Raw genomic sequence first — 72,089 nt, 5'->3', positions numbered from 1 at the left:
TAAGTTTGGACGATGGGGGTGTTTTGGACAAGAGGTGGTGTGTTATAATTGGTGTTTATAGGTGGTTGATTTGGTGGGTTTAGAGGAGTGGTCGTGGGTAGTGGATTAGTGTTGGCGGGTAAAGGAATGTAAGGAGTATGACCTAGTGATTGATTTGGTGGGTTGATAGGTGGTGGATTAGGAGTAGCATAAGTAGTGTAGGTGGGTGGTTGATTTTGTGGAGGAGTATAGTTAGTGTAGGTGGGTGGTTGACTTTGTGGAGGAGTATAGTTAGTGTAAGTGGTTGGTTGACTTTGTGGGGGAGTATAGACGGATGTTGGATTTGGTGGATTTGCGGGGGTGTATAGGCGGATGATGGATTTGGTGGATTTGCGGGTGTGATCGGAGGTAAGTTGATGTTGGTAGGTGCATTGTTTTGAGGAGGAAAATGCTCAGGAACTGGGGATTCGAGTGATGGGAAACGAGGTGGGTCTGGTGCAGTATTTCTAGGTTCAGGAGGTGAATTTTGGAGTGTGATGGATAAATTGGTCAAGTCCCTAACCCGATTTAGTTCTCCACGTAGATTCTCAATTTCTTGAGTCAGGCGGGCGATATGTTCATCCCGTTGAATAGCAGTTCCGTGTTCGGAGGTCTCGGGCGGATCGCTAGAGATCACGATGTTTTCCACACCAGTTGAAATAGATGCGGCCGGATCAGACATGGTAATTTCATTTCCTTGAACAACCCAACTACGTTCAGGTAACGATGACGTCTTTGACCTCGTGACGTAAGGATGGTCGGCCATCGAGTGTCAACACGAATCAACTCTCTGTTTGGGAATAAGATAAAATAAACATACAGTATAAACGATGTTAATTTCATGAACATATCTAGGTAAAGTCATGGTCACGTAAAGTCGAGTAAGGCAGGTGGCAAATAATTCATCAAATAGAGTCAAACAAATTGTCAAACAGATGTAAACGATTATAAATAATAACGCGTCCTAATATGCATTTGACCTCTTTGTGCCAGAGGTGGGCCTAACGTTGTTTGAAGGGTAAAGTGTGCCATAATATGTCATCCCGTTGCTTTGATTAATTTAAACAGATTCTATTTCTCAAAAAATAAAGTACAAAATAATGTAATATTTATTACACGTCAAATGAATACAACATAAAGTGTTTCCTAATCTAAATAAAGTAAATAAAATTTTTATGCCTAACTTCCAGCTCCATTTGTGGTGCCCTTGATCTTCGTCATTTATTGTACTCCGATGCAAATGCATACCTGTCATAGAAACGTTAGTCATTCCCTCCTTCCTAAAGTTTAATTAATTAGAGCAAATAGTCAATATTTAGGCACAGTTATCCTTCAAACATGCATATAAAGTATGATTATTGTCACTTGGGGTTGTGAACCCGCTTGGACGCTTGGGTAAAGTCGTCTAATGGGTTTAATACACCAAGGGTATTAAACCTCTTAGGTTATGAGATGGATGCTCTTAATAAAGGGTGTTGGTTTAGCTCTATTCTAGGTTGACTAAGAGTGGGTTTACTAGACACAAGGTTTCCGAGCGGACTACTCGAGTGAGAAGGCTACGCGGTCCCCGTTACTCGGGCACCCCGCGCATACGCCAACTCTCCTAAAATTTGGATTCTACGAAAGAAATTTGCGGGTGCGCAAAACACACCTCGCGTGTACGTGTGATAGTGTGAGTTTTCCAGAAGTGAAAGAAATATGAACGGAATGACAATTTATCAAAGCAGTAACACTTAGACAGTTTATATCAAACAACAATTAATAACGCACACAATTTGTAGCATGTAAAACAGTTTAGGCAAATAAAGTAACTAAGTTAGCACACAAAGCCTAATTAAATCTAAGTCCATTATGGATAGAACCTAGGTTTAGTTCCCCAGTGGAGTCGCCAAGCTGTCATACCCCCTTTTAACCGGGTTAAACTAGAAGTACGACATATTGGAGATTCCTGTTTTTGTTTGTTTTAAGGAGTCGCCACCTAATTATTTACTGTGAATTAGGACACCTAAATTTATTAAAGTTATGTTTAAAGTTAACTCTGTATAAGGTCTGCGAAACTTAAGATTCTAGGTAAGGGTTCAATTAGTCTAAAGGGAAGGTATTAGGCATCCTTTAAGACCCATTTACAATGGTTGACCGACCGGACTTATGTTATTTAATTAAGGCTAGAAATATAGATCTTGCGAAAACGTCCAACTAATTTAGAGTAGTGATTTAGAATAACATAAATTTAGTCATTGAAAAATAGCAGTAGTAGACTGTGATTAGATAGTGAACTAAAGGATATCAAATTTTGCATGGTCAGCCCAGAAAGTCATTTATAAAGTTCATATTCCAAGATGGATTAAAGACGTCTAATGAGGACTCACGTTTTGAAAGCTCATTTTTTTTTTTTTTGAAAATGTTGCTGACGCCATTTTATTTTTATGAAAAATATAGAGTTTTGACATGGAAAAGGTTGAGACGTGCCAAAAAGGATCCAAATGACTTCACCTAATATACCTGACATAACCTCCTCCAAATTAAAATCTTTGTCTAATTGCCCCTTTCTATATGATAACAGGTACTCTTCACTACTGCCTAAAGAAAACCTATAGAATATTCCAACTAGTATCTCACGCTAATTCCGAGTTTTAAGAAGCAGTAAATATATAATAAAAAATAAATATTAGCCACACCAACAGATAATCAAAAATGGTATCGTAGAATAATGAAAGCCATTTTCGACTTCCACGTGCGGTATGAATGCTCTGCAAGATGCCGCTTAGGCCATGTAAGAGAGAGTTGATGGTAGATATCGTACTGACTCTGTGTGATAGCGGCATCTTCGAGTCTCAAAGTGAGACTCTTCGGCTCCGGTGTTCATGCAAACAAAGAAAAGAAAATGTAAAGGATTACAAAGAAAACCTGATTAAAACAAATATCAAATAAAGGAGAAAATTAAAGAACTTATGCTAACCAATTACTAGCTGAAAGATTTTTCTTTTAGCAGGACTACCTGATTGCATTAGACAAATAACCACAATAATGTTTTCATCAGACAAGGGAAGTTTTCACCTCAAGAGACAAATTTCATATGTAATCGGATAAAACAAAGGGAACTTAAACTATTGTTGCTTAATAACAGTAGCAAAAGATATAAAAAATAAAGTACTGTCAAAAAAGGGTGAGGAAAGAAAATGAAGAAATAACAAATATTCAATGAGTCTCAGAAACACGCCCTTGTATCAGCACCAGTGGAGCCTTGAAAACAAATATCGATATCAAATGTATGATAAGATGAAGCTGTTTTATTGGTCTGCAACAAGGATAATGGCCAAAAGCAATTCGACTGGCCAAAAAATTGTAATGCGAAGACCTCAATTTTTTTTTTTAACGATTCCTGGTGTAAATGATAGAGATTTACAGGCATGAACACAGTGGCATTCAAATGTATGGCCTGAAGAAACGCTTATAGGATCGGCCAAGGGAACCATAACAATCTACGAGATATGTTAACACTTAGTCACAACCAACAGTTCAGCAGCATGGTTTATACACCATCATCATATACTTTGTTTTTCAAATAATCTCGACTCTCGTTTACATTTAAACATGTTCGGAAATTAAGTTTTAACAAACTATGAGACCTAAAAGGTACTTTTTTTAAAGTGGCTGTAAATACAGCAGTTCATGACCATAAATAAAGCAGAAAGAAATGGCTAAAATGCAACACTTCATGGACCAACATAGAGCAGCTGTCACGACCCAGCTAGGGGCCGTGATGGGTACCCGGGGCTAGCCACCGAGCACCACTCGTTCTAATACTCATCTTACTCATTTAATGCCCTTTTACCAATTTTACACACGAATTGTAGGAAAATCATATTTTATATAGAAACATAAATACTTATATACATTTTCCTCTCGGCCATCAAAATAATATATACATAATAATAACATCTTGTGAGACCATCTGACCCACACTGCGTATCTACGAGCCTCTACTGACATACTAAACATATAGACGGAACAAGACTCCGTCGTGCCCAAAATATGCATATATACCAAAAGAAGAATCATAAGCACCTCCGGACAATGGAGTGCTCTCAATCAGCTGACAGCTACTAAGGGTCTGGACCAAGCTCACCTCCCTGTCTACCTGTGGGCATGAACACAGCGTCGAAAGAAAACGGACATCAGTACGAACATTGTACTGAGTATGAGAGGCATAAATAATAAAGAAAGACAATGTTAATATAATGTGAACATCAATGTGAAACATCTGAATCTGAATGACAATCATAAAAGAAGTAATGCATGTTGTCTTACTCATACTCATCATAATTTCATATATGCATAATATGTAAGCTGCCCGTCCATATCGGAACAGTGTAATAATCAATAACATTAGCCCGCGTCCAGGCCTCCCGCGTCCGGGGTACCATCTCATGCCGCCCACTAGTGGTGTCTGCCCATGCCAAAAGGTCATGGTGTATCCGTATAGCTGCCCGTCTTGGCGGTGACTGTCCGGCCAACTAGGCGCGGTGTAATATGATCATGACATGCTCATAAAAAATACTTGTAATAATATGCTTATCATAATATGCTTATCATAGTACATGCATAAGACTCAAGATTAACTATACTCTGTCGGGGTGGCGTAAGGTCGTGATCCCCCGATTTCATTATGGAGCAATTATTGACATTCTGCCTCACCTTGAAGGAATTAGTACATAAGGTGGGTGTAAGAAATAAATAGCATCATTATCAATATGGCATCATCATATCATATCTCTTATCTCTTATCTTATATAGACATTTATGGACTTAGGCTTCTAGCTTTCCGGAAAATAGGAACTCATGAAGAGGAAAAGAACTTGTGCTATAGGATTCATGCCATTCGAAAGAAAGGACTAGCCTCACATACCTTTGTCGTTTAGCTATGTTATCGTTCACTTGCTCTCCCCAATGTCACGTTGTTACCTTCACGGGAGAATTCATATTAACATTAGTTAATAGATTATAAGAACGCGTCGTAAATTCTAGAGAAAATTGGGCAGCATTTCCCCTGTAAACTTAACAATCCCCCGATATTCCAGCCCATAAAACAGTCCATAACGACCATAAAACAGTCCCCAAAATATCATCGCAAAACAGCCACAAATGTTATACCAAACAGCTCCAAAATATAGTCACAAAATAACCACGAAAAATACATGAAGCAGCTCCAAAATTCTGTCATAAAACAGCCACGAAAATTACATAAAACAGCCCCAAAATATTGTCAATAAACAACCACGAAAATTACATAAAACAGCCCCAAATATCGGCACAAAACAGCCCGCTATACGCTTTGTATACAATATCTTTATACACTTTATTCTCCCAAATTCAAGAACAACAACTTATCAACAACTTCAACAACAATGTCAACAATTATTATACATCATAACTCAGCTAATTCCATCCATTTAATCCACCTAAAACAGCCCCTTAATTCATAAATCCCAACAAAACAACAAACGAGTTTATAATGCTATTTTCTCCGTTCTAATCCGTTAAAACTCTAAATAAACTTGTTAACAATGAAAAATGGACCTTAATCTTACCTTAATTTTGCAGCAACCACTTCCACCCTCTCTTTCTTGGATGATTTTTAGCTCAAATTGAAGGCAACGCGACGTACAACACTTTTCTCTTCAGGAGCTTCGCGATTCGGGGCTTAGATTGTGGTCAAAACTTGGTTTCTTTCTCTATCTCTCCTCTCTCTCTCTACCTCTGAAATTTCTGGGTTTGTTGAGGTCTGAAAATGAAAGAGAAGGCCGAATTTTTTCATTAAATGGCAAAGAAAATGGGCTGACCCGACTTGGAATCGGGTTGGGCCGAATTCATTGCCCAGCTTGACCTTTCTGCCTTAAAATGGACATATCTCCTTATCCCGATGTCACATGAAGACCCACTACCTATGGTTGGAAAGATATTTCAATTATCTACAACTTTCATTCTGGGAGTTTTCCCAAATTCCCAAAGGACGATAGGGTTATGACCTCCCGAAATCAAATCACCCGAAAACGTATCTTAAAAATATTATTTTGGAGGGCTTTCACTTTGATTTGGCTCAAGGATCCTTCTTGGGTTGTGTTTAACTTCTCATATATTATTCATATAACTTGTCACATGTTCTAAAAAAAAATCTCGACATGTGGACCTGTCACGACCCGAAACCCACCCTGGACGTGACCGGCATCCGACGTCACGAACAACATCGGAAGAACCTAAACAACACAATAATGGTACTTGAACCCGCCAGGTTCAACATTCGCCTCCAACAATTTATAAATTAAATGCAACACATCATTAGTTAAATCAGCGGAAGTCTTTATAAGTACTAGCCATCAACGTGGCAAACACCCATTAAGTCGTACGAGACTTTTGACAATCTACCCACAATTCTAACAACTATCTATGGAGCTTCTAAGAGACATAACAATCCTCAAACTTCGGGACGCAGCCCGGAAATCTAAAATAATAAATGAAACAGGAAGTGTCCCATGAACAATGATGTGGGCTCACCAAATCAGCAGCAACAGCGAGTCCTTTCTAAGCGCCTGAAGTGTCAAGAACCTGCTCTTCTCCGTTACCTAACATACCATCCAAAAACAACAATGGTATGCCTGAGTACTTCGTACTCAGTGAGTGCCTCGGGGACAATAAGTAATATAGACATAAATATAATAATACATAAAGAAATCAGTTCCGAAAAAGATAGTATACAAACTGTTATTCCACTTTATGAGTCTTAATATCACTTATTGCACAGTTTAATAAGCCATTTCAAAATACCAGTTTCAATTAAGCTTTAAATCAATCTGGCATAAATACCAATTTCATAATAAAGATGGATATCACAATCGCCTATATGAGCCCAACTCAATATCATCAACATTTCGTAATACACCGGAACATGACTTCACGGTGGCTACTCTTCCTCCCGAATAGCAAGGCAATTAATGCACCCCCAGGTAGCGAACCCGGAAGTGGCCACTCTTCCTCCCGAATGGCAAGGCAATTAATGCACTAGGATCCATAGTGGCTACTCTTCCTCCCGAATAGCAAGGCAAATACAACAACAAGATTCATGGCATAGAAGCCGATTTACAATTTATCTCAAAGTAGTCACACCATTAATAACATTAAAATTCATTAAGCCATATCGAAGGAATAAGTCATTCCAATCAACGGTTTGAAAACATATAACTTCTTTACAAAAGATTTCCATGTCCCAAATTCATCAATGAATATGTCATTACCAACCCTTAACCATCATCATTACGCATCTCTCATAGAAGAAAAACATTCACAATATCTCATACCTCTATAGGGTTTGTTACAATCTAGGTTTAAATGTGGGTTTGTCCCCTCACACACATTAACCACCATTTAGACATGAATTAGAGTTCAAGAAACATGAAAAGGTTAGTTTTCCTTTAATTCCTAAAAAAAAATCTTGAAAAAAAAATTCATACTTCTACCCATAGATTCAAAAGTGATTTTCATTCAAAATAAGTTCTTAAAAGAGAGACATACCTTACTTTGTTAAACAAGGTTTAACAATTCACTTTCTAATGAAGAACACCCAAACCCTAGCTTGAATCCCTTTGGAAAGAATTATGTTGCAACCCTAGGTTTTTGTCACAAGAATCATGTTAAGAATCATGGGTTTATTGTTAGGATTGATAATCAATGATTAAGATGTTCTTACCTTAGTGTTGGAGGCTTGGGGAATGATTTTCGTCCTTAGGGTTTTGAGAGTGAAAAGAATGGAAGAAAAACTAAAATTTGGCAACTTATAAATTTTCAGCCCGTCAGGCACAATCGACGGTTCAAACGACGAACCGTCGATCAGATCGACGAAGCGTCGATCTGTTCCGTCGAATTCGTCAATTTTCCAGTGAGTCAGGCACAATCGACGGTTCATTCGACGAACCGTCGATCAGATCGACGAAGCGTCGATCTACTCCGTCGAATTCGTCAAATTTCCAGTGAGTCAGGCACAATCGACGGTTCATTCGACGAACCGTCGATCAGATCGACGAAGCGTCGATCTACTCCGTCGAATTCGTCAAATTTCCAGTGAGTCAGGCACAATCGACGGTTCATTCGACGAATCGTCGATCATATCGACGAAGCGTCGATTAGATCGACGGTTCGTCGAAGCCACCAAACTTCCAGCGAAGACAGTCTTCAGTAAAACGGTCATAACTTTTTGTACAAAATGTTGCTCGGGCTGGGCGACCTACCGTTGGAAAGCTATTTCAAATATCTACAACTTTCATCAAGGATGTATTTCCAAATTCTCAACACATTTTCATGAAAATCGCCCAGAAGACAGACCTACCAAAACTTAGGCGAATTTCAGAGCCCCTAAGAACTTCACTAGTTGATTTGACTTCAAAACGATCCTTCTCCACCCGAATTCATCAAGAATGGATTCATATACATATAATATCATCTTAATACTAGATTTTTAATATATGCACACTTAATTCAAATTCACGAGGTGTTACATTATCCCCCCCTTAAGATCATTCGTCCCCGAATGAAGATAGTATTCTAGGAAGGTAAGTAACCAACATGAATTTAACCACACAATCACCTTGCGCACGAATAGTTCAAAACTTAACTCATACCTGAAATAGGGAACAAGTGCGGATATCTCTTCTTCATGTCCTCTTCCGCTTCCCAAGTAGCTTCCTCAGTATTATGATTTCGCCACAACACTTTGACTGATGCAACATCCTTTGTTCTCAACCTTCTAACTTGGCGATCTAAAATCTGAACTGGTTCTTCTTCATAAGATAAGGATTGATCAATCTCAACCTCTTCATAGTTCAACACATGAGAAGGGTCAGGTTTATACAACCTTAACATCGAAATGTGAAACACCGGATGGACCATGGACATCTCAACCGGTAACCTCAACTCATATGCTACCGTTCCAACTCTTTTAACAATCTCATAAGGACCGATGTAGCGAGGACTAAGCTTGCCCTTCCTGCCCAAGCGCATTACCCCTTTCATAGGTGACACCTTCAAGAAAACCTTGTCACCAACAGCAAATTCCAATTCCCTACGCCTCATGTCCGTATACGACTTTTGTCTACCCTGAGCGGTCTTTAGTCGTTGCACAATAAGATTTACCTTTTCGATCGCCTCATGAACTGAATCAGGACCCAACAACTCTACTTCTGTCGGTTCAAACCAACCAATTGGAGACCGACAACGCCTCCCATAAAGAGCCTCATAAGGAGCCATCTGAATACTAGCTTGATAGCTATTATTATAAGCGAATTCCACCAAAGGTAGGTGTTCATCCCAACTTCCTCCAAAATCAATTATACAAGCACGCAACATATCCTCCAAAGTTTGAATAGTTCTCTCTGCTTGCCCATCAGTTTGAGGATGAAAGGCAGTGCTCAGTTTCACCCTAGTCCCCAAACCTTCTTGAAACGTCTGCCAGAAATGAGCAGTAAATTGTGTACCTCTGTCAGATATGATAGATGTCGGAACACCATGCAACCTAACAATCTCCTTCAAATATAACTTAGCGTACTCTGCCGCAGCATATGATGTCTTTACAGGAAGAAAATGGGCAGACTTCGTGAGTCTATCCACGATCACCCAAATTGAATCATACTTGGCCCTTGTGCGAGGTAAACCTGAAACAAAGTCCATATTTATCATCTCCCACTTCCATTGAGGAATTTCAATGTTTTGAGCCAAGCCACCGGGCCTTTGATGTTCGGCCTTCACCTGTTGGCAATTCAAACACTTAGCCACAAAGTTAGAAATATCAACCTTCATACTCTTCCACCAATAGTGTTGTTTCAAATCCTTATACATCTTGGTGGATCCCGGATGAACCGAATACTTAGAACTATGAGCTTCCATCATTAGTTCTTGTCGAAGACCATCAACATCGGGAACACACAATCGTCCTTGTAATCGCAGAACGCTATCGCCAGTCCCAACCGTAAATGAAGTGTACTCACCCCTTTCCACTCCATCTCTCAGCTTTGCCAAAAGTTCATCATCATATTGCTTGGATTTAATTCTTTCCACAATGTCAGACCGTGATGGAGTGATTCCCACTAACTCTCCATCTTTAGTTTCATCAAGCCTAACTCCAATACTGGCGAGCCTTCGAATCTCTTTCCCCATGGGCATGTCATGAGCACGCAAATAAGCCAACGTGCCCATAGATTTTCTACTCAAAGCATCAGCAACCACATTAGCCTTACCAGGATGATACAAAATGTTCAAGTCATAGTCTTTCAACAACTCCAACCACCTCATTTGTCTGAGATTCAACTCTCGTTGTTTGAAGATATAGTGTAGGCTCTTGTGATCAGTAAAAACATCACAATGCTCACCATACAGATAATGACGCCAAATTTTTAAAGCAAATACCACAGCAGCCAACTCCAAGTCATGAGTCGGATAGTTCTTCTCATGCTTCTTCAACTGACGCGAAGCATACGCAATCACCTTACCATTCTGCATCAACACACATCCCAAACCAATTCTAGAAGCATCACAATAGACCACATATCCACCAGACCCCGAAGGTAACGTCAAAATAGGAGTCGAAGTCAATCTTGCCTTAAGCTCTTGAAAACTTCTTTCACAAGATTCAGACCACTGAAACTTAGCAGTCTTCTGTGTCAATTTAGTTAGTGGAGAGGCTATTGATGAAAAACCTTCCACAAACTTTCGGTAATAACCTGCCAAACCTAAGAAACTACGAATTTCAGTCGCACTAGTGGGTCTAGGCCAATCCTTCACTGCTGCAATTTTCTGAGGGTCTACTTTAATTCCGTCTCCGGTTACCACATGGCCCAAGAAAGCCACAGAATCAAGCCAGAATTCACACTTAGAAAATTTTGCATACAACTCGTTCTCCTCAAGTGTTGTCAAAGTTATCCTCAAATGATTAGCATGATCTTCACGATTCTTAGAGTACACCAAAATGTCATCAATAAACACAATAATGAATCGGTCTAGATACGGCTTAAAAACACGGTTCATCAAATCCATGAATGCAGCAGGCGCATTAGTCAAGCCAAACGACATGACTAAAAACTCAAAGTGCCCATAACGAGTACGGAAAGCAGTTTTCGGGATATCTTCCTCCTTTATCTTCAATTGATGGTATCCAGACCTTAGGTCGATCTTCGAAAAGAACTTAGCACCCTGAAGTTGGTCAAACAAATCATCTATCCTAGGCAAAGGATACTTATTCTTAATGGTCACTTTATTAAGTTGGCGGTAGTCAACACACATTCTCAAGGAACCATCCTTCTTCCTAACAAACAAAACTGGAGCACCCCAAGGCGAGGAACTTGGTCGGATAAAACCCTTATCCAACAAGTCCTTCAATTGATCCTTTAATTCCCTTAGCTCCGCTGGAGCCATTCGATAAGGTGGAATAGAAATAGGTTGAGTGTCGGGAATAACATCAATTCCAAAATCAATAACTCTATCAGGAGGAATACCAGGAAGGTCTTCACGAAATACCTTGGGATAATCGCTCACTATGGGAACAGATGTGAATTCGGGTACTACGGCTTTTGTATCATTAACAGCAACCAAATGGTAAATACACCCCTTAGTAATCATCTTACGAGCCTTAAGATAGGAAATAAATCTACCCTTTGGCTTGGCAATTTCACCCTCCCATACAATAACGGGCTCATCGGGAAAAGCGAAATGAATCAACTTATGGCGACAATCCACATTAGCATAGCACGCCGACAACCAGTCCATCCCCATAATTACATCAAAATCCACCATCTCAAGTTCATACAAATCGGCCACAGACTCACGGCCTTTAATCACAACAACACAATTTCTATACACTCTAGAAGCAATAACAGGAACACCTGTAGGCGTATCAACAGCAAAGGGTTCCAACAAAGATTCGGGTTTCATACCCATATCAATAGCAAAATAAGGAGTCACATAGGATAAATTTGAACCCGGATCAATCAATGAGTAAGCATCATGAGAACAGATGGTAAGAATACCTGTAACCACAGCGTCAGAAGACTCAGCTGTCTCCCTACGAGTCAGCCCATAAAGTCGAGTTGTCCCTCCACTAGAAGTATTAGCAATTTCTTTTCCCTTGCCATTATTATGAGCATTCTGATAATTATTGGTAGCATTCCCAACAGACGGAATTTTAGCAGATGCAGAAGTAGGCGAATTATTCTTTTGATTATTCATAGCAGCCATCTCACGTAGCCATTTTCCGCAGTTCCTCTTTATATGCCCTTTCACTCCACAATGATGACAGGTACGATCCTCCCACACTGGCGGACGACTACTTCCCCGCGAAAACCTACCAGTATTGTTATTATTTTTCTGGCCTTGCCTACCCGAAGGCACACTGGCATGGGAATGGGTGCCAGAATGAGCAGGTGCAGAATACACTTTACTCTGCCCTCCCTTATAATTAGTACTACTAAAACCACCCGCTGATCGGGCCTTCTTGTGCTGATCTCGATCCACCCTCTCTTCATTTTTCCAACTTTCTTGTTGTTCCGCAAACCCAACCAGAGATGAGAAGGTGCAAGTGGGAGACATAGCAACAGCAGCACATGCAGACTTGATACGTGGTACCAAGCCTTTCACAAAACGAGTCAACCTATGCTTTTCAGTCGGAATCATGTATAAAGCATACTTTGACAGACGAGTGAACTCCAAACTATACTCTCAAACTGACTTGTTACCCTGCTCCAGTTTCTCAAATTTCGTAGCCATAGCAATTCTTTCCTCATCAGACAAGAACCTTTCCATGAACGCCTCCTCAAATTCAGCCCACGTCGGAGCTAAAGCAGCGTCACCTCTCTCCGATTCCCACATCTCAAACCATACGTGAGCAACATCCTTCAACTGATACGAAGCAAGCCTCACAGCTTCTGAATCCTGGGCATCCATTGCCCTCAATGCCTTAAAGGTCTCATCTAAGAAGTGTTGGGGGTCGTCCACCTCTCGTGACCCAAAGAACTTTGGTGGCTTTAAGTCTAGGAACTGCTTAAATATGCCTCCACCATGAGGTCCCACACCTCCACGCTGCTGTTGAGCCGCAACCAAAGCAGTCAACATTTGAATAGCCGTTTGCATAGTACCAATCTCAGGCACACCCGCAACGGGAACAGCAGGAGCAGGCGGTGCTGGAGGTGGTGCTTGATTTCCAGCATCATTTCCATTACCAACATTGGCGCCCCTCAGATTTTGCTTAGCTTTCGCGGGACGTCCTCGTTTACCATTTTTGGATCGCGTCAAAGGCATTTCTGCAAGGCACGAATTAACGAGCGAATTAGAACGATCCTAAAAAGACTTTAGGCTCTACAGCACAATCTAGAGTCAATAAGAATAGGAAACACCTATAAATGTCCTGGGAGTTTCTCAATCATGTAGGTGATCAGGCTGCACAAGGAAAACTCCACTAGACACAGCTCCACAGACACCAACAATAATCCTAGGACGTATTTAAACCTAGGCTCTGATACCAAGCTTGTCACGACCCGAAACCCACCCTGGACGTGACCGGCATCCGACGTCACGAACAACATCGGAAGAACCTAAACAACACAATAATGGTACTTGAACCCGCCAGGTTCAACATTCGCCTCCAACAATTTATGAATTAAATGCAACACATCATTAGTTAAATCAGCGGAAGTCTTTATAAGTACTAGCCATCAACGTGGCAAACACCCATTAAGTCGTACGAGACTTTTGACAATCTACCCACAATTCTAACAACTATCTATGGAGCTTCTAAGAGACATAACAATCCTCAAACTTCGGGACGCAGCCCGGAAATCTAAAATAATAAATGAAACAGGAAGTGTCCCACGAACAATGATGTGGGCTCACCAAATCAGCAGCAACAGCGAGTCCTTTCTAAGCGCCTGAAGTGTCAAGAACCTGCTCTTCTCCGTTACCTAACATACCATCCAAAAACAACAATGGTATGCCTGAGTACTTCGTACTCAGTGAGTGCCTCGGGGACAATAAGTAATATAGACATAAATATAATAATACATAAAGAAATCAGTTCCGAAAAAGATAGTATACAAACTGTTATTCCACTTTATGAGTCTTAATATCACTTATTGCACAGTTTAATAAGCCATTTCAAAATACCAGTTTCAATTAAGCTTTAAATCAATCTGGCATAAATACCAATTTCATAATAAAGATGGATATCACAATCGCCTATATGAGCCCAACTCAATATCATCAACATTTCGTAATACACCGGAACATGACTTCACGGTGGCTACTCTTCCTCCCGAATAGCAAGGCAATTAATGCACCCCCAGGTAGCGAACCCGGAAGTGGCCACTCTTCCTCCCGAATGGCAAGGCAATTAATGCACTAGGATCCATAGTGGCTACTCTTCCTCTCGAATAGCAAGGCAAATACAACAACAAGATTCATGGCATAGAAGCCGATTTACAATTTATCTCAAAGTAGTCACACCATTAATAACATTAAAATTCATTAAGCCATATCGAAGGAATAAGTCATTCCAATCAACGGTTTGAAAACATATAACTTCTTTACAAAAGATTTCCATGTCCCAAATTCATCAATGAATATGTCATTACCAACCCTTAACCATCATCATTACGCATCTCTCATAGAAGAAAAACATTCACAATATCTCATACCTCTATAGGGTTTGTTACAATCTAGGTTTAAATGTGGGTTTGTCCCCTCACACACATTAACCACCATTTAGACATGAATTAGAGTTCAAGAAACATGAAAAGGTTAGTTTTCCTTTAATTCCTAAAAAAGAATCTTGAAAAAAAAATTCATACTTCTACCCATAGATTCAAAAGTGATTTTCATTCAAAATAAGTTCTTAAAAGAGAGACATACCTTACTTTGTTAAACAAGGTTTAACAATTCACTTTCTAATGAAGAACACCCAAACCCTAGCTTGAATCCCTTTGGAAAGAATTATGTTGCAACCCTAGGTTTTTGTCACAAGAATCATGTTAAGAATCATGGGTTTATTGTTAGGATTGATAATCAATGATTAAGATGTTCTTACCTTAGTGTTGGAGGCTTGGGGAATGATTTTCGTCCTTAGGGTTTTGAGAGTGAAAAGAATGGAAGAAAAACTAAAATTTGGCAACTTATAAATTTTCAGCCCGTCAGGCACAATCGACGGTTCAAACGACGAACCGTCGATCAGATCGACGAAGCGTCGATCTGTTCCGTCGAATTCGTCAATTTTCCAGTGAGTCAGGCACAATCGATGGTTCATTCGACGAACCGTCGATCAGATCGACGAAGCGTCGATCTACTCCGTCGAATTCGTCAAATTTCCAGTGAGTCAGGCACAATCGACGGTTCATTCGACGAACCGTCGATCAGATCGACGAAGCGTCGATCTACTCCGTCGAATTCGTCAAATTTCCAGTGAGTCAGGCACAATCGACGGTTCATTCGACGAATCGTCGATCATATCGACGAAGCGTCGATTAGATCGACGGTTCGTCGAAGCCACCAAACTTCCAGCGAAGACAGTCTTCAGTAAAACGGTCATAACTTTTTGTACAAAATGTTGCTCGGGCTGGGCGACCTACCGTTGGAAAGATATTTCAAATATCTACAACTTTCATCAAGGATGTATTTCCAAATTCTCAACACAGTTTCATGAAAATCGCCCAGAAGACAGACCTACCAAAACTTAGGCGAATTTCAGAGCCCCTAAGAATTTCACTAGTTGATTTGACTTCAAAACGATCCTTCTCCACCCGAATTCATCAAGAATGGATTCATATACATATAATATCATCTTAATACTAGATTTTTAATATATGCACACTTAATTCAAATTCACGAGGTGTTACAGGACCCCACCTCAGCTTATGAATAATTCATCGTACGAAAATACGGGATATAACATCCTTCCCTCCTTTGGAACATTCGTCCTCGAATGTTAAACGATTCGGTCTTCTACGAAATTTCTCCATATATTTTCCTTTAACTGACTCGGAGTACCATGACCACACTATTCTTGCTTACCTCTTACTCCTCTTTTTGAGTACCCACTTGGTTTCATCGGCGACGCATAAATACTTGCAAGTTACACAATCATTCTTGCATGATTCGTGTACATACATTTCTATACATATACAAGTATCCACATTCGTATTCATATTCGTGTTCGTAATCGTACTCATTTACCCATCATTAGACTTATTTCTGCACAACTCTCACTCTTTGTTTTAGAGTCTATATCTGTCACATCTCGGAGTCCATCATTTCAATCTCTATACTTATATTATCTTTACTCGCTTCCCCCCTTTTAGGGTTCTACTTGTACCATTCTCAAATCCGTCGTCTCACCTTCAAATCTTTACTTCATATATCCCTATTTCACTTACCACATAAGTCGTTTCAGCAATGTGTTCACATTCATTATAGCCCTTCATATTCGTATCTCTATCTCCGTGATGCTGTTATTTTATTTTGCTAATAAACTTATCGTATTTTACTCGTGCTTATACATCCAATCGCTACTCCAGTATCGTACTCTATTAGAGTTACACTTTTTCCTCCATGTCATGTTTTAGTGCTACTAATATCCTTTGTTCACTCTTTCATTTCTCTTTACCGTATCAATGTCACTCTTATAACTGACATTACTATCAATTCAATAGTATCTAACTCAACTCTTGTAGTCATTACCGATACTCCTAGCTTAATCACATTCTGCCATTACTCTTTTGCACATCATCTTTTCTTGTTAGGACATATTACAAGCTTATATCTTATCTCCTTTGGATTCTAGGAAAAATTCGGCAGAGTTTCCTCTGTATTTCTTACTATCCCAAAACCTGCACGCAGCAAATACCAACAATGCCTCACAGGGCCAATATATATATATATATATATATATATATATATATATATATATGTAGGTATGTATGTATATACGACATATCTCAGCCACACAGGGCTCCCATTTTCAAGTAAAAACACAAAGATGTCGTAACGTACCTCATATATCACACTTCGAGATGTACCTGATCCTGTAGCGATCTGCCCTGTTACCTCTCCCTATTTACATTCTCTTTCATTCTTCAACTTTATATTTCAATCATACCTCAATATTCTTATCTTATTCGACACATATCTTTCGTACCGTCACTTACCTTTATTCTGATTCATTCAATTTGCTGTGTTCTCAACTTATAGCTGAACTTATCATCAAGAGCCACATTTAATCAATTTCTCTATCATATGAACACTGACTTACTTTCACAACAAGCAATTCATCATCATAGTATTACATATTTCGATAACGTAACCTCAACGAAGGGGCTTACCTCCGTAGCTTTCATTGTCATGAATCACTTTCTTCTATCATTACCATTCTTTTACTGCAATCAAGGGTTAGTATAAGGAATCCCATTTCCTACGGCTTAGCTCTATCGCACGATCTTAGAGATGAAAGAAAAGTAACCATCCTAAATGCCTTGTAGCCTCCTGTTTATAGATGTGGCGCGCAACACACCATAAACAAGACTCTACTAGACACGGCTCGTAGACACTTCCTAGGACTGAACTGCTCTGATACCACTTTTGTCACGACCCAGCTAGGGGCCGTGATGGGTACCCGGGGCTAGCCACCGAGCACCACTCGTTCTAATACTCATCTTACTCATTTAATGCCCTTTTACCAATTTTACACACGAATTGTAGGAAAATCATATTTTATATAGAAACATAAATACTTATATACATTTTCCTCTCGGCCATCAAAATAATATATACGTAATAATAACATCTTGTGAGACCATCTGACCCACACTGCGTATCTACGAGCCTCTACTGACATACTAAACATATAGACGGAACAAGACTCCGTCGTGCCCAAAATATGCATATATACCAAAAGAAGAATCATAAGCACCTCCGGACAATGGAGTGCTCTCAATCAGCTGACAGCTACTAAGGGTCTGGACCAAGCTCACCTCCCTGTCTACCTGTGGGCATGAACACAGCGTCGAAAGAAAACGGACGTCAGTACGAACATTGTACTGAGTATGAGAGGCATAAATAATAAAGAAAGACAATGTTAATATAATGTGAACATCAATGTGAAACATCTGAATCTGAATGACAATCATAAAAGAAGTAATGCATGTTGTCTTACTCATACTCATCATAATTTCATATATGCATAATATGTAAGCTGCCCGTCCATATCGGAACAGTGTAATAATCAATAACATTAGCCCGCGTCCAGGCCTCCCGCGTCCGGGGTACCATCTCATGCCGCCCACTAGTGGTGTCTGCCCATGCCAAAAGGTCATGGTGTATCCGTATAGTTGCCCGCCTTGGCGGTGACTGTCCGGCCAACTAGGCGCGGTGTAATATGATCATGACATGCTCATAAAAAATACTTGTAATAATATGCTTATCATAATATGCTTATCATAGTACATGCATAAGACTCAAGATCAACTATACTCTGTCGGGGTGGCGTAAGGTCGTGATCCTCCGATTTCATTATGGAGCAATTATTGACATTCTGCCTCACCTTGAAGGAATTAGTACATAAGGTGAGTGTAAGAAATAAATAGCATCATTATCAATATGGCATCATCATATCATATCTCTTATCTCTTATCTTATATAGACATTTATGGACTTAGGCTTCTAGCTTTCCGGAAAATAGGAACTCATGAAGAGGAAAAGAACTTATGCTATAGGATTCATGCCATTCGAAAGAAAGGACTAGCCTCACATACCTTTGTCGTTTAGCTATGTTATCGTTCACTTGCTCTCCCCAATGTCACGTTGTTACCTTCACGGGAGAATTCATATTAACATTAGTTAATAGATTATAAGAACGCGTCGTAAATTCTAGAGAAAATTGGGCAGCATTTCCCCTGTAAACTTAACAATCCTCAAAATTCCAACTTAGCCAAACGTCAATCAAAATACCAACAACAACAACACCAACAATTTCATATCAAACTAGACTTAAATCCATTCTTAAATTACTCCCAAAACAGCCCAATATACATTCGGATGTCAATGCTTGTATACACTTCTTTATTTCCGTATATTCATAATATAACAACAACAACTACAGCCAATCCCCCGATATTCCAGCCCATAAAACAGTCCATAACGACCATAAAACAGTCCCCAAAATATCATCGCAAAACAGCCACAAATGTTATACCAAACAGCTCCAAAATATAGTCACAAAATAACCACGAAAAATACATGAAGCAGCTCCAAAATTCTGTCATAAAACAGCCACGAAAATTACATAAAATAGCCCCAAAATATTGTCAATAAACAACCACGAAAATTACATAAAACAGCCCCAAATATCGGCACAAAACAGCCCGCTATACGCTTTGTATACAATATCTTTATACACTTTATTCTCCCAAATTCAAGAACAACAACTTATCAACAACTTCAACAACAATGTCAACAATTATTATACATCATAACTCAGCTAATTCCATCCATTTAATCCACCTAAAACAGCCCCTTAATTCATAAATCCCAACAAAACAACAAACGAGTTTATAATGCTATTTTCTCCGTTCTAATCCGTTAAAACTCTAAATAAACTTGTTAACAATGAAAAATGGACCTTAATCTTACCTTAATTTTGCAGCAACCACTTCCACCCTCTCTTTCTTGGCTGATTTTTAGCTCAAATTGAAGGCAACGCGACGTACAACACTTTTCTCTTCAGGAGCTTCGCGATTCGGGGCTTAGATTGTGGTCAAAACTTGGTTTCTTTCTCTATCTCTCCTCTCTCTCTCTACCTCTGAAATTTCTGGGTTTGTTGAGGTCTGAAAATGAAAGAGAAGGCCGAATTTTTTCATTAAATGGCAAAGAAAATGGGCTGACCCGACTTGGAATCGGGTTGGGCCGAATTCATTGCCCAGCTTGACCTTTCTGCCTTAAAATGGACATATCTCCTTATCCCGATGTCACATGAAGACCCACGACCTATGGTTGGAAAGCTATTTCAATTATCTACAACTTTCATTCTGTGAGTTTTCGCAAATTCCCAAAGAACGATAGGGTTATGACCTCCCGAAATCAAATCACCCGAAAACGTATCTTAAAAATATTATTTTGGAGGGCTTTCACTTTGATTTGGCTCAAGGATCCTTCTTGGGTTGTGTTTAACTTCTCATATATTATTCATATAACTTGTCACATGTTCTAAAAAAAAATCTCGACATGTGGACCCCACCTCAGCTTATGAATAATTCATCGTACGAAAATACGGGATATAACAGCAGCGAAATGGCTAAAATGCAGCAGCAGTTTCAACTCCAAAATGCAACAGCAAAATGGCTAAAGTACACCTAAATGAGCCAATTACCATGCCTGTTTCGCGTACAGTGAAATGGGGTCGTCGAATCTACTCTCTCGTTATGAATAGACCCGAACACGACAAACGATTCGAACCTCAGATTGAAACAGACCCGAAAGTTTATGTCGAGTAAATGTTCAAGAACAGATGATGATTGATCAAAAAGTGTACGAAATGTGAGGGTAAGCTCTGGGAAACGCTGAATAATCGTTTCCTGAAGAACGCTAAACAAAACTTGTCTAAAAATGTGAGTAATTCTGTTGTCCAAATACTGAATTGTGACGATCCCCTTTGGGTCCCACTACTCAAGGTATTGTCTATGCCAGGGTACTGCCAGTCCGCACAGGGGCTCGCCCCATTATCCCTCTTCACGCTGCAGCGCTACGGGGTATCGAACCCGGAACCTCTGGCTCCTTTACATTCCCCAAAGGGAATCGCCTCTTACCAATTGAGCTGCAGCTCAATTGGTAAGAGGCGATTCCCTTTGGGGAATGTAAAGGAGCCAGAGGTTCCGGGTTCGATACCCCGTAGCGCTGCAGCGTGAAGAGGGATAATGGGGCGAGCCCCTGTGCGGACTGGCAGTACCCTGGCATAGACAATACCTTGAGTAGTGGGACCCAAAGGGGATCGTCACAAAAAAGGTTCAGCTCAATTGGTGAAAGGCGATTCCCTTTGGGGAATGTAAAGGAGCCAGAGGTTCCGGGTTCGATACCCCGTAGCGCTGCAGCGTGAAGAGGGATAATGGGGCGAGCCCCTGTGCGGACTGGCAGTACCCTGGCATAGACAATACCTTGAGTAGTGGGACCCAAAGGGGATCGTCACATGAATCCCTCCCAAAAATCTGAAAATCGCCCCCTAAACACTGAATAATTCTTGTACTTTTATAGAGCGAGGAGAGAGAGGAGCGTATGAAAGAGAGGAGCGGGGGACAGAGGAGACAGAGGCGTGGGGGACAGTGGTGAGTGGGAGAGAGCGTGGGAGTGGAGAGGAGCGTGAGGAGAGAAGAGAAGAGGAGAAAGAAAGGGAGATGGGAGGTGGGTGAGCGGCGGCTGTGAAGAGAAAAGAGAAAGAGAAAGAGGTTAGGGATTTAGGGTAAAGAATAAGGGATTGGGCCGGACCGGGTCGGGTAAAAAATGGAATTGGGCTGGTCTGTTGAGTATTTTAGTTGGGCTAAAATGTGGATTGAAAATGTGGGTTGGGTATTAAAATGTGGGTTATTTATTTGGCTGAAAATTATTGATCCTTCCTCCTCTATTTAATTATTCTTGGGCTTCTAATTTAATAACTAGTGCAAAATATATTATGATAATTAATGATTTATATGTAGAAAATAAAGGACTTGATAAAGTATAATTAATTTAATGAGTCCGCCCAAAAATGAAATGATGGCGAACCATTTAAAATTTGTGATAAAGTAATGCTCGTAATGTTGAAAATAAAAGTAGTGATGTTAATAGTAGTAGCAATAAAATATTGTGAAAAATAAAGTATTTAGCTCGTCAGTAAATTTAGAAACCCGAGTAAATTAAATAAAAGAGGGACAAAATTGGGTGTCAACAATTCTACCTTTGTGGTGGTAAAGAGTTTGTTTCCAATGAACCCTCGGCTCAATAAAAATGTTTTTCAAAATAGGATTGAAAAATACAAGAGTAGAGAAGCTATGATGAAACGGATTGTCTATACAGCAGAACATAACTTATAAGTCTGTACAACTTCAACTACAACAACGTAACGTCAACAAAAAAAGTTTTTGGAGAGGTCAACAAAAAAAGTTTTTGGAGAGCTGGACTACGGCATAAAGTACATACAAAATTTATAATACAGTTCCAGTAACATTTTCCTCATCGGAGAGTAAACATTTAACAAGAGAACAAAATGCCTGCACTTTTATTTATTCATCGACCCACCATCTACCGCCTCCCGGTATTACAAGTCCTGTTTCTTTGTAGACAATGCTGTGGATTTGCACATAGGGCAAATGTTCTTCACAACCAACCATTTCTTTATACAGTCTTCATGATACTCGTGGCGGCACTCAAGAATGCCAATCTTATCTTGGTCGGCGTAATCAATCTGCAATAATGTGTGTTAACATATGCAAGCCATCAGAGCTATCTCAAAGAAACAAGCAACAAGAAAAGGAATATAGCTCCACCGGAAAGCAAATCTTGAAAATTTAACACCACATAACTGAATACTAATATTCATGCAGAAGCAACAAAGATACAATCTTCAACGAAAGAACAAAATCACAACATAGAGGGTGAAGTGACATTGCGCCAGGTAGACAACCAAAAAGTTTCTCATTCACGTGATAAGGAAACCTTATAAAGATTCAAGATAACGTTTTGATGAATTTACGATTTAGGAAGAGAATGACAACATAAACATTAAGCAGAGTGTTGTAAAAATAAGACAACTAAGGAAACTTTGTTAAAAAAAAATATATATATATATATATATAACAAGCACAACAGAATCCAAATATTATACGTAGAAACTATAGGTCACAAATGGACTACTGAACTCTGCCAAAAGTCGTAATATTATTGTATCAACGATAAGTCAGCAAAGGGTTAATACCTGGCATATGACACAGTCAGTTTTGTGATCTTCACATGCAACACTTTCCAGAGCGCAAGGAGTCTCGGTAGACAAAAATATTCTCGTTTTCAAATTGGTAACAATAGCTTCCTCTGGTAAACCAGTTGTCACTTTGCCAATTTGCTCCCCCAATGCAAGAAGCTCCTGGAGAATTTTTACATCGCAGGATAAGTTACACAAGATTATAATAAATAATTGAACGAGAATTTTTACAAAAATGTGATGATACATGCACTTAACCAACAATATTCCTCACCTCATAAGACATGTGATCTATGTCCAAACGCATATCTCTGAACTGATCAACAACATTACCCACTTCATGATATGCTGGAACATCCAGCATTGGCACCCTCTAGTAAAATCACCAAAGAAAGAGATACCCCATCAACATCCAATCCCAGTACTTCAACTGCATGAAACAACACTACAACAAAGAGAACGAGAAGAACAGGTAAAATGGAAAAAATGTTACATTTTCTGGCAAAACTCTCATGTTAGGGAGGTTGCGGTGGCGAGTATTTGCTTCAGGCATGAATTCCCTTGGATGAGGTCTGTACATCCTAGAGCCAGTCGGTGAGAATGGTACAACACCTTGCGATGGATTATTAGAGCTATTGGACGAGCTATTTTGTAGGTAGACGCGTGCAGATGCTGTCATCTGTGGAGAGAAGCCCATGGCGTGGCCTACCGTGTATTGCATATTAGGTGGCATTTGATGATGGTGCGGTGATCCTTGAGGAACCGGTGCATGCAGAAAACTAGTCAAACCTCCATTGCTGGCAGTTACTTGATTACCTTGCACACCCATAAATCCAGCATCTACATAGCCTCCGGCACCACCTAAAGTAATATAAAGAAGCAGAAAAGGATGCAATTAATGAAGTTAAATTCTAGCACTTGGAGTAAAGATCACGAATTGCTGTTGATAATTTGAGGAGAGGGAAAAAAAAGTGAAATAAACGTTATGCTACAAAATATGTGAATATGGCAAAAGGAAAGTATAAGATGTGTTTCATTGGATTGTCCCTTTTAAACATGTAAGAACCAAGGACAGTTGACGTATGCATTGCTCAACTTGGCGGCATGCTAATAGCTCCTAAGAAAACAAAACTAAGAAGAACAAGGACTTTGATGAAGTGGAGAAGTTAACCTATCAAATAAAAAAGTAGGCTGAATAGATACTCAAAAGTCATAAACGTAAGAAAAAAAAATAGAGGTAGTTACCAGGCAGATAGGGTAAAGGAGCAGCCTGATTCCAGGCCCATGAATTATTTAACCCATGATTTACTGGAAAGAGAAAATGTGTAGATGCAGACGGTGTAGCCACATAAGGGTTATAGTGATTTGATGATGTTGCAAATGCTGCAACATTGGTGGCAGGATGCAGCTGTTGAACCCCATTGGACGCTGGCATCCCATAGATTACAGCGCCCTCTTGATGGTTTGGTAGATGGTACAAATAGAAATTTCCAATGTTTCCTGCAGCTGGTACTACAGTGTGGACATTTGGATGTGGAAAAGCTGTAAAGTTCCCATACAATACACAAGGCTCTGGATGGATATACTCTTGACTCCGCTGATCTGCTCCCACATTAATTATGTGATTATTGTCTGACATACTCCTTCGCACCATGATATCAAGTACAACCTTGTGGATAATGTCTGGTCAGAGAAGAATAACCCGTCATGCAAAACTACATCATAATACACACATTAACTAAGAGATCACATAAACTCAGTTTCTGCCAGCTGATATCAATTTAATTAAACTTGAAGTTCAATGCTTATATTAAAAAAAAAAAAATCAACAATCATCTCAAAAAGTACACTTCAAAAGGTAAAGGATTATCCTCTTTAATTCAGAGCTTGCTTCTGTAACACAAACCATCATAAACAATACACCAAGTAACAATAGAGCCAGATACTATCATTTTTTCCTTAAAATGCAGTGATCACATTTGGTAAAGAGCAACCAAACCATGGGGAAAGAGAAGCGGGAATTAAATGAAGCGAATATGGCGCAAGGACAGACAGCAAGCTACTATTCCGGCTTCAAGAACAGCGAGTTCACTAGCCATGAATGGAGTAACTTCAAGATGGAAAAACTTTATTGTCCTCTTTTACATTATGAAGGGGGAAGAGATAAATGAGATAAGATCTACTCCCGTTATTAAATAACAGTAATCTAACCATCCATATTCAGGTCGAACAAACTGGCTGTGAGAGAGAGATACGAAAGAAAAAGAAAGATCATAGAGCGGATACGAAACTTAGTATATTGATTAAAGATGAGACGAAAAAAGGGGATCAGGAAGGATAGAAGTAACTATTAGCTACCAAAATTATCTGATATCTATTACAGGTTAAGCTGAATTTGCCAAGCGGTTAGTAAACACTACAAAAAAAGTAGAAAAAGGACCAACAAGGAGCATCCACATAAGGAGTGCTCCATCATTCTTGGGATGGATATGAACTCAAGACAATAGACTCAATATGAGATATATTAGATAGAGAACTCGTAAGTTAAAGGTGAGTAACCTCCAATTGAGGTCTCTCTTTGGAGCCCACAATAATCTTCCTACCATCCACTTCAAATAGAAATCTTTAAAACTGCAATGGCTTTCATACAGAGCGACTTTAGCTAAAGCTTTTATCACGAAGTTGAGCTAGTTCTATGAAGATTTGCCTTTCTTTCCTAGTTTAGCTCATACAACAAGAAGCTATAGAAAAGTCAACCAGATTGAAGGGGAGCCTTGGAATAACTGGTAAAGTTGCTGTCATGTGACCAGGAGGTCACGGGTTCGAGCCGTGGAAACAACCTCTTGCAGAAATGCAAGGTAAGGCTACGTACAATAGACCCTTGTGGTCCGGCCCTTCCCGGACCCCGCGCATAGCGGGAGCTTGGTGCACCGGGCTGCCCTTTTATAGGATATACTGGTTCACAGTTAAGGAAAGATATTATTGACAACAAAGAATAAGGTGCTACAAGGTATTACAGATAGATCATTTAGAAGATTCAAGGTTCCAAATATCTGGCTCCTCATTGCCACAGTTCAACGTGGTTCAAACTATGATTTAGTCACTCCAGTGGAGCTCAGATATAGCTTGAAAAGAAAATTCGAAATCACCCAACGCAGATAAGATCTCTAGTGGCCAGTCGAGAACATGTTTAGAAAGGGGAATGTGCAAGATTTAAATGGATTTCCATAACAAAAGAAGAGAGGGCTGAGAAGGTAAGAAACATACACAGATAACAGTAACAACAGTCCAACAACCCCCACTTTTAATCTGGAGTAAAAATAAGTATCTCCAGGAAAAGCAGTTGAACAAAGACTGGACACCTTCTTCTCAGATGAGAATCTATCTTGAAGTTGATGTAATTGCAAAAAATACAACATAAACAACATAAAGTTACGAAATAAAAAGGACAGAACGCGTAAAGCAAAAACTGACCTTTTTGTTTAAATGTCCACAGGGTTTTAAGCTACAAATTTAAAAAAGAGCTGAAACATCTGGTTACCATACTGGCTCACCATAGAGAAGTACAGTTCTTAAGGGAAACGCCTATAAACGATCGTAAACAAAGAACACACACTTGAATTTCAGAACCAGTAGTTTACAAATTAAATGAACCTTGATGACTCAGGTTAACAAGGTAAACATAACTTCGTAAACCTTTTCTTTACCTTCGTAAACCTTTTCTTTAGGCAAAACTTCAAAAACTAAAAAACAAATATACATTGATCAAACACACCAGGATGACTTCTTTTTCTTTTTTTAAAAGATATTACCACTCAAGAAGCTAAAAGATGTATATGAACAGCCAAGAGCTACATTGGAACTGTGGAATTGACTCATCTCATGTTCGAGAACATACTTCACTCCCAAATTAGTTAGGGTCGACTTTCCAAATCCTTCTTCTATTTTTTTTTTATCAAGCAAGGGCTGGATTTTTTTTTATTAGAGACGGCGGTGTCCGGGCCAATTTGCACACACCTCGATTGTTCCACTGGATACCTGTTACCTCTCACCAGCACAAATATTGAGTAAATCTACCTACCAATGTTTCGGGAGATGGGAAGAAATCACCAAGTGTTCTCTCCCACCATTTCGCTCCATTTAGACACCTTTCATTCAAACAAAACAATCCCCGGAGACTAATTAAATAATTTAAAACCTTCAATTTTTCACTTTTTTACCCCCTAAACAACAAATGTACATAACCATTGTGGAAAATAGTTCTTATAGAGTCCCATTTAAGTTGATTCTAAGTTGTACATACACAAACACTAGATATAGACATAGAATAAACTAATCTTTAAGAATTATTCAGTGAGAATTAACATGCAACTGATATAAAAGGTTAAAAACAGATGCAATTCATTAATTAAACTGGAAAAAAAGAATACTACTAGATAAATAAAAAAATTTAAAAAAAAAATAAAAAAAAACTACCACTTTACCTTACAAAAAATCGATTTTTTTGCTGTTAAAATTTCACCACAACTGGAGAGCCCTACATAAATAACAAAACCAAAAAAAAAAAAAAACCCTAAAATTGAGTTAGATATAAGTAAAAAATGGTGATCATGATCATATATATAAACAAAATCCAGCAAGAAACCCACAAAAAAATTCTTCTGGGAACTAAATGCATGCACTTTCACGTGTTTGTGTTCTTGAAAATCTGTTTTTCGATATGTTCTATAAACTAACCGACCAAGAAAAAAAGATACTGTTTTTCGATATAAACTAAAGCGAAAGGAGAAAAACTAACATAAATAGAGAGAGTACACGTGTTAGTGTTCTTGAAAATCTGTGGACGATTACTGTAATCTTTGTATCTTTGTGACTACGTGTCTGTTGTGGTTTTTGTCCGAAAACACGGTAGAAAGTTGTTCATCATCCTCGACCCGAATGGAGCCTCCACAAATGCAATCGGGTCACTGACTGATCTCCGGTGAGAATTCAACAAAGTAGGCATGTTGTGAAAACGCCAATTATGTGCCGTGCTGGGAACTTTAGGTGGTTGTTGAGCCATGCAGCACTTAGCACTCTACTAAAATGGCAAAGGTTCTATTGTAGTTCAAGAGAATTGAGCTTTTGGTGTATATCAAGAAGAGAAGGAATATTGAATATTGAAGAAGATGGGCTAATAGTGAGAATAAGGTGTATTTTGAGTATCTAGTTTAGGAGGGTAAGTTGGTCAAAGGGTTATTTATTTTAACTTTTCACTTAGGCTCGTTTGGTACTAGGGATAAAGGATAAATAATTCCATGATTAAATTTGAAATGAGTTTATCTCACGTTTGGTTGGGATAAAATCGCGGTATAATTAATCCCGGGATTAGTTATCCCGAGATTATAGTGTTATTTTATCCCTATAGGAGGGTGGAATAACTAATCCCAGGATAAGTAATCCTGGGATAACTTGTTTCCTAACCACACGACCCCTTAGCGTTCCGTATTTATATTAGAGTCTTACATTAATTTGAATTCACCTTACTTAAAAGGGGTCGTTTGGTACGCGGACTAAGTTATCCCGATATTATAGTCCTAATATTATAAATCCAGGACTAATTATCCCACCTAGGAGGTGGGATAAAATAATACTAACCTTGATGGGATAAGATGGGTTACCTTAGACTAACTTTAGGATAAATTTATAACTTCAACCAAACAAAGTATAAAATCTATCCCAAAGTTAATCCCGGAATATCCCACCTTATCCCGCGTGTCAAACGACCCAAAAAGATTTATTTCATACAAAAGCACTCGAGTAAATTTCTTAAAAGGTCACTCATGTATTGAGAATTGTCTATTAATATTATTTTTGTTTTTTAGGACCAAAAAAATCACTCAACTATCACTATATTCCTTGTGCTGATGATTTATCGGAAACAGTCTCCCTACCTCTCAACGTAGGGGTAAGGTTTGCGTACATTCTACCATTCTCAGACCCCACTTTATTATATCACTATTTTCCTCAGAATATACTAAATACACAAAACCTTCATTCTCTCCTAGTTGGTATGACATGTCACATTAAAATTCTATTTCTTTAATAATACGAGTACTAAATTTATTTAACTCATCAAATCTATTTAACCCAGCCCAACCCAAACCTATTTAACCGACTGACCCATGTCTTATATCAATTTAACCCGATTAGGAAACATCAAGAAATTAACTTTTATACCCGCTTTTCTTTCACACCTAAATAATACTCCCTTCGTCCCAATTTATGTGGCATCATTTGACCGGGCACGGAGTTTAAGAAATAAGGGAAGACTTTGTTAGGTTTACCAAATTGCCCTTACTTTTAGTGCCTACTTTTGTTGATTTTTTCTTCACAACAAGTACACATCTTTAAAAGTAAGTGGGGCCCAACAAGGATAAAATAGAGACAGTGTCATTAAAGATTTGCCTAACAAGAAGGTGACATTCATTTTGGGACGGACTAAAAAGGAAATGATGCCGCATAAATTGGGACGAAGAAATTAATGGTTCATCATGCCAGATTTCATTAGAATGACAATATTTTCTCTCCATATAAAGATTTGGTGTTTGAGGAAACAATTAGACTAGTTCCCTAAAGATTTGTTTGGAAAGCCACCTGGTAATTGGAATTGTTGTAATTACTAGGGTAGTAATTACACAGCCTAGTAATTACGCATTATAGTAGTTACGTGGACATGTTTGTCCGTCATAACGTAATTACAGTGTAATTACAAGCACACTGTTTGGTTACACATTTGTAATTACACAGTTAAATTAGTTTTAAAATAAAAATTAACCTTGACAAATATGTGCCTTTATAAATGATATATAAACTAGATTTTTGAGATAAATGTTGTTTCTTGAAAATATATTAATTAATAATCACATATTTGTAAATAGTATTGTAAAAGTAATTGTATATATTTTACAAATTAATAATGTTTTAATTTAATTAATTATAAAAATAAAAAGCACACCCCTTAAGAAAATACTAACTCATAGACAAAAAGAGGTAATTAGACTAAACTGTCCTAATTAAATAAGTATTGAGATTTGATCACTAGCACTTAATAGGGACAAATTTGAAAAATTAAAGTCAATTCTATCTTGATTTGATAAGTGAAAACTCTTTTTAACTCAAGAAAAAAAGGCTAGGTGGACACTTTTTTTTATCCGGATTAGGAAGAAATTTTAACTACTTTATCTTTATTTACGTCTAAGTTATAATCTCTCTCAATTAAATGTTTACTTTATTAATGCGTGTCATCTCTATTAAAGACAAAATTTTACTAAAGAGTAAAATGGAAAAAAAAATTAATTTTGTCTTGAAATTATAAATCGACAAATAATTTGAAATAACTATTTTTAGTAACCACGATAAATACATTGAGACTTAGGGAGCAGTTGTTATATCCCGTACTTTTGTACATTTGATTTATCGTAAGTTAATCGACATAAATTCATGGGCAAGATCAATTTTTTGTTTTTTTGGATATAAGTATTTATGCGACGCGTAGCAAGTGATAACCAAGTGTTGTGGAGATTAAAGGTTACTCCAATTGAAGAAAATAAATTTCGTCGAGGTTCGACATTTATTTGAATAAAATACAGTCCAAGCTATAATATCCTGTATTTTGGACCCGGAAATTAAACCGTCCAATATGAGAATATTCAAGCATGAAAAATCAAGAATTCAGTGTATACAAGGGATGAAGTCCCGAAATGATTAAGATGGAAAAGTGTGATGACTGGAAATAATACTTTATGTGTGACAAATGAGGTTATGAACTAGTGTTATATCACATGATCATGGTAATGGTTATACGAAGTATGTTAAAAAAATAACTACTATTTAAGTGAGTTGAGATCAAGAAATTAATTATGGTATTAATTAAGATGATATGGACAAGTGTTATGTTTTTTTTTCTCTTCACGTGGGATCTGGTGGAGAAGTCAATTAGTGACTAACCATGCATATACCAGTGGTGAAAACTTTACAGCTTGCTACCTAAAATAATGAAGAGGCACGTGGACCCCATGGTCCACTAAGTAACTATAATATATTTGTGACTATTCCTAAATAAATCTTTAGGTGGCACCTTTAGAACTAATCAATTAAGTTAAATAATGCAAAGGAGGTGGCCCCCACTGTTCACTAAGAGAAAAAAACTGATATATCCTCTAATATATTTTACAAGTTAGCAAATGGAGTTATAGAGGAGCACGTGTCCTAGAGTGGGGCAGCATATATAATCATATTTAATGACTAATGTTAGTCATACATTCATTTGCAATCTCAATTAAATTGAGAGAGCGAGAGAGCAGCACATAGCCATGGCACTCACGGCCATGGAAGCTCACGGATGAGCTCAAAATTTGGAAGAGAAATTAAATTCAAGAAGGCGTTCTATACGTTCAAGGAGGCGGTAACCTTGAGATTTAAATTGAGAAAGAAGCAGTGGTGCAAGTGAGTATAGGATCTGTCCTAACCAATTTGAGATAAGATTTCTTCTTTTGTCATGAAATTGGAATTAATGAGATTATAGTGGAGAGATTAATTTATATTAAGTGAAATTGGAAGTATGGATATTGTATGATTAATGTTGGCAACAATAAGAAAAAGTGGATAAGTGTAAATCCACGTGGCATGATGTTTATTTCTATATATGACTCTTATTAGGTGCAAATTAATTTAGTAAACAGGAAGGGAATGCATTATAGGCATGAAAGTGCTAATTGTGTGGATCCCATAATCCACTGATATTAGACATGCACGTATATCTCACTTTTGTTGAACAAAAGTTCATAAATAAAGTATATTGCAACTTTCTTCCTTAAAAACTCTAACGTGTGCAACAATGGAAAATAAGCAATGTCATTATTACAAAAAATTTCTAGTGCAGCAACGTTTCTCCCTCTTTTCTATACTAACGCAGTACATCAATTTTGTTACGATCTCTTCCTCTTTTCAATATAAATACAGCCATTTTCCGACGTTGATTTCATGATTATAGTATGGATTTTCCTCGAGTGATAGCCGAATATTTCTTCGTAGGGAAGTAAGGTGGAAGAAGATTATTTCTTGGCATATAAGACCCACGAGCTCGAGAAGTAGACGTTGGACATTAGATAGAGTTCAAGGTATGTGAGGCTAGTCCTTTCTTTCTATGGCATGAATCTTATAGTTTGACTCTCTTTTTATCCATGAGTTTCCTTAAGTTTCGGAAAATATGAGTCTATGTTCATAATTAGCCACACAAGGTAATGAGTAAAGTATAGAAATCCCAATACTCATGTTGTGATGATCCTATGATGTTAATGATGCTATTTATTGCTTACACTCACCTTATATGTTAATTCCTTCAAGGTGAGGCAGGATGTTAATGAATGTTCCATAATGACGTCGGAAGCCACCGACCTTACGTCACTCCGATATAGTTATGGCTTTTGATTGGGCTCTTATGCATGCTTTATATATATGTATGTATTTTCTCACACCGCGCCGCGCTATAGTCGGCCGGGCAGGCACGTAGATGTGCACACCACTATAGTGGGCAGCTTATACCCCGGACGCGGGAGGCCTGGACGCAGGCTATGATTATCACACCGCTCCTACATGGACGGGCAGCTTATACATTATCACACCGTACCTATATGGACGGGCAACTTATATATGTATACATACATGACATGATAATGATTATGAGTAAGTCAGCATGCATTATTTCATTTATATTTGACAGCCAGTACAGATTGCTCTTTCTTGATGCTTCATTATTTCATTGATGCCTTCCTATTTCATTGATATATTGTTATTGTTTATGCCTCTCATACTCAGTACAATATTCGTACTGACGTCCGTTTTCTTCGGACTCTGTGTTCATGCCCACAGGTAGACAGGGAGGTGAGCTTAATCCAGATTCTTAGTAGTTGTCAGCTGATGGAGAGCACTCCATTGTTCGGGGGTGCTTATGTTTATTCTTTTGGTTCATATATGTATTTCGCGCACGACGGAGTTTGGTTCCGTTTATATGTATAATATGCAGTAGAGGCTCGTAGACGCGCAGTGTGGGTTAGATGGTCTCGCAAGATTACTATGTTATATTTGTATATGATATTTTGATAGCCTAAGGGGCACATGTATATAAAATCATTGGTGTTTTTTTTTAAATGTAAAATGGGTATGACGAGTGAGGAAACGAGCGGTGCTCGGTGGTTAGCCCCGGGTACCCGTTGCGGCCCTAGTCGGGTCGTGACAGCAGTAGTCATACTTATCAAAAATAAAATAACCCTTTTTTCTCAACCAATCAATACTTAGAAAACGCTAGAAATGGAAAAAGTGAAGAAATCTTGCGAAGGTACTGAAGATTACAAAGCTCAGCATGTAGAAATACAGAAGCCGATATTGTTTTATGATTTTATGAGTAATGATTTAAGCGATGATAGAACTTCTTTCTCATGCTTTTCTAATTATGTGAGCTCTGATTCAAGTGCCCTCACTGAAGTTTCTTCTAATTCAAGTGGGGACTAATAGAGCATGAAGAAGCTAGTAAACAGTTTCTGTGATGTAATTTCATTAATTATTTGATTAATTACTGGATGCAATAAATCTTTTTTCCCCAATCTGTTTCTAGCGTTTGTTGAATCGCTCGATCAATATAAGTATTAGTTATGGATACGGTTCGTCAGCTCGACTAAATCAGGCATATGTTTTTCGTACTAGAAATTAAGTCGACGATTCTTGGTAAGTATCTTGGTCAACTTGAAGATGAAAAACAAGAAAAATTAGCACTATCATAACATCAAAAGCTGAGTACCACACAACAACCCAGTGTAATCCGACAAGTAGGTTCTTGGAAGGGTGGCTTGTACACAAACCTTACCCTACCTTTCTTTATTGGGCTAGAAAAGTTGAATGGAACCTCATCTCAACAAAAATGTTTTCCAAAACAGGCTTGAAAAATACAAGTGTAAAGAAGCTATGCAACAGCAACAACAACATACCACTATAATCCCCCGAGTAGGGTCTGAGGAGGGTAGAGTGAACACAAACCTTAACCTTGGGAGGTGTCCGATAGACCATCGGCTCAAGGAAAAGCAAATGAAACAAAAGTAGCTATGATGAAACAGAATATCTATACAACAGAACCAAATTACAAGTCTGTACAACTTTAGCTCCACAGACGAGGTCAACAAGTAAAAGTTTTTGGAGAGCTGGACTACGGCACAAAGTATGTACAAAATTTATACTACAGTTTCAGGAACATTTCCCTCATCGGAGAATAAACATTTAACGAGAGAGAACAAAATGCCTGCTCTATTCTAATTATTCGTTGACCCGTCATCTACCGCCTCCCGGTATTCACAAGTCCTGTTTCTTTGTAGACAATGCTGTGGATTTGCAGATAGGGCAAATATTCTTCACAACCAACCATTTCTTTACGCACTCTTCATGATATTCATGCCCGCACTCAAGAATGCCAATCTTTTCTTGGTCGCCGTAATCAGTCTACAATAATGTGTGTAACATATGCTGGCCATCAGAGCTATCTCAAAGAAACAAGCAACAAGAAAAGGAATATAGCTTCACCGGTGCAAATCTTGAAAATTGAACACCACATAACTGAATGCTAATATTCATGCAGAAGCAAATAAGATGCAATCTTCAAAGAATGAACAAAATCACAACATAGAGGGTGAGGTGACATTGTGCCAGGTAGACAACCAAAAAGTTTCTCATTTGCGAAATAAGGAAACCTTAGATTCAAGATAACGTTTTGATTAATTTACAATTTAGGAAGAGAATGACAACATAAACATTAAGCAAAGTTCTGTAAAAATAAGTCAAATAAGGAAACATTGTTCATAAATTAAATATAACAAGTACAACAGCATCCAAATATACTTACAAACTATAGGTCACAATTGACTACTGAACCCTGCAAAAAACCTTGATATTATTGTATCAACTATAAGTCAGCAATACCTGGCATATGACGCAGAAATCAGTTTTGTGATCTTCACATGCAACACTTTCCAGAGTGCAAGGAGTCTCGGTAGACAAGAATATTCTCGTTTTCAAATTGGTAACAATAGCTTCCTCTGATAAACCAGTTGTCACGTTGCCAATTTGCTCCCCCAATGCAAGAAGCTCCTGGATAGAAATTTTACATCGTAGGATAAGTTACCCAAAATTATGGTAAATAATTGAACGAGAATCTTTACAAATATGTGATGATACATGCACTTAACCAACAATGTTCCTCACCTCATAAGACATGTGATCTATGTCCAAACGCATATCTCTGTGCTGATCAACATCATCACCCACTTCATGGTAACCTGGAACACCCAGCATTGCCACCCTCTAGTAAAATCACCAAAGAAAAGAGATACCCCATCAACATCCAATCCCATTACTTTAACTGCATGAAACTACACTACAGCAAAGAGAATGAGAAGAACTGGTAAAATAGAAAAAAAAAATACATTTTCTGGCAAAACTCTCATGTTAGGGAGGCTGCGGTGTTGAGTATTTGCTTCAAGCATGAATTCTCTTGGATGAGGTCTGTACAACCTAAAGCCAGTTGGTGGGAAAGGTCCGATATATCTAGACCCGCCCTCTACAACACCCTGCAATGGATTATTAGTGCTATCAGACGAACTATTCCGTAGGTCGACGCGTGAAGATGCTGTCATCTGTGGAGAGAAGCTCATAGTGCGCCCTCCCATATATTGCATATTAGGCGGCAGATGATGATGGTGTGGTGGTCCTTGAGGAACCGGTGCATGCACAAAACTAGTCAAACCTCCATTGCTGGCAGCTACTTGATAACCTTGCACACCCATGTTTCCAGCATCTACATAGCCTCCGGTACCACCTAAATTAATATAAAGAAGCAGAAGAAAGCTGCAATTAATGAAGTTTACTTCTGGCACTTGGAGTAAAGATCATGAATTGCTGTTGATAATTTGAGAAAGGAAAGAAAAAGTGAGATAACATTAGGGTATAAAGCTAACTTTTAGAACTTGGAATAAAGAGACACTTATGCCACAAAATATGTGAATATGGCAAAAGAAAACTATAAGATGTGTTTCCGGTGGATTGTCCCTTTTAAACATGTACGAAGAAAGGACAGTTGATGTATGCATGGCTCAACTTGGCGACATGCTAATAGCTCCTAAGAAAACAAAACTTAGAAGAACAAGGACTTTGATGAAGGGGAGAAGTTAACCTATCAAACAAAAAAGTAGGTTGAATAGATGCTCAAAAGTCATAAACGTAAAAAAGAAACAAAGAAGTAGTTACCAGGCAGATAGGTTAAAGGAGCAGCCTGATTCCAGGCCCATGATTTATGTAATGGAGCAGCCACATAAGGGTTATAGTTATTTGATGATGTTGCAAATGCTGCAACATTGGTAGCAGGATGCGGCTGTTGAACCCCATTGGACAGTGGCATCCCATAAATTACAGCGCCCTCTTGATGGTTTGGTAGATGGTGCAAATAGAAATTTCCAATGTTACCTGCAGCTGGTACTACAGTGTGGTGGACATTTGGATGTGGAAAAGCTGTAAAGCTCCCATACGACACACAAGGCTCTGGATGGATATATGCATGACTCTGCTGATCTGCTCCCAGATCAATTATGTGATTACTGTATGACATACTCCTTTGAACCATGATGTCAAGTACAATCTTGTGATTAATGTCTGGTCAGAGAAGAATAACCTGTCATGCAAAACTACATCCCAGTACATAACTAAGAGAGTGAATAAGCTCATACTGATTTAATTAAACTTGAAGTTCAATGCTTATATTGACATTTTTCTTGACATTCATCTCAAAAAAGTACACTTCATAGGTGACTACATAGTTAAAAAGATCCTATTCGAAAGTTTTAGGTTTATCCTCTTTAACTCAGAAGTTTGCTTACTGTATCATGTTAATTATTGTCTGACCTTCTTTGTCATGCTTTCTCTTGAGCCGAGGGTCTTTCGGTAACAGTCTCTCTACCTCCCAAGGTAGGAGTAAGGTCTGCCTACACTCTACCCTCCCCAGACCCGAGTAAGGTCTGCCTACACTCTACCCTCTCCAGACCCCACTTGTGGGATCACACTGGGTATGTTGTTGTTTGTTGCTTACTGTAACACACGCAATCATAGACATTACATCAAGTAATAATAGAGTCAAGAGTTTCAATTTTTTTCTTCAGATGGAGTTGTTAATTTGGTAAAGAGTAACCAAACCATGGAGAAAGAGAACCGGGAATTATATGAAGCGAAATGGCACGTGGATAGACAGCATGCTACTATTCCGGATCTAACCCAGTCCGGACATAGGAAAGCTACACAGGTACCCACTGCCACAAAAAAACAAATTTTAAAGCCCGATACAAATGGAGAAAAGGATGATGGCGGGACAAAGAAGGTGGTGAGGAGAAAGAGGGCTAGACATGGGGTACTGGAAATCTCATGGGTGAAGGAACACCAAGATGTGCAAAATACACCTAACGAGTAGAAGCTAACTTTTGTCAGAGAAAGAATTTAGTTCATTAGGGCAATTAGGTCATTCTGTCGCAACTTTAAAACCATTAGGGGCGAAATATTTCAATTTTATTGAGTGAAAAGGTAGCTGCAGGATACTACTGGTATCGCAGTAAGCATAGTTACTCAAGGTGGCAGCCGTAAGGCTTCAATAAAATATAGCCTTGTGAAGTTCAAACCGACTGGCTAGATCCTTTGCAGCTATGCATTCAAAGGATTTCCACTAACCATACTATTTTAGCAAAAATAACAATGCAGATAAAAATAGAAAATAATTTCTACATTTGTTTAGTAATATCATATAAAAGAATAAAATCACATTTCTAAAGCATTCAATTCCCTCAGATGCCAAATTTCTGACCTGGATACATAGCATTAACATTATTACATCGAAATGTAAAGCTTTATCTCCAGAAGAAATAATATAATTGTAATCTGCAATAAATTCCCAGCTAAGCCTAGATGTTACTATTATTACCATCCTTTTTATAAGCACTACTTATTACGCATACCATCCTTAAACAGATAACAGAGACGATAATAGAAGAAACATGCATCTACTATTGCCAAGAATTACTAACGTAAAAATCTGACTTACAGACAAGTGCAGTATGCTTTAATAAGGAAAATAGTAAAATCGGATCTAGGAAACATAATTAAATAGGGGAAATAACTAAACAATTCAAATAAGTCTCAGCCAAAAACATGCAAAAGTTTCATAGCAAAAGGCTCTTTTGGACAGATCTCTTCCCCTGAAAACATATTAACATGCCAAGACCTTCTTCCTTGAAGCATCCAGACAAACTTGAGAGGGGACACTTCTTTTATTTGTTTGTCTTTCAGAGAAGAAGTTGTGACCAAACTGACAACCCAGATAAAACCTTCACACATTCACAGTAGAGAAAAGGCCATCTTTACTCTCTTAGCCAGTCAAGAACCAAATAGAGCCTCGAAGTCTACAGAAGTGCACATCCACTTCACATAGCAAAGCTTAAAAACTGCAATTGTTCCATACAGAGCGAATTTTAGCTAAACCATTTATCACGAAGTTGAGCTAGCTCTATGAAGCTTTGCTTTCTTTCCTAGTTCGCTTATAGAACAAGAAGCTTTCAAAAAGTCAACCAGATAGGAAGTACGGTTCCTAAGGGAAATGCCTATATAGAATCGTAACAAAGAACACACACTTGAATTTCAGAACAAGTAGTTTAAAAATTCAACGAGCCTTGATGACTGAGGTTAACCAAGGCAAACGTAACTTCAAAAACAAAAAAAACAATTATACACTGATCAAACACATTCAGAGTTCAAGTAAAATTTAATAACTGTTAGTCAAGACTCAAGAAAACAATGCCCAGAAGCTTCACTCTGAAATTAGTTAGGGTCGACTCTCCGAATCCTTCTTTTTTTGATCAAGCAAGGGGCTGGATTTATTATTTTTCTTAGAGACGGAAGTGTCCGGGCCAACTTGCACACACACCTCGATTGTTCCACCGGGTACCTGCTACCTCCCACAAGCACGGGGATGAGTAAGTCTACCTACCAATGTTTCGGCAGATGGGAAGAAATCACCAAGTGTTTTCTCCCATCTTTTCGCTCCATTTAGACACCTTTCTTTCTAACAAAACAATGCCCAGAGACTAAATAAATAAGTTAAAACCTCCAATTTTTCACCTTTTTCCCCCCTAAACAACAAATGTACATAACCACTGTGGAAAATGGTTCTTATAGAGTCCCATTTAAGTTGATTCTAAATTGATACACAAACACTAGATATAGACATAGAAAAAATTAATCTTTAAGAATTATTCAGGGAAAATTAACATGCAACTGATATAAAAAGTTAAAAACACATGCAACTCACTAATTAAAATGGAAAAAAAGAGTACGAGAAAAATAAAAAAAATATTACCTTTTTAGCATACAAAAAATCGATTCTTTTGCCCTTAAAATTTCACCACAACTGGAGAGCCCTACATAAATAACAAAACAAAAAAAAAAACGCCCTAAATTGAGTTAGATATAAATTGAAAAAAATGGTGATCAATGATCATATAAACAAAATCCAGCAAAAACCCACAAAGAGTTTTTTTTGGGAACTAAATGCATGCACTTTCACAAAATTAATTAACAAAATAAATAAAGCTCTAACCAGCCAAAAAAAAAAAAAGATTGTTTTTCGATAACTTCTATAAACTAAAGAAAAAGCAGAAAAACTAAACAAACAGAGGGTTGATGAAGTGATTCCAAATGAAGTATAGATATAAATAGTATTTGATTAACTTAAATAGAGAGAAGCATGCATTAACACATGTTTGTCGTTCTTGAAAAACTGTGGATTACTGTAATTACCATTTTTTCTTTGTATCTTCCTGGCTGTTAACTGCTACGTGGCTGTTTGCATTTTTGTCATTAATGGCCGAAAACAAAGTAGTAAGTTGTTCATCATCCAATTTATTATTCGACCCGAATGCAATTGGGTCACTGACCGATCTCCGGTGAGAATTCCTCATGTTCAACTAAAAATCAAGAAATGGGACCATGTTGTGAAATGGCCAATTGTGTGCCATGGTTGGAACTTTAGGTGGTAGTTGAGCCATGCACTTTACTAAAATGGCAAAGGTTCTATTGTGCTTCAAGAGAATTGAGCTTTTGGGTATATAACGAACAAGAAGAAAGGATAATAGTAAGTGAGAATAAGGTGTATTTTGGCTAGTAATGAAAGGCAAAAGGGTGTAATGTGAGTATTTATTTTAGGAGGTTAAGTTGGTTAAAAGGTTATTTATTTTAGTTTGTTCACTTGGCGTTCTGTATTTATATTGGACAATCGATTAATTCGAATTCATGTTGCTTAAGATTCATGTCAGATGAAAGCGCTTTATACCAGAATTTTTTTATATTCAGAACTCGTAAGTTAAAGGTAAGTAACCTCCAATTCAGGCGTCTCGTTGGAACCCAGAATTATCTTCTTTCCATTCACTTCACATAGAAAAGATTAAAAACTGCAATGGTTCCAAACAGGGTGACTTTTAGCTAAACCTTTTATCACGAAGTTGTGCTAGCTCGATGAAAATTTCCCTTTCTTCCCTAGTTAGCTTATAGAACAAGAAGGTTTCCATTAGTCAACCAGATATGAAGTACGGTTCCTCAGGGAAATGCCTATAAACAATCTTAACAAAGAACACACTTGAATTTCAGAACCACTAGTTTACAAATTCAACGAACCTTGACGACTGAGATTAACCAAGTCAAACGTAACTTCATAAACCTTTTCTTTATAAGGCATAACTTCAAAAACAAAAAAACAAAAAAAACAATTATACACTGATCAAACACGTTCAAAGTTCAAGTAAAATTTAATAACTGTTAGTCAAGACTCCAGAAAACATTGCCCAGAAGCTTCACTCTGAAATTAGTTAGGGTCGACTCTCTGAATCCTTCTTTTTTCTTTTTCTTTTTTTGATCAAGCAAGGTTCTGGATTTTTCATTTTCTTAGAGACGGCTGTGTCCGGGCCAACTTGCACACACCTCGATTGTTCTACCGGGTACCTGCTACCTCCCACCAGCAAAGGTATGAGTAAGTCTACCTACCAATGTTTCGGCAGATGGGAAGAAATCACCAAGTGTTTTCTCCCACCTTTTCGCTCCATTTAGACACCTTTCTTTCTAACAAAACAATGCCCAGAGACTAAATAAATGACTTATAACCTTCAATTTTTCACCTTTTTCCCCTTTAAACAATAAATGTACATAACCATTGTGGAAAATGGTTCTTATAGAGTACCATTTAAGTTGATTCTAAATTGATACACAAACACTGGATATAGACACAGAAAAAATTAATCATTAAGAATTATTCAGGGAAAATTAACATGCAACTGATATAAAAAGTTAAAAACACATGCAATTCACTAATTAAAATGGAAAGAAAGAGTACAAGAAAAATAAAAAATAAAACATACCTTTTTACCATACTAAAAATCGATTCTTTTGCCCTTAAAATTTCACCACAACTGGTGATCCCTACATAAATAACAAAACCAAAAAAAGGCCCTAAATTTGAGTTAGATATAAATTTAAAAAAAAATGGTGATCAAGAAGTCGTGCCAGCTCTATGAAAATTTTCCTTTCTTCCCTATTTAGCTTACAGAACAAGAAGGTTTCAAAAAGTCAACCAGATAGGAAGTACGGTTCCTAAGGGCAAAGCCTATGAACAATCGTAACAAAGAACACACAATTGAATTTCAGAACCTGTAGTTTACAAATTCAACGAACCTTGATGACTGAGGTTAACCTAGGCAAACATAACTTCGTAAACCCTTTCTTCATAAAGCATAACTTCAAAACCAAAAAAACAAATTATACACTGATCAAACACTTTCAAAGTTCCAAGTAAAATTCAATAAGGCATAATACATAAAAAGACCCTTAAACTCTTAAACTTGCCCTCAGCTGGCAATGATGCCCTCCAACTTTGGGTGTGCACAAGTAGGCACCTCAACTTGTATAAAGTTGAGCACGTAAACACAAATGCTGATGTGGCACTGACGTGGCACGTAAATTTTGGAGGTGTCCAGAAGATCATTTACGTGCCACGTGCCATGTCAGTGCCACATCAAATTTACGTGCCACTTCAGTGCCACATCAGCATTTGTGTTTACGTGTTCAACTTTATACAAGTTGAGGTGCCTACTTGTGCACACCCAGAGTTGGAGGGCATACCTACCGGCTGAAGCCAAATTTGAGGGCCTCTTTGTGTATTATGCCATTCAATAACTATTAGTCAAGAAAACAATGCCCAGAAGTTTCACTCCCAAATTAGTTAGGGTAGACTCTATGAATCCTTCTTCTTTTTCTTTTTCTTTTTTTATCAAGCAAGGGCTGGATTTGTTTTCTTAGAGACGGTGGTATCCGGGCCAGCTTGCACCCACCTCGATTGTTCCACCAGGTACCTGCTACCTCCCACCCACACAGTTATCAAGTAAGTCTACCTACCAATGTTTCGGCTGATGGCAAGAAATCACCAAGTGTTTACTCCCACCATTTCGCTCCATTTAGACACCTTTCATTCAAACAAAACAATCCCCGGAGACTAATTAAATAATTTAAAACCTTCAATTTTTCACCTTTTTACCCTCTAAACAACAAATGTACATAACCATTGTGGAAAATGGTTCTTATAGAGTCCCATTTAAGTTGATCTAAGTTGTGCATACACAAACACAAGATAGACATAGAAAAAACTAATCTTTAAGAATTATTCAGTGAGAATTAACATGCAACTGATATAAAAAGTTAAAAACACATTCAATTCACTAATTAAAATGGAAAAAAAGAGTACTACTAGATAAATAAAAAAACCCTATCTCTTTACCTTACAAGAAATCGATTCTTTTGCCGTTAAAATTTCACCACAATTGGAGAGCCAACATAAAATAACCAAACAAAAAAACCCTAAATTTGAGTCAGATACAAATAAAAAAATGGTGATCAATGATCATATAAACAAAATCCAGCAAAAAACCCAAAAAAAAAATCTTCTGGGAACTGAATGCATGCACTTTCACAAGATTAATTAACCAAAAAAAAAAATCTCTAACCGACCAAGAAAAAGATATTGTTCTTCGATAACTTCTACAAACTAAAGCAAAAGCAGAAAAAGTAACTTAAATAGAGAGAGAAGCATGCTAATACACGTGTTTGTTGTTCTTGAAAATCTGTGGATTACTGTAATCTTTGTATGCTTCTGGCTTAACTGCTACATGTCTGTTGTGGTTTTTGTCATTAATTGGCCGAAAAAATGGTAGTAAGTAGTTCATCATCCAATGTATTCGGGTCACTGGCCGATCTCCGGTGAGGTGCCTACCTGTGCACACCCAAAGTTGGAGGGCATACTTACCGGCTGAAGCCAAGTTTGAGGGCCTCTTTATGTATTACGCCATTCAATAACTGTTAGTAGGCGTTTGGATATGCGATTTGAAACCATGGTTTGAAACCAACGTTTGGACATGCGATTTTATCTCATGGTTTCAAACCATGGGATGAAATCCCAAATCATCCAAAAAGGCATGATTTGGGGTTTCAAACCATGGTTTCAAACCATGTTCAAAACGGCACCTTAGTCAAGAAAACAATGCCCAGAAGTTGCACTCCCAAATTAGTTAGGGTCGACTCTATGAATCCTTCTTCTTTTTCTTTTTCTTTTTCTTTTTCTTTTTTTTTTTTTTAATCAAGCAAGGGCTGGATTTGTTTTCATAGAGACGGTGGTGTCTGGGCCAGCTTGCACACACCTCGATCGTTCCACCAGGTACCTGCTACCTCCCACCAGCACAGGTATCGAGTAAGTTTACCGACCAATGTTTCGACAGATGCAAAGAAATCACCAAGTGTTTTCTCTCACCATTTCGCTCCATTTAGACACCTTTATTCAAACAAAACAATGCCAGAGACTAAATAAATAATTTAAAACCTTCAAGGTTTCACCTTTTTCCCCTCTAAACAACCAATGTACATAACCATTGTGGAAAATCATTCTTATAGAGTCCCCGTTTAAGTTGATTCTAAAATATACATACACGAACACTGGATATAGACATAAAAAACTAATCTTCAAGAATTATTCAAGAAGAATTAACATCCAACTGATATAAAAAGTTAAAAACTCACTAATTAAAATGGAATAAGTGCACAAGATAAATAAATCAAAAAACCCTACCTTTATACCATCCAAAAAATCGATTCTTTAGCAAAAAAACTTTAAAATTTCACCACAACTGGAACTAAATAGTGATCAATGATCATATAAACCAAACCAAACAAAAGCCCCAAATTTGAGTTAGATATAAATAAAAACTTGTGATCAATGATCATATAAACAAAATCCAGCAAAACCCCACAAAAAATTTCTTGTGGGAAGTAAATGCATGCACTTTCACAAGATTAATTAACAAGAAAAAGCTCTAACCGACCAAGAAAAAAAGATTGTTCTTCGATATGTTCTATATAAACTAAAGAAAAAGCAGTAAAACTAACCAAATAGAGGGTTGATCAACAGATTCCAAATAGTTGATTAACTTAAAATAGAGAGATAAGCATGCATTAACACATGTTTGTTTCTTGTTCTTGAAAAACTATGGATTACTGTAATTACCACTTGTTTTCTTTGGGTATATTTCTTTCTTGCTTAACTGCTACGTGCCTGTTGTCGTTTTTGTCATTAATGACCGCATTTGTTTGTTTAATTCTGCTGTCACCCACCCTAATAATAACCCCCTGAAGGTTATTTTAGTAAAAAAACTAAGTTAATCACTTTCCCATTCTTCTTTTTTTCTTTTATTTAAATAAGTCACAATTCATGAACACGTTTTGGCCTTATCTTTAAGTGTGCACAAGTAAGCAGCACCTCAACTTGTTTTCACTTTGACAGATGAACACTCCAACTTATAAATGATCATCTCAGTGTCACGTCTACATTTATGTGTCACGACAGCATTTATGTGTCACGTCAGTCCCACGACAGCATTTATGTGCCACGTCAGTCCCACTTTTGTGCCACATTTGTGCCACATTTGTGTCACCTCAATGTCACGTCAGCATTTGTAATTTACATGTTCAACTTTATACAAATTAAGATGCCTACTTGTGCAGACCAAAAATTAGACTTGCCAACTGAGATCAATTTTGAGTACCTGTTTATGCATTATGCCTTCGAAATTATAAATACATCTCTTATTATTCTTCGTCACTTAGGCCTCATTTGTTTTCATTAAGATTAAGACGTCTGAATCTGAATGCACATCTGAATGATTAAGATGTTGTCTCTATATCTGAACACTGAATGATTAAGACTGTTTGTTTTTCAATATCTGAATGTCCATAATATATTTGTTTAAATATTATAAATATAAACTTCAAATAAAAAGTAACTAAATATTAGAAAATAAATACAAAATTAATAAAATAAAAATATTATTTGATAAAAACTGAAACATTTATGTTCGCTAGTAATGATGGAGATGCTTTGTACTGATCGTGGGTGGGGTAGGTGAGCGGTGATGGTGTCGTGGTTCTGGGTAGGGTGGGGGTGGTTGGGGGTAAGGTAGGTGGGTGATGGTGGTGGGGGTGGGAGGTCAGTGGTGGTAGGTACGTGGGGGGTTAGGGTGGTGTTGGTAGTGAGTGAGGTAGGTGGTAAGGGTAGGTTTGACAGGTGGGTGGTTAGTATAGGGGGTGTGGTAGTAAAGGGTTGGCGTGGGTGGTGGGTGGTAGGAGTGGGGGTGGTTGGGGTAAGGTAGATGGGGGTGAGGGCTGGGTGCTGGTGATAGGTGGGTTGTAAGGATGGGGGTGCGTGGGTAGTTGTGGGGGTGGTGATGGGTTGAGGTGGTGTTGGTGAGCGGAGCGTAGAGTTAGGGGTAGGGTTGGGGTGGGTGGTGAAGAGGTGGGGTAGTAGAGGGTTGGGGTGGGTGGTGAAGGGGTAGGGGAGGTTTGACGTGGGTGGTAGGAGTGAGGGGTGGGGTGGAGCTAGTGTTAAAAATTGTTTATACAAAGTGCCTCTTAATGATATTAAAACTTGGTTCAAGATCTTAATGAATAAGACCTATTCTGATCAAATAAGTGTTTAGATCTTAATGTAAAACAAATGCACTTAATGACTTAAGGTCTGAACCATTCTGATTTAGACCTCCATTAAGTGCAAACAAATGAGGCCTGAGATATCAAAGAGATTGAGAGAATGTTAAAGCAATGTTTCAATTTTTAGTTATTCTAAACTTATTAATGTAAAATATCTATTAAGATACACTAGATTTAGCATTTTAATTCACGTATTGGTCTCAATACTTATTAGTCAGAGATGGTAGATATGAATGTAATAACATTCTTTCAGAAAAGGTGCTCACTTACCTATCAAACAAAATCAATTACATTAGAATGGCACACAAACAAGTTCAATAAGAAATTAAAAGTAAAATTTTGAAAGTGTTTCTCGATTTATTGTCAAGATAGACTTAAAAGTAAAGCGTATATGATATTTGACTTCTGCACGCCCTTTTTGCAACATCAAAACAACATTTTTTGACTTTTGAACTACTTGCTTGACGATGTTAGTCTTCCTCGGTTCCTTCTTCCGCAACAAGTTCAATAAGAAATTAAAGTTTTTTTGTCTTAAAAAATATTTTTCTATTTGCCTCTTTTGAAATGAGTATGTAATACCCCTTAACAATTAGGGGTAGCTTGGTAGGAGGACAAAATTATCCCGAAATTATAGTCCTGCGATTATAATTTCCGGATTATTTAGTACTTTCTTTTTTGGTTCATTGAATTAAAAACGGGATATACTAGTTATGATTTAAAACATGTGTTTAGTTTGAAGTTGGATAAATTATTTGTTTGCAATTTTAATCTTGATATTTCAATGATTTAGATATAATTGAATCATAAATTGCAGAAAGTGTGCAGGAAACTGAAACAAAAAAGGGCAGAAATTGTGCAAAAAAGTGCAGAAACTGTGCATAAATTGCAGCAAAAAAAGGTGCAGAAACTGTAGCTAAAATCTTTGTAGAAACTAAACAAAAATCAGAAGCTAAATATGTGCTGATACCAAAATTAAAACCAGCAAAAACAAATACACAATTTAATGAATGAGAAGAATTCAAGTATAAGATGGTCATTTTAAAGTATTATCCCAAGGATAACTAATCTTGGTATTAGTTATCTCACCTGGGAAATGGGATAATTTAATCTCAAATGTTGGTATAATTTTATACTAGGATTAATTTGCACTCCGTAGCAAATATGGGATAAGTTTAATGCCATATTCTTCTTCTTCTTTTTTCATATATATAAGTCTAGTTAACAGAATATTACAACTTGGAATAGATCGTTTACAAGTAGTTCCTAAAATGTCTGCCCAAAACACTTCATTTGCAAACATTGGAGGAACTATCAAAAACTTCGGGTGAACAAAAACTTCATCCTTTGCTCCTTGTTTTGCTAAGGCATCGACCACTTTATTCTGCTCTCAGTATATGTGTTGCACCGGCGGCTTCCTTAGCTTCATTAGTAGTGAGCTGCAGTAAAAAATAATAGGGTTAAAAATTTCATAACTGTTGTTAAGCATATTAATTACCCCACTTGAGTCGACCTCCACCAGCAGTGACATAAGATTGTTATCTAATGCCATTTGGAGCCCCTGGCTAAGTGCAAGAATTTCATTCATAGTGTTGGTCATACTGAGGATAATTTTAGTGAACCCCATGACCCAATCTCCATTTGAGTATCTAACGGTGCTCCCAGTTCCTTCAATTCTAGTTTTTGTGTCTGTTGAACCATCAATATTGAGCTTGGAGTAATCCCAAGGAGGGGGTTCTCATTTTAAGGTGACTTCATTTCTTGTTTGTTTGCAACTCTTCTTCCTAGCACAAAGGTAGAATTGTTGTTCCTGTTTGGTCGCTTGACTGACGGTTTTGCCTATAGGGATGTTGTCTTTCTTGTTGGTAAAAAGAATGTTGTTCTAGGTGAGCCAAATGTCTCAGAAACAAAAAAAAAAAAAAAAAAGGAAGAAGATCTACCCAAGATAGGTGGCTATTGAACCTGTTTTTCCTAAGCTTCATCCAGGTATTGGGCCAATCAGCGTTAGTAAATATCATGTTATTGTAACATTCAGCATTTGTGCATTGCCGGCTAAGATTGCTTCAGTATTGAATTGCATTAGGACATATAATGGCTGCACAGATGGTTGATGTTTAGCCTAATGTGGTGGAGAAATTTGCTAGTGGGCAGTCTCCTATGGTGCAGCAACCAGTGAAAATATTTACTCTTAGTGCTTACACGCCGCAAGTGGGCTTAGACGAGGAGGTTAAGAGGCGTTTTTGGGAGGATTTGGATGAGTGGTGGGAGCTATACCGCTTACTGAGAAGTTATTCGTAGGAGGAGATTTCAATGGACACATTGGGTCTGTTTCGAGGGGTTATGATGATGTGCATGGGGGTTTTGGCTTCGGAGACAGGAATGGAGGAGGAGTCACTCTTGGATTTCGCTAGGGCTTTTGGCTTGGTGGTAGCTAACTCGAGTTTCCCTAAGAAGGAGGATCACTTGGTAACCTTTCGTAACTCGGTGGCTGCATCGCAGATAGACTTTTTGCTCCTTAGAAAGGATGATAAAGGCTTTTGTAAAGACTGCAAGGTCATTCCGAGTGAGAATCTTATGACCCAACATAAGCTATTGGTGATGGATTTGGAGATCAAGAGGAAGAAGAAGAAGAGGGTCACTGATGACCGGCCGAGGATCAGGTGGGGGAGTTTGACTTTGTCTAGTGCCCAAGAATTAAGAGAGAAGTTGATGGCTTTGGAGGCGTGGGAGATCAGGGGAGATGCGAGCAGTATGTGGGATAGGACGTCCAGTTGCATTAGAGAAGCAGCTAGAGAGGTTCTAGGAGTCTCAAGAGGTCGTCGTGGTGGGCACCGAGGGGATTGGTGGTGGAATCGGGAAGTCCAAGGTAAAGTGGAAGCAAAGAAGCAGGCATATGCGAAGGTGATAGACAGCAAGGATGACGAAGAGAAGCGGACAAATAGGGAAAAGTATAAGATGGAGAGAAAGGAGGCGAAGTTGGCAGTGTCGGCAGCGAAAACGGCGGCGTTTGAATGCCTTTATGCAGAACTAGAGGACAGAGGCGAGGATAAGAAGTTATTCAGGCTTGTCAAGGCCAGAGAGAGGAAGGCACACGACCTGGATCAAGTGAAGTGCATCAAGGACGAGGATGGCAAAGTGTTGGTGGAGGAAGCTCTCATTAGACGGAGATGGCAGTCGTACTTCCATAAACTCTTGAACGAAGAAGGGGACGGAGACTTTGTATTGGGATATTTGGAGTACTCTGAGAGGCATCACGATTGTGGTTATTGTAGGAGTATAAGGGTCGACGAGGTTAAGGGTGCTGTCTGTAGGATGTGCAGGGGAAGAGCGGCCAGACCTGACGAGATTCCTGGGGAATTTTAGAAGAGTACAGGAAGGGCAGGCTTGGAGTGGCTGATTGGGTTGTTTAATGTCATTTTCAAGACGGCGAAGAGGCCCGAAGAATGGAGGTGGAGTACAATGATCCCTTTGTACAAGAACAAGGGCGACATTTAAAGCTGTAACAACTATAGAGGTATCAAGCTGTTAAGTCACACTATGAAAGTATGGGAAAGGGTGGTAGAGATAAGGGTGAGGAGAGACGTGTCTATTTCAGAGAACAAGTTCGGATTCATGCCGGGGCGTTCTACTACTGAAGCCATTCATATTGTTAGGAGATTGGTGGAGCAGTATATGGAGCGGAAAAGGGACTTGCACATGGTATTTATCGACCTAGAGAAAGCTTACGATAAAGTGCCAAGAGAGGTTCTGTAAAGATGCATGGAGGCTAAAGGTGTACCTATGGCGTACATTAGAGCGATCAAGGACATGTATCATGGAGCCAAGACCAGAATGAGGACTATAGGAGGAGACTCGGAGCACTTCCCAGTTCTGATGGGTTTGCATCAGGGATCAGCCCTTAGCCCATTTCTATTTTCCTTGGTGATGGATGGATTGACGCGACAAATTCAAGGTGAGGTGTCATGGTGTATGTTTTTCGCGGATGATATAGTCTTGATAGACGAGACTCGCAGCGGAGTCAACTTTAAGCTAGAAGATTGGAGACAAACGTTAGAGTCTAAAGGATTCAAGTTGAGTAGGACCAAAACAGAGTGCTTGGAGTGCAGGTTCAACGGTGTACCTCAGGAGGTTGACGTGGAAGTGAAGCTTGGCACCCAGGTCATTCAAAAGAAAGGAAGTTTCAAATATCTTGGGTCTATTTTACAAGAAAATGGGGATATTGACGATGATGTCCTACATCGTATGGGTGCAGGATGGTTGAAATGGAGGCTCGCTTCCGGAGTGTTGTGTGACAAGAAAGTGCCACCAAAACTTAAGGGTCAGTTCTACAAAGTGGTGGTTAGACCGACTCTGCTGTACGGGGCAGAGTGTTGGCCAGTCAAGAACTCTCACGTGCAGAAGATGAAAGTCGCGAAAATGAGAATGCTGCGGTGGATGTGTGGGCACACTAGGAAAGATAGGATCAGGAATGAGGACATCAGGGACAAGGTAGGAGTGGCATCGGTGGAGGACAAGATGCGGGAAGCGAGGTTGAGATAGTTTGGGCATGTGAAGAGGAGAGGCATAGATGCCTCAGTGCGGAGGTGTGAGAGGTTGGCTTTGGACGGTTTTAGAAGAGGTAGAGGAAGGCCAAAGAAATATTGGGGAGAGGTGATTAGGCAGGACTTGGCGTTGTTTTAGATTACCGAGGACATGACCTTAGATAGGAGGTTGTGGAGGGCTCAGATTAGGGTAGAAGGCTAGTAGGTAGTCTCGCTTTTCTGTCGCACTAGTAGGCATAGCTTTGCTCTACTTTTTATTGCCCTATGTTTTCTGCTTTTATGTGTTGGGTCTTTTCTCTCCATGTTGTTTTATCATGACTTCTTTGCCCTTGTTTTTTTCTCATTTTCGCATTGCTTTGATTTGTTGTCGGTATCTGACTTTTCTCCCCTTGTTTTTTTTTTAGCCGAGGGTCTTTCGGAAACAACCTCCCTACCAAGATGGGGGTAAGGTCTTCGTACATTTAACCCTCCCCAGACCCCACACTGTGGGATTCAAGTGGGTATGTTGTTTTTGTTGCTGTTGTTGTTGTTGGGATCTAAAATTTCCAGATCGTAGAGAAATGTTTGGTAGTTTGGCTTTGGTTCTTAATGCAGTCTGAATGGACAGAGAAATAAGCTTGCTTCATAGAGAAATTCTCATCAGATGTGTTTTGCCAAACTAACTTGTCTTCAAAAGTGGTGGTGTGAGATATGAAGTTGATTTTAATAGATCTCTTCAGACTCTCATGGATGAGGAAGGAAGTTTTTCAAGGTCCCATTTCCCATTGGTATGGAAGTGACTGACCTTAGCCTGCTGATCCTCAAGACTGAGAGGACCATGAATGATATTTCTAATTGGTTCATAGTTATGAATTCAATTATCAGTGAACATGTTGCCTCTGATTCTTTTGTGGATAATCCATTTGGCGTTTTTTGAGCAAATTTTCCACCCATTTAAAATACATTGCTAGGTGCTAGACTTGGAATACTTTCCGATCCCTCAAATGCAATGTTCATGGTAGAGATTTTTAACCCAAAGGGCATTATGGTTGTTGTACATTTTCCAAGCAAGATTGGCATGGCTTGCCTTATTTCTGTATTTAGCTTTGAGGATGCCAAGACCCCCTTCATCTTTTGGCTTTGTGGTAGTATCCCAACTTAGAAGATGCATTTTCTTCTTTTCGGCAGTAGTACCCCAGATAAAATCTCTTTGGATTTTATTGATGTTTTTAGAATATGGGTGGGGAGCTTTATTTATTACATGACATGACTAGGGATGCTAGATAAGGTTGCTTTGCAAAGAATAGTTCTACCAGCCACATTTAGGAATTTGGTTTTCTAACCAGCCAGGCTTTGGTGCATGTTATCTTAAGATGAAACAATGCAAAAAATGCAGAAACTGTGCAAAAAAATGGAAGAAAAAAGTGCAGAAACTGTGCAGGAAACTGGAACAAAAAAGTGCAGAAATTGTGCACAAAAGTGCAGAAACTGTGCACAAATTGCAGCCAAAAAAGTGCAAAAATTGTAGCTGAAATCTTTGTAGAAATTAAACAAAAATCAAAAGCTAAATATGTGCTAAGACCAAAATTAAAACCAACAAAAGCATACACACAATTTAATCAATGAAATCCACCTTATACCTTCTACCAAACGACCTGTTATAGTATACATTAAAGTAAAAACATTAGGGGCAAATTCTTGAATAATAAAGAGTAGGGTGTACTTGAAGAAAAATGGTGTAAACTTAAAATTTGCAAGTTCAAAAAACTTTGGACTAAATTGATTTGACTCAAAGTACACTTGGAAACCCTCAATGAGCAGCTAACCTGACCAGATTTCATCCTTTTCCGACTATGCCAAATTTGGGACAACAGAAATAACATCATCTTTTGGAATAATAATAACCCCCCCCCCCCACCCCACCCCCACCCCTCCCCTCACCTCCTCGATCAGCCTAATGTTTAACAAAGCCTTAGAATTTAAGTTCATGACTAGTAAAGATATCTGTAATTGGACAAGAAGTATTATCTAAATTAAATGGAACCACTACATATGGGCTTCTTCAAACTTAGAGACTGTTTGGATTGGCTTATAAGTTGTTTTCAGTTTTTTTGAGTGTTTGGTTGGCCAGCTTATAAGCCATTTTGTGCTAAAATAAGCCAAAAAAATAATTTGGCCTGTTTGACTTAGTTTATCTAAAGCAGCTTATAAGCTGAAAACAACTTATAAGCCAAAAAAAATAAGTTGGGCTACACCAATTTTTTTTTCTTACTTATAAGCTGTTTTCAGCTTATAAGCAGCTTTTTTTAAGCCTATCCAAACAGGCTCTTAATATAGATGGTGCATGCATTTCTAATCCTGGTAAGAGAGGAATTGGAGGCTTATTCAGAGACAATAACAAGAACTGGGTTATGGCCAGTGGCGGAGCCACATAGAGTCGAGGGGGTTATCTGGACCCCCTCGGCGGAAAAAAACACTGTTTTTACTAGATTAAAATTATTTTTTATGTATATATAGTAGATGTTGAACTCCCTTAGGCTTTTTTGTATGTTTACTTTTTTATATTTTGAACTCTCTCGGCGGAAATCCTGGCTCCGCCATTTTGGTTATGGCCTTTAACATGGGAGCCCATTATGCCATTAACATTTCCATGGAAGCACTTGCGCTGGTTCATAGACTAGAAATTGCTCTCTAAAAAGATATACTTCCCTTAGTAATTAAGACTGATTGCAAGGAACTCATTAGTATGCCACCTAACAATTTTTGTTCCTCCCAAATTTAAATTAATGACTGCAGGCAGGCACTTATTGTCTGAAGCAAGAAGGGAATTAATCAAGCATAGTTTCAAAGAAGCTAACGGAGTTGCGGACCAGTTAGAAAAAAATGATGCGAGCTGTTTCCAAAGAAATTGAATGAGTACTATGTTGCATAGGCTAGTATCTCTATTTAATGACTCTTAAAGTTTGTTTAATGAATAATTTTTCTCATTACCAAAAGAGAAAAAGGCCCTTAGGTTATGGGGGCCTATACTCACATTTTTTCATCGTTAAGTGCCTCTGCCTGAACATTTTCTATGGCATCCGGATAACAGTTAATAATAAGGTCTCATAAATGTAATAATTTTCATCATTGTTATTATGAGTATGACTAGGTCCAAATTTTGAGGATTTGCAGCATGGATTTATTGTTGAAAGTAAATTTCGAAAGGGAAGGCTAGATGCACAAGGCACAGTAGAATCCTTTTAGCCCCATGACTTGCTTAAATTTCTCCAAGCTTTCTAATGTCTTCACATGTCTTTGCTTTTGCAGCTCATGTTGATAGACAATGGCAGTACCTACAATCTACACCAGAAAAATTATTATTAGTAATAAATACGTACCAAGTTCACTCTGATCAAATACACCATAACAACAAATTAATTAATGTAAGGGAATACCATAAAAAAATAAAGGATAATTTCGGAGACCTCCTTAAGTTTCATCGAGCAATACTAATTTATCATGTGGTTTACGATATTAAGTCTACATCTCTTTGTTTGATTTTTTATTTTTTTTAAATAACAATTCCTTTAACATATTTCTCCTCGGTATAGGGCCTAGGGGTATACTATCATCAGAGTGGTCTCCCTGAATTCCAAAAAAAGAGACTTCAAAAGTTGGTACGTACTAAGCCTTGGCTGGTGGACTGGTGGTAGCTATTTACCTGACCCGTTTGAACAATGAATTTTTTGAATTTGGAATTCATAGAGGCACCTTTCTTCAGAGCAAAAGCTAAAGCCTCTGATGCAATCTCCATAGCAGTGGTTTTTTTCTATCATTAGCGGGCTCTTTCTAATGCTAAAGGACTCCATTAACCGTTGCCAGTGTTATTAAAGACGAAAAACGCAACAAAATTCTAATATCTATTGGGGTTTTAAGCACAAAGGAAAATATAGTGTTTGAGTCATAACGAAGAAAGGAACAAATGGAGAAAAAAATATGAATACGCATGTATTGTCCGAGACTAACAATTATGAGCATGATCAATAACAAATATATGAACAAAGAAATTTAAATAAATTTACGACATAGAAATTTAGTATCGCCTCTTCATGATTATGCTCGCTTAGATTGTTTAGTGTCACCTCTTCAAGATTATGCTCATTGGCAAGGAAAAATATACCTTAAACCCTTGATGACATCACTGACCTCCATTATTCCACATATATACTCTATACTAGATGACCTATGCCCGTGCTGTGCGCACAGGCCCAACACTTTGGATTATAGTGTATTTGTGTGTATGTAGTTGTATTTAGATAGTGATAATATATATATATATATATATATATATACTATGTTCAAAACACAATTAATATAACATTGTAGTTTGTGCTCCGTATCTAAAACTTTATTATATTCGTGTTTGCTATGAATACAAAGTTGGCAAAATTTTATTAATACTTTTTAAAAGAGAAGACTTGTTTAAAAGGAAACTATTTTCCTCTCTTTGAGATAAAACAATAGCAATATTTTAAGCATCAGTTGATACTTTCAATTTTAATTCGATTAATTTAAAAGTGTAAAATACTTATTATTTTTTATCAAATTTTGATTTGGATAAATCTAATTCAAATTATTAAATTAATTTTACATGTTTAAAACGAAATAAAGTAGAAATTGATTTTCTATTTAAACGAAGAAATACTATTTTTTAATTTTTGGTAAATATTCTCGGTTTAGCTCATTTTATTTGTCATGTTGTCTTTTGCATAATTTTTTAAGAAAACATGAATTAGAATTATAATTTGACTAATTTACCTTATGCATTCTTTGATCTTCATTTGATATTAATCTCTTTTCACATTTATTAGAGTAAGAATAAAAATGAAAAAGTAATTAAATTCTATCTTATTTTAAAATATAAATATTTTAAGTATATTTATTTTAGTAAACATAACAAATAAATGACATGGCGGAATAGCAAATACAGCAATTAAATATCTAGATTAGATCTCAGGCTAATATAAGAAATGAAAGGAAATTGTATGTATTTGCCTACTTAACCTTTTGAAGAAAAGCAATAATATGGTGTCCATGTTTTTTGTTGTGCAATAATTTCATTTGCTCCCACTAATGAGTTGATACGCATGTGACAATGAATTCACTATTATTGACTTGATGGAGATACTTTGGAAATTACATGAATATTATTTGATTTTTTAATATATGGAGTGCACCTTTTTTTTTTACATTGCTTATTTTTTTAATATGAGGTCCACTTTTTTTTTCATGAGTTTGGAGAGGGTGGGGTCCACCTTTTTTTTTTAAGAGTGACTGACAACGAAGCATGGGTAAACCGATGCTTCTATATAGTAGAAAAATAAAAATATATTAAAGTATTTCTATCTACTTTTTAGAAAAGTCGGTAATATAAAGTATAAAATGTCATTTTTTTGCCCTTAAATAAAAAAGTGGGTGGGACCACAAAGGATTTTTTTCCCCTTAAATAAAAAAGTGGGACCAAAGGACAGACGACGATCTTGCTTATAAACCGGCTCTTCTATATAGTAGTAAAGTAATATATATATATATATATATATATATATTATGTTCAAAATGTGATTAATATAACATTGTAGTTTGTGCTCCGTATCCAAAACTTTATTATATTAGTGTTTGCTACGAATACAAAGGTGGTAAAAATTTATTAATACTTTTTAAAAGAGAAGACTTATTTAAAAGGAAACTATTTTCCTCTTTTTGAGATAAAACAATAGTAATATTTAAGCATCAGTTGATACTTTGAATTTTAATTCGATTAATTTAAAGGTGTAAAATATTCTATTGTTAATGTATGTAGATTGGGCCTAAACAATACCTATTATTTTTTTATCAAATTTTAACTTGGCCAATTCTATTTCAAATTATTATATTAATTTTACATGTTTAAAATGAAACAAAGTAGAAATTTGTTTTTCTATTTAAATGAAGAACTACTGTTTTTTATTTTTTTTATTTAGCTCATTTTACTTGTCATGTTGTCTTTTGCACGATTTTTTAAGGAAACGCCAATTAGAATTATAATTTCACTAATTTACCTTATTAATTATTTGATCTCCATTTAAATTTTTTTATGACATTAATCTCTTTTCACATTTATTAGAGTAAGGAAAAAAATGAAAAAGTAATTAATTCTATCTTATTTTAAAATATAAATATTTTAAGTATATTTATTTTAGTAAACATAACAAATAAATAACATGGCGGAATAGCAAATACAACAGTTCAATATCTAGATTGCATCTCAGGCTAATATAAAAAAAGAAAGAAAATTGTATGGTTTGGCTACTTAACCTTTTGAAGAAAAAAGTAATAATATGAGGTCCATGTTTTTTACTGTACAATAATTTCATTTGCTTCCACTAATGGGTTGATACGCATGTGACAATGAATCCATCATTATTGATTTAATGAGATACTTTGGAAATTACATGAATATTGTTTGATTTTTTAATACAGGATGCACTTTTTTTTTTACATTGTTTGTTTTTTTAATATGAGATTCATTTATTTTTTTTATATTGCTTGATTTTGTTAATATGGGATCTGTTTTTTTTTTCCCGCGAGTTTAGACATGATGGGTTTCACTTCTTTTTTTTTAAATAGGTTGGTGTTTAGAATAAGGCCCACACTTTTTTTTTTTAAAATAGGTTGGTGTTTAGAATAAGGGCCACACTTTTTTTTTAATGATAACGGACGACGAAGCATGAGTTTAAACTCATGCTTCTATATAGTTAAAAAAACTATAAATTACAATGTGTTGTCAAGAAGATTATTAGTCAAATTAAGAGGTAAGTAAAGTGTGATAAGTTTTACATAATTGGAGGTCATTCAAGCAGGATCCTAGTTAGACCTCCGATCTAGGCCATCAGAGGCAAGGTCATTAATAATGGTTTGGCCAAGACCCCACCATTTTTTTTTTAAAAGTAATTATAATCACGCGAGTATCACATCACATCACATATTGGCAAGTTCTAGCAGCAGTAAAATAATCTTTAAGAATAAATCATAATCACATATATGAATCAAATTTGGTCATCAGATACTTCCACACGTATCGTGTTAGTGATAGACTGATAGTCAAGAGTCAAGACTATTGAATAACCTACAAAACAATTGCAAAAAAGCTACTATATATAACTTCGAGTCTCAAGATCGATTATTATAAATCTAGCCACGGTGGAGGCGCATGTGAGAATAAGTCAAATTACATTTAGGACATTGAGAAGATGATTATATACAAACGAGGGAAATAATTTATTAGGGCATATGTCAAGAGTTGTGTTATTTTCTTTTCATTAGCTACTTGTAATGGCAATCTGTACGCTCCCTTTTCTCTTCTCCTTTTGCTCTTTGGTTACTAAAGTTGATGAACAATCTGCTTGTAAATTCTTGTTATTGATCAATACAAAGCTTAGTTTTTTACGGAGATCAAGGGAAAACATTTTTTGCCACTACTTCTACCCAAACACTTATTAATGTTTGCTTATAAAATTATTTTCTGCACTTCATATTCATTAGCTAATATCTATCAACTAACCCAAACAGACTTGTACCTATTATTGTAACTTGTAATTTGGTTAATAGCCAGGATACTCAATAAAGAAAACAGAGAAGAATAGGATCTTTTGTACTAGTAGGACCAAGTCAAAGTGGGCTGGACTATCCCTAAGATTCATTTTTTTGCACGGATTGCCCTTCTTTTGGGGTGGTCTTTAAATTTTGCCCCTCATATTTGTGTTCTTTAAGTTTACCCTTCGCTTGGATGCCTGAGGTTCTGGGTTCGAACCCCCGCTTAGGCATAAAATAAAAAAATAATTTCGCCAGACAGGCCTGGGGGGATGTATGCCGGATCCGGCATACAATCCTTAAGGAAAAATTAAAGTTATGCCGGAGGGGCAGACTTTGCCTTGAGAGATATATTTTATTTTTATTTTTTACTTTTCAAGACAAACTTTTAATTATGCCTTAAGAAAAAGTTTCGCCTCATGGGGCATACTTTTAGCTATGCCTTAACTAAAAGTGTGTCCCATAAAATATAACAAAAAGTATGCCCCATATGGCACAACTTTTCCTTAAGGCATAACTAAAAGTTTGCCTTAAGAAAAAGTTCTGCCTTATGAGGCATACTTTTGGTTATGCCTTAATTAAAAGTCTGCCCCATAAGGCATAGTTCCTTAAGAAAAAGTTTTGCCCCATAAGGCATAACTAAACTATGCCTTGAAGAAAAGTTATGTCCCCTCCGGCATAACTTTAGTTTTTCCTTAAGGACTTTATGCCGGATCCGGCATACAATCCTTAAGGAAAAACTAAAGTTATGCTGGAGGGGCCAGACTTTGCCTTGAGACATATATTTTTTTTTATTTTTTTTTTACTTTTCAAGGCAAACTTTTAATTATGCCTTAAGGAAAAGTTCCGTCCTATGGGGCATACTAAAATACTTTTAGTATGCCCCATAAGGCGGAACTTTTCCTTAAGGCATAACTAAAAGTTTGCCTTAAGGAAAAGTTCTGCCTTATGAGGCATACTTTTGGTTATGCCTTAATTAAAAGTCTGTCCCATAAGGTATAGTTCCTTAAGGAAAAGTTTTGCCCCATAAGGCATAACTAAACTATGTCTTGAGGAAAAGTTATGTCCCCTCCGGCATAACTTTAGTTTTTCCTTAAGGACTTTATGCTGGATTCGGTATACACTCCCCCAGCCTTGTCTTGCGAAATTATTTTTTTATTTTATGTCTGAGCGGGGGTTCGAACCCAAAAACTCAGGTATCCAAGTTAAGGGAAAAACTTAAAGACCATAAATATGAGTGACAAAATTTAAAGATCGTAAATATAAGGGGCAAAATTTAAAGGCCACCCCAAAAGAAGGGCAATTCTGCGAATTGCGCCTAAGATTCAGGGGTTTAAGGTTGGACCTCGACTTTAGAGCTTTACTAGGAAAGGCCCAAAAACAAAACAGTCAATATCACTTCACTAAATTGGAGATTCACTTCATTGGATTGGACCACCCTATCTAGTCATGCATGTGCAAAGATAATGGCAAGTTGACAACCCAACTAATCTTTCTACTTTTCACTTCTAATCACTATAAATAAATATTCTCTCTGTTTTAATTTATTTAAACTTATATTTTTTTAATCAATATTAAAATAAATGATTTTTTTTCTAATTTAGAAATAAATTCAATTTATGAATTATTTACAGCCACACAAATTTTTAAAGCTTATTTTAAACCATAAATTTCAAAAAAATTCTTTCTTTCTTAAATGTCATGTCCAGTTAAATAAGTTCATATAAATTGGAACGGAGGGTACAATCTTTCCTTTAATACTACCTCCTCAATTGTCCTTCTGTCCCTTTCTGATTTAAATGTTGGTCAAAGCCCTTCTTTTCAAGTAATCCTTGACTTATTAGACTATAAGCACTTCCCCACTCTGAACCCTCTGCTTAAAACCCTAAAACACCCACAAAAGCCAATTCACTTTACTTTTACAAGTACATGATTTAACATTGCTTAACCTTGAATCTTTGTATAACAATAAAGGGTTCAATTGGTATACATTAAAAGTATTTTTATACTATCAATTCATTTATAAAGTACATACAATTGTCATAATAAATAACATTAGCAATCTTAAAATAAAATAAAAAAAATAGGGATATATGCCATAAAAACAGATTGTTTAAGGCTTTTTGGGGTTTATATCGTGGAAATTAGTTCATGTAATTACGTCTTTTAACAGACTTTATTAAAGCTCACGCGCCACAACCGCGCAGCTTCCCGTGATGCGCGTGGAAGCATCCAGCTAAGATATGAAATGAAATGCGGCTAACGAGGAACAACAATTGCCCACGCTCCCTTTGAGTGCGTCCGTACTCCAACAAATTACATCTAAAAGCCCGTTTGAACATGAATTGGAATTAGTGATTTGACGTTAAAGTTTTGTTTATATATGTAATTTAGATTTTTTAAGTTATATTTTTTTTCATAAATATAAAACCCCATAAGTTGTGAATAACTATCAAAACTTCATCAATTCTTATACAGTCTTATCAAATGAATAAACCATAATTCATAATTTTATTATTACACTACTAGAAGGCATTTCTGAAAAACAAAATATCTATCGATCGAATTTTAGTTCAATAGAAAGGAAAATTGAATATGAGTTTAGTGTAACTATTCTTTAATTTAACTCTCCCATACGGACAATCTCTTCACGTCGAGAGCGCATTTCTGATCAGATGGTCGAGAAGATGAACCAACATTTTTATTTTGAGTCAAGTTTTACATTTAAAAAATATATCTATCAACTTATGAATCTCTTTTTGACAAAATATAAAATTATGCGTCAAGTTTTACATTTAAAAAAAAAATTGAAATGTCAAATCCTACTTTTTGGAGAATTTGGTTTTTGAAATCGTGACATTAAATTGAAGTTGAAATTTTGTGTAAATTTCATGGATAAAGGATTTGAAATCAAAATATGAAATCATGCTTTCAAATTATATGATCCCAAATCATGTCTTTTTGGATGATTTGAGATTTCATCTCATAACATGAAACTATGAGATGAAATCGCATGTCCAAACGCTGATTTTATCTCATCATTTTAAATCGCGTGGCCAAACGCTTATTAAGTTAACGACATTGGCGATTGCAATTCACGAATATAATTGACGCGTGGGTCATACATTTTGATTACGGCCTGTTTGTAATGTTTATAGGAGTCCACTAGTCACGTGCACTCTTGGAGTTTTCTGTTTCACCTCGTCCCTATCGACCGTTACTCCCCATGTGATCTGTCTTCCAAATGACACCACAATTCCATTTAATACCAAAAATGCCACCTAATCCAAGCACAAACTGTCAGGTGAAAAAGTAGTGGGGTCCATCTTCGGTAATTTTACAATAGATTTTTACTCGCAGAGGACAAAATTTCCCTATTAGTCAAACTAAGAGGAAAATAAAAGTCTCAATTTACACAACTGGAATCCTAGCTAACAATATACTAGTAATTTTAGCCCTTTGGCAACTGCATCAGTCATCAAAAAATTTATTATGTTTCTCGCACACCTTCTTTTGACTCCGGACAAAATGGATTCAAAATTTGTCAACCAAAAAATGTAAGATTTAAATTACTATCAGTTGTGTGAGGTATTTTTTTGGTCATTCATAAATCCTGATATATAGCAATTAGCAGAGATTATAATAAAGTGATAAGTACTCTTTTACCTTTACTAAAGATTTTGGGTTTGACAGCCCCAATGTACATTTGTCAATACGAATTTGAATGAAGTCGAATCCCAATATGAGCTCAGTACATTGAAGAAGAGCCAAAAAAAGGATCCTGATCTGGCCATGTTCATGTAGGTTTTATGCGAGATAACATCGTAGTAACAGTTACACCACATTATCATTTATTCAAAATCACTGTGCCTTAATTGGTGAAGTAGGCATTCGTTCTTGAAAATGATAAGAACCGAAAATGATAAGAACCCAAAAGAACCTTGTGCTATGCAAGCTACGGATGGTGTTTAATGGGTCCAAAAGGTCGAAAATGATTGGTCGTCCCACGTCATGGAGCTAAACGTACGATACTAATTGACAATATCAGTTGAAAACTTTTTTATGTAAAACATGTTCTATCCTGCAACGTTTCTTCGTTAAACTAGAGAGTGGGGCCTTTTGTTAACCAGTGGGTTCTACCTCAATTCTTTTTCTTTTTTTCTTTTGTTTTTGTCTCAATCCTAGAGCATTTATTACATTTAATCTCATCGTTTAGGGAAATGAGACCTTTAATGGTTTTGCCTAGGGTCTTAAAAAAATATGAAAAATCGATCGAACCTAATGGTATCGAATCGATTTATAGCGTTTTTTTAAGAAAATTGTGAATTTTAATTTAAGCTTATAACCGTCCCGAATAATTAGAGTGATCTTTTTAATTTATATAAAAAACCAAAAAATTCCCGAACCGAACCGAATAGCCTTACATGTATGAAATATATTTTATATATTACAAATATGTTAAATAGAATATATAAAATATATTTTATAAGTTCTATTTGAAATATAAAAAAGAATTTTGGCCACTAAATTTTGGGCCTTTAGTTGATTGAATTTAGTTTCAAAAGGATACCTCATCTACATAGTCATATGGTCATAGATTTAGATGATTTAAGTAGGAATTTTTTATTAGAGTTAGCACTAACAGAAGTTTACCTCCATCTTGGTCTCCTCTACTATGTTGCTTGATGTATATGTATCAAATTCAAGCTGTGATTTCTATGGCCAATAAGCTAATGTTTGTTTTGGCTCAATTCAACATTGTTGTCTTTTTCTAATAGCTTTTACATTAAATATTTCATAAGAAACAAATAGAAGCTTTATTTGATGGTGTACTACAAATAGGTTTGTGGAGGTCTGTGTCGTTACATTTTAATGGTGGTGTATTCTTAGGTGGCACTTTAAAACTAAAATAACCGAAAATTAACCGAATGATACCGATATCGAAGAAAAACCGAGATGATGGGACGGTCTCGAAAAGTCTAATTTTGATTATATAAAATAAAATAACCGAAGAATTGAAATGGTATAATTTTTTTAAAATAACCAACCGAACTATCCCACTGACACTCCTAGTTTTACCTAATAATCCTAGAAGGAATCAACTTAAACAATATCAAAAACTCAGAGGCCTTAGCATATGTTTTTTTGTTAGGCGTATCACCTATGGAGTTGGAAGCAACAAACTAACAAAGAAAGAATTAGGCAGTATACTCTAGGATCAAGAAGTATTTATTATTATTATTTTCTCAAATTTTACTTTACTATTCCAATGATGAAAGTATTAATTTAGTGAAGACCAGAAAAGACAAAAGGCAGCTTAAACAAATACTCTTATAATTAATGATATTAATAATTTTTAATTTAATACTATGCAACTTAAAACAGCATCCCATTACAAGCTAGCACGTAAAACTTGTCACGATCCAACCGGAGGGTCATGACGGGTATCCGGAACTAGTCTACCGAGCACCACCTAGCATACTCCTTCTAAGCTTATCTTGGTGGACCACATGTCTAACTTGTAATTACATAAATTGAGTGGACACAAATTCTCAGAATAAAACCCTGTTCACATAATGATCATCAACTTCGCCTCGTATATACATGCATAAGCCCACAAGGATACAAAATTGATATACAAGCTATACAGTAGGGAGGTCACGAAACTTCTACTATCCACACATGTCTACGAGCCTCTATCTGGAGTACTGGAAATCATAAGGGCGGGAAAAGATCCCGCCATGCCCAAAATATATACACAAAAGAAGTATACCAATAGACTTCAACTTCGAAGTAGTGGAGTGCTCATGAATATCCGCTGATGAAGCTCCTAAGGGTCCAATCCGTCTCCCTATCTACCTGCGGGCATGAACGCATCGTCCATAAGCAAGAGGACGTCACTACGAATAATGTACTGAATATGTAAAGCATGAACAACAACATAATAAAGGTATAAGAAGAAGGAGATAAAGAGATAACATGTATACCTAATTGCCTCTTAAGGCGGATATCATGCATGCTTAACTTATCTTTTCAAAATGTCTCACATACATATATATAGTATATTGTTGTGGAACGTACAGCCCGATCCATGTGTATATATATATTTATAATAGTGTCGAGGAACGTACGACCCGATCCATATATATTTATATAATAGTGCCGAGGAACGTACGGCCCGATCCATAGATATTTATATAATAGTGCCGAGGAACGTACGGCCCGATCCATATATATATTTATATAATAGTGTCGAGGAATGTACGGCCTGATCCATATATATTTATATAATAGTGACGAGGAACGTACGACCTGATCCATATATATTTATATAATAGTGTCGGGGAACGTACGGCCCGATCCATATATGTTTATATAATAGTGCCCAGGAACGTACGGCCCGATCCATATATGTTTATATAATAGTGCCGAGGAACGTACGGCCCGATCCATATATATTTATATAATAGTGGTGTCAATAGAATGCATGAGAGCCCAAATAAAATGCTACTACTCTATCGGAGTGACGTAAGGTTGGTAACCTCCGATGTGTCATTATGGAATCATCACCATCACTATATCTCACCTTGAAGGAAAATCTATCATGAGGTGAAATCAACAATAATGAATAAAAGTGGTAATCATGTGACAGGCTCAATAGCATCATGAAAACATTGAGAACTTTAAGCTTTGGCTTCTCTAGAATGGAAATTATCATCATAATCATCATCATTATTCTATCTCACTTTATTGAAACCATAGCGTAAGATAAGGCCAATTATAACGAATGAAATCAAAAATCATATGGCAAGCTCAATCATATCATATCATGAGATCATCTCATCTTTAGAATTTGGTTCCGTTAAACATGGAGCCATCACAGGAATATTGAGAATAAGGGACTTCTAGCATTTCTTGGAGTAAAAGTAATGTGGATGGCATATATGTAATTATAACATAGGAATCATGCCTTTGAAAGAAAGGGGTTAGCCTTACATACCTTTACGTCTCCTTAATTACTCAACGCTCTCATCCCAAGTCCGCAAACTCTACATTCAAAGGGTCATGCTAAGATTAGATCTTAAAAATACGCTTGAGTTCAAACTAGAGCAACTAAAAGGGCTAACGGAATTTGGGCAGCACTTCCCCTATTTCATCAACTTTCACCATATCATAAACAGCTCCCAAACAACAATAATAACATCCATAATATTCTAGTCAAGGAACTATATTCAATTCCATCTCAATTTCATCGAAAATCCTCTTTTAATTTCACCCATAGTCATCTTCTTCACCTCAACATCTATGGCTTCTCTACTTTAGATTTCCTCCCCAATAAGAGTTACTAAACCTTTATATCATTGAAACATATGAATAGGATGAAGAACATACCTTAAAATAAAGGAGCTTCACTTCACTCAACTCCCTCTTCAAGACCAACTTCACCACAACTTCAAAAGGAAACAAGAATCATCACTCTCCATGGATTTGCCTTGAGGGGTTGATGTTAATTCTCTCTTTGGACGAATATGGAAAGGTGTGGAGTGATTGGGAACCTTCAATAACTCTTAGGAAGTCTCTAGAGAGGTGGGGAAATAAGTGTGGAAAGTTAGGAATGAAGTTGGGGTCGTTTGGGATTTAAAAGGTGGCAAAATCACCCCCCTGATCCACTTGGCGATGAGTGTGCGACCTAGCACATTGAGTGTGCAGCTACACACTCCATCCTCAGCTTGGGGATGATTTTGGACAGTGAGGCCAGCCAATTTGGCAAGTTGGCGACTAGTGTGCAGCTCAACACTCTCAGTATGCGATCGCACACTGCCCATTTTCCCCGATTTCGCGAAAATGCATTTTTTTCGATCCGTTTGACCTCCAATCCTTATGGAACCTTTTTGGCACTTGTATAAAACTTCATTAACCATCCAAGGGGCTCTATATCTCTTCCTCAAGGTGATGTTAAGCAATGAATAACTCAAGTGATGCGGAATTTCCCAAAACATGGCTCAACCTTAACTTTCTCTGACGAACTTGCTTTCATTGTCCCATATGGCTTTGAAACCTTAAGGTATACACTTAAGATCATCAAATATCCTTCTTAAACTTATAACAGCTTCATGTTCACTTTAGTCTTACGTTAGTCTATTCATAATACAAATATCACGAAATTTTCAAGGTGTAATAAAACTCATCATTGTTTGCTGGCTCGAAAATCCCTGTTTTACCTCTCCTCCCTGTCTTAATTCCGAATGATTAGCTTCTTTCTTCACCCAAGCCGGCAAGCGCTTGATTCGACATTTTTCAAAATGATTGAGAAGTCGTGTTGCTTGCAAGCTTGAGAATCTCTCTTTTTCCTCTCTTTGTCTCAATTTTGATTGGTTGACTTTTCTTTGCGCAAACGCTGGATTCATTCTTGTTGTGTTGTATGTTGCGATCTTTTGCTTCAATTTACATTTTTTGAATAGTTGTGATCTGATTTTAATTTTCGATTCAGAAACAACTTCTCTACCTTCAAAAGGTAGAAGTAAGGCCGCATACGATTACCCTCCCCAAACATCTTGTGGGATCACATTTGGTATGTTGTATATAAATCAGAGATATTACTTACTTAGAATTAACTTTTTGATGTATTAGTATAACAACTTTTTGCACTACTAATGTACATAAACTAAACTCAAAAAAAAATTGATTAAAAATATCATAAAAAGCCAAGTCTAAAGAGAGTGGAACCCATAGGCCATAGCTCCCTTGCCATGTTCCCATATTCCTCTCTTTTCATCTCTCACTCTGCACTTCACCAGAGTCTATAATCCACACACACGCACAACCCTTTCCCACTCAGGACCTACTCTTCAATTTTTCTGCACTACCCTCCATTCCTACTATCACAACATTGTACTACTAATGAAAGCAAAATATCATAACACACTTCCAATTTTTACAACTTAATGGACTTAGACAGCACTAGACCCCACAGTAACACCAGTACTACAACAAGTGAGCTCTTCATTTGCTTCACTTCTCGTCTTTCTTTAACTTCATCTTCATCTTCCATGAAATTCTCTAAATCAATTCTTAGTCCTGGCCGTGCACGTGACGCGCCTCTTTCACTTCCCATTTCTTTAAGTCGTAGACTTAAATCAAATGGTAGCATAAAAGGTGGCCATGGCCAAGCTTCCCCTATGTTTTCCACAACAAACAAGAAACGCGGGTCGGGTTTTGAAAACCCGGAACCTACTTCCCCAAAGGTGACGTGTATTGGTCAAGTTAGGGTTAAGACCAAGAAAAAAGTGAAACAATCAAGAAGTTTATCGAAAAGAAGAAGTGGAAGTGGAAGTGGAAGTGGTGAAGTGAGTTTTAGAAAAATAGAGCAAGTTTCCACTGAGGCATTTAATCAAACACATGATAGACTATCGTTAAGGAACTCGAGTGTTCATTATCAGCAACAAGAATGTGTTAATCATAGGAATCAGAGATGGGTTCATTTGCCTTTGACTATTTGTGAAGCTTTGAGGGGTTTTGGAGCTGAGTTTAGTTGTTTGTTTCCTTGTCGTTCGTCGTGTTTTTCGACAAACGAAGGAGAAAAAGTGGAGAAAAGAGGGGAAGCTTATAGGGAATGTGATAATATTAATGAGCAGAGATCTTGTGGGGCGGTTTTTGCGAGATGGTTAGTAGCGTTACAAGATGGGGAAGGAGGAAAAAGAAGGGATATTGAGTTGGTTGTAGCTAGTGGTGATCAAGAAGAGGAAAGAAATGAGGTAATGCATAGTACAAGAAGGCATGTGTTTGAAGATATTGAATTGGATGAGATTGTTGAAATGGAGAAAGGTAGAGTGAGTATTTGTGTTCCACCAAAGAATGCTTTGCTACTTATGAGATGTAGATCTGATCCATTGAAAATGGCTGACCTTACAAATCGGTTTAGGGAGTCACCTGTTATGAAAGATGAACATTATGATGATGAAGATGATGAAGAAGAAAATAAGGATGTAGAAGTAGTGGATTCTCAGAAATGTGAACCGAGTAAGGATGTTAAAGTGCCAGAGGAAACTAGTGTTTCAGTAGATCTTGATGAAATCGAAGAGATTCCAGAAGAAACAGAGGTCATGGAAATGGAGGAAAAGCTAGAAACTTGTGAATTAGCAGCACAAATTGAGCAAGAAGAGACAAAGATTGAGTCCATTGCTGAAGTTGAGTCTCTTGAACAATCAGCCAAAATGGTAAATCAAATGGAAGAAAATGAAGACATAGAAGATAACCAAGTTCGAGAGCTTGAGGAAGGAGAAGGAGAAGAAATGTCCATTTTGAGTCATTCATCTTTGTTAGAAAACTCAGATAGAGGAAGTATCCAAATAGAGGATGAAGAAGTAGAACTAGTAACAGAAGAAGCTGCATTGGAAGAAGAAGAAGAAAGATTCAAGTCAACCATAATGAAAGAGATCCAAGAAATACTTTTAGGTTCTCCTGATCAAATTGAGAGTTCGCTTTGCCAGTCCATGAATACGCCGCACCCAGCAGTTCAAGGAGTTGGCCAGATACGGGTCGAAGCCCTGTCTCGAAAAAGTCAGGACTTTTGGGCAGATTCCAGGATGGGGACTCAACAAGAATCTGAAAATGAAGAACAAGAAGAAAATACACCATCTACTGAGCCAGTGCAAAATGAAAATCAAAACAAAGAAGGCAAACAAATTGAAGTTGAATACACAAAAGAGCCTGAAAAAGATGAAGAAAAAGAAAAAGAATCAGTTTTGCCGGATTGTTTGTTACTAATGATGTGTGAACCAAAGCTATCAATGGAAGTTTCCAAAGAAACATGGGTATGCAGAAGGGATTTCCTCAGATGGTTACCTGAAAGAAAATCCCAACAAGTCAAACCACCACCAAAGAAAGAGATTATTCCTGAAGAACAACCAAAAAGGCGGCGTAGCACTGACACTAGACCACCTATGGAACATCGAAACAAACACTTACTACAACCACCAAGATCATCATGTTCTTTACCAGCAGTTGGTGGTATGTCAATGGCAACCATGATTGAGCAGAAACTAGTGAATGCAGCTGCTTACGAGCCGTGTGTATTGACAAGATGTAAATCTGAGCCGATGAGAACGGCTGCGGCTAAGCTGACACCAGAGAATTGTTGCTGGAAAAATAGAAAAATTGAGCCTCATCGACCGGCTACGTTTGGGGTCGGGGCGGCTGGAGTCGGGTTTTGAGCTGACCCAAATTGTTGTCAAGTAGTCTAGCACTGTTGTGTCTAGCTTGTACATTTCTTTTAATTTTCATCAGTAAATTATTTAGTTGAAATTATCAATTTTGGTTTAATTGTTAATGGCAGTGGGGAATATTTAATTTGTTGGATTTTTTCCTCTTCTTATTTTCTCTGCTCTTTAATTTTCTTTTTTCGGTCTCCTGTGAATTTTACTAGTTGACCTGTTCTTTAATTAAAGTGTATAAGTAATTGTATACATTGAATGAGAAGACAACAGATATTCTCATAAATGGTTTTAAGGCTACTGGACCAAGTGTTAATGGGCAACTGTACTCTGAATTGACATCAATTTGTTGGGGAGGTAGACGATGAGGACTAAGGACAGGTTCTATATGAATGTTTTTATGATATCTGATGAGATGTGACCTTCCTCCCGTTAGTGTGTTTTTTTTCTTCTGTTTGGGTTAAATGTTGGAGTATTTTTTTAGTTTCTGTCCTCCAATACCCGTTTTACATTCGACTAATATAATTCTGAATTGCGTCTGAAATATTGCACGCGGAGTGGAACACTCCCTCCAAAGACAACTCTATTTTAAGGAAAGGTGAATTCAGAATTTAATATTATTGGTTGATAGATAGTTTATTCATATTAAGTCTTTTTTTTTTAATACAAATACAAAGTTTGAGCCAAAATATTAGACTCTCCAGAACCTGTAGCTTTTATTGTGGATTCACTCCTGATTTTAGGGTTCAAACTCGAGATGAAACCACATTAAAGATGGAGAAATACTTATCATTTCATGATAAGACTTTGTTAGTAATTAATTATGTTTCCATCTAATCCTTCCTATTTCACAATATGCATGTTTTACTTGCCGTACGAATAGCTTGCTTAGATCCTCTCAAAATATAGCTTCTAATGATATCTTGCTTTGCATAAATTGATCTCAATGATTTTTCCGAGTTAATTGATATCTTCAGTAAATTTAGACTTAATCTAACACTATCTTCTTATTTCAGTTCTGCCATAATTTGTTCCCATCACCAAAAAGAAAATGTTATTTATAATTACACAAAAAGCAAGCAGCAGCCAGCAGGTCCAAATAAGTCTGATAATCTTAATCTTTAAGCATATGGAAAGATCGTGCATTTGTACTAATTCATTAAGTAGTTCCACGTAATGATATGAATCAAAGACTCATAATTGAATGTCCAAACAACATTTGACTGAATCTAAATGAACAGCCAAAACCAAAATTTCAATAAATACTAGTAATTATTATTAGTACTACTATAAATTTTGTGTCTTGAACTAATCTTGATGGGGCAATCTGGACAGCCACGTGACCACCATGATTTATCAAGTACTATAATATAATGTAAGGAAGAAAATCCAATTGTACTCCTAAATGCAAGCAGTCGATGAATAGTATATGGTCGACAGGATATTTAAAATGTACAGCTGGTATTTTTGTATTCTTATCTGTGGCATGTTTAAATGTCATGTGACAGGGAGCCCTCTCTTTTTGGGCCCAAGACTTTTCTAACTCAAAAATAAATTTTTAGAACCAAATTAACTCGTTAAAAAAAAAAAAAAACTAAACTAGACTTCACGCACAGATTCTGTGCGTGAAATCCCTTTCCCCCCGGAACCGTGCGTGAAATCCCTTTCCCCCCGGAACCCATCCTTTATTCTTTCGAAATCAAACTCAAAATTAAGCTTTTTTTCATACTTTGATCGAAAATTAGTCGCTTTTCAAAACATCGGAATATAAATATTTTATATAGAACTTAATATTTTTTTAAGTGTACAATAATATCGACTCATTATATCAAGTATACATATACATTTAGATCGTCGTTTTAGAGGTTGTAAAGTGGTCCGAAGTAAGTTTGAAAACTTGTTATACATATACATTTAGATCGTCATTATAGGATTCTAATTAATATAGGACGTCGCACGAGTTATTATTCATCGACAATAAATACTAAAATATCTAATTATCATTAAAAAAATAATACCCAAAAATATATATAATATTAACATAAAATGTACATTTTATTTACAAATATACAATCTCCTAAGGCCTAAGGATCCTCCTAACCCCCACCACGCTCACTATCATCAGGATCCTCTCTCCTCCTCTTAATGACAGGATGATTTATGGCATGATCATCCTTTCTTCCCTTCTTCAGGCCCTAGGTGAAAATATACTTCCTGTGGGAGACGGCGGCGGTCTCCACCTGAGTAGCCTTAGTAGATGCCTCAGGAGATGACTCAATCGAAGGAGACTGGACCACAACAGCAGAAGAATGAACCTGAAATAACATATAAACAATTTAATTTTTCATAAACTAAACATGAAATAACATATAAACAATTATTTAATAAATTATTTCTTAGTAAAAAAAAAACCTGTGTGTCGACGGCCTCCTGAGACGGCTGGTCAGAGGGCTCCTTAGCTGGCTCCTTAACGGTCTCCTGAGCGCTACCCGGAGCTGTAGCTAGAGGTGGAGACGGGTC

General features: G+C 37.2%; 4 protein-coding genes and 2 long non-coding RNA genes across 17 annotated transcripts; 3 read left to right on the top strand and 3 right to left on the bottom strand.

Annotated features, from left to right (window-relative positions):
• Nucleotides 1-3,869: 3,869 nt before the first annotated feature.
• LOC132619073 (uncharacterized) lies at nt 3,870-5,061 on the bottom strand. Its single transcript, XR_009574502.1, has 2 exons — nt 4,928-5,061; nt 3,870-4,159 (listed from the first exon to the last, which is right to left on the bottom strand). It is a non-coding gene; the product is annotated as an uncharacterized LOC132619073 (long non-coding RNA).
• A 17,036-nt stretch (nt 5,062-22,097) lies between these two features.
• On the bottom strand, nt 22,098-28,206 carry LOC132618987 (probable E3 ubiquitin-protein ligase ZFP1). Its single transcript, XM_060333971.1, has 7 exons — nt 27,688-28,206; nt 27,523-27,575; nt 24,284-24,721; nt 23,532-23,899; nt 23,313-23,411; nt 23,036-23,200; nt 22,098-22,525 (listed from the first exon to the last, which is right to left on the bottom strand). Exons 3-7 carry the CDS (start codon nt 24,690-24,692, stop codon nt 22,379-22,381), a joined length of 1,188 nt encoding a protein of 395 aa, XP_060189954.1. The 5' UTR covers nt 24,693-24,721; nt 27,523-27,575; nt 27,688-28,206; the 3' UTR covers nt 22,098-22,378.
• A 2,262-nt stretch (nt 28,207-30,468) lies between these two features.
• On the top strand, nt 30,469-33,310 carry LOC132617490 (uncharacterized). Its single transcript, XR_009573754.1, has 3 exons — nt 30,469-31,525; nt 32,114-32,199; nt 32,951-33,310. It is a non-coding gene; the product is annotated as an uncharacterized LOC132617490 (long non-coding RNA).
• An 850-nt stretch (nt 33,311-34,160) lies between these two features.
• LOC132618988 (probable E3 ubiquitin-protein ligase ZFP1) lies at nt 34,161-44,846 on the bottom strand. Of its 12 annotated transcripts, none has more exons than XM_060333975.1 (9): nt 44,633-44,708; nt 42,596-42,662; nt 41,563-41,623; nt 39,513-39,573; nt 36,368-36,801; nt 35,548-35,939; nt 35,327-35,425; nt 35,045-35,212; nt 34,161-34,567 (listed from the first exon to the last, which is right to left on the bottom strand). In XM_060333975.1, the coding sequence occupies exons 5-9, from the start codon at nt 36,738-36,740 to the stop codon at nt 34,421-34,423; spliced, it is 1,179 nt and encodes a 392-aa protein (XP_060189958.1). In that variant the 5' UTR covers nt 36,741-36,801; nt 39,513-39,573; nt 41,563-41,623; nt 42,596-42,662; nt 44,633-44,708; the 3' UTR covers nt 34,161-34,420. The 12 variants fall into 12 exon arrangements, with proteins under 12 accessions (XP_060189958.1, XP_060189961.1, XP_060189956.1 ...); XM_060333978.1 differs by having other exon boundaries at nt 36,368-36,769; XM_060333973.1 differs by lacking the exons at nt 42,596-42,662; nt 44,633-44,708 and adding an exon at nt 44,751-44,846.
• Nucleotides 44,847-48,604: 3,758 nt separating this feature from the next.
• Nucleotides 48,605-53,180, top strand: LOC132619373 (uncharacterized). Its single transcript, XM_060334301.1, has 3 exons — nt 48,605-48,778; nt 48,842-49,330; nt 53,070-53,180. The coding sequence occupies exons 1-3, from the start codon at nt 48,605-48,607 to the stop codon at nt 53,178-53,180; spliced, it is 774 nt and encodes a 257-aa protein (XP_060190284.1).
• Nucleotides 53,181-67,086: 13,906 nt separating this feature from the next.
• LOC132617431 (uncharacterized) lies at nt 67,087-69,714 on the top strand. The gene has a single exon (XM_060332430.1). It carries the CDS (start codon nt 67,302-67,304, stop codon nt 69,567-69,569), a length of 2,268 nt encoding a protein of 755 aa, XP_060188413.1. The 5' UTR covers nt 67,087-67,301; the 3' UTR covers nt 69,570-69,714.
• Nucleotides 69,715-72,089: the final 2,375 nt, after the last annotated feature.

Source organism: Lycium barbarum, chromosome 11, assembly GCF_019175385.1.
Source record: "Lycium barbarum isolate Lr01 chromosome 11, ASM1917538v2, whole genome shotgun sequence".
In the NCBI taxonomy this organism is placed as follows: domain Eukaryota; kingdom Viridiplantae; phylum Streptophyta; class Magnoliopsida; order Solanales; family Solanaceae; genus Lycium; species Lycium barbarum.
This window is presented reverse-complemented; position numbering and strand designations above follow the sequence as displayed.

Bases quoted from the DNA above. Each gene is read 5' to 3' on its own strand.
- LOC132618987 (XM_060333971.1), bottom strand. From the start codon at position 24,692: ATGGTGCGAAGGAGTATGTCAGACAATAATCACATAATTAATGTGGGA. The intron at 23,900-24,283 runs GTAACTACCTCT...ATATTACTTTAG, and splicing joins TCCTTTACCCTATCTGCCTG to GTGGTGCCGGAGGCTATGTA. The intron at 23,201-23,312 runs GTGAGGAATATT...AAAATTCTCCAG, and splicing joins TAGATCACATGTCTTATGAG to GAGCTTCTTGCATTGGGGGA.
- LOC132618988 (XM_060333973.1), bottom strand. From the start codon at position 36,740: ATGGTTCAAAGGAGTATGTCATACAGTAATCACATAATTGATCTGGGA. The intron at 35,213-35,326 runs GTGAGGAACATT...ATTTCTATCCAG, and splicing joins TAGATCACATGTCTTATGAG to GAGCTTCTTGCATTGGGGGA. The intron at 34,568-35,044 runs GTATTGCTGACT...ACATTATTGTAG, and splicing joins ATTTCTGCGTCATATGCCAG to ACTGATTACGGCGACCAAGA.
- LOC132619373 (XM_060334301.1), top strand. From the start codon at position 48,605: ATGGAGGAGGAGTCACTCTTGGATTTCGCTAGGGCTTTTGGCTTGGTG. The intron at 48,779-48,841 runs GTCATTCCGAGT...TTGGAGATCAAG, and splicing joins GCTTTTGTAAAGACTGCAAG to AGGAAGAAGAAGAAGAGGGT. The intron at 49,331-53,069 runs GTGAAGTGCATC...CTATCCAAACAG, and splicing joins AGGCACACGACCTGGATCAA to GCTCTTAATATAGATGGTGC.
- LOC132617431 (XM_060332430.1), top strand. From the start codon at position 67,302: ATGGACTTAGACAGCACTAGACCCCACAGTAACACCAGTACTACAACA.